At 40.4% G+C, this 60948-nt stretch overlaps 5 protein-coding genes across 8 annotated transcripts; 3 read left to right on the forward strand and 2 right to left on the reverse strand.

Annotated features, from left to right (window-relative positions):
- Nucleotides 1–3393: 3393 nt before the first annotated feature.
- LOC309714766 (beta-1,4-galactosyltransferase 1-like) lies at nt 3394–7990 on the forward strand. Its single transcript, XM_082547463.1, has 2 exons — nt 3394–3885; nt 4649–7990. Exons 1-2 carry the CDS (start codon nt 3472–3474, stop codon nt 5312–5314), a joined length of 1080 nt encoding a protein of 359 aa, XP_082403589.1. The 5' UTR covers nt 3394–3471; the 3' UTR covers nt 5315–7990.
- Nucleotides 7991–12831: 4841 nt separating this feature from the next.
- On the reverse strand, nt 12832–15958 carry amer2 (APC membrane recruitment protein 2). The gene has a single exon (XM_082545904.1). It carries the CDS (start codon nt 15723–15725, stop codon nt 13650–13652), a length of 2076 nt encoding a protein of 691 aa, XP_082402030.1. The 5' UTR covers nt 15726–15958; the 3' UTR covers nt 12832–13649.
- A 7851-nt stretch (nt 15959–23809) lies between these two features.
- Nucleotides 23810–36276, reverse strand: mtmr6 (myotubularin related protein 6). The gene is made up of 15 exons (XM_082546682.1): nt 36038–36276; nt 33750–33881; nt 30454–30616; nt 30157–30314; nt 27770–27898; nt 26700–26834; nt 26391–26523; nt 26160–26269; nt 25919–26044; nt 25783–25832; nt 25595–25688; nt 25402–25508; nt 24953–25087; nt 24733–24859; nt 23810–24545 (listed from the first exon to the last, which is right to left on the reverse strand). The coding sequence occupies exons 1-15, from the start codon at nt 36059–36061 to the stop codon at nt 24189–24191; spliced, it is 1980 nt and encodes a 659-aa protein (XP_082402808.1). The 5' UTR covers nt 36062–36276; the 3' UTR covers nt 23810–24188.
- A 2230-nt stretch (nt 36277–38506) lies between these two features.
- nup58 (nucleoporin 58) lies at nt 38507–50910 on the forward strand. Of its 3 annotated transcripts, XM_082546550.1 has the most exons (14): nt 38507–38952; nt 39504–39664; nt 39753–39785; nt 39899–40177; nt 40322–40490; nt 40622–40687; nt 40952–41126; nt 41496–41575; nt 41829–41947; nt 42172–42254; nt 42420–42621; nt 47961–48044; nt 48783–48881; nt 49314–50910. In XM_082546550.1, exons 1-14 carry the CDS (start codon nt 38873–38875, stop codon nt 49481–49483), a joined length of 1800 nt encoding a protein of 599 aa, XP_082402676.1. In that variant the 5' UTR covers nt 38507–38872; the 3' UTR covers nt 49484–50910. The 3 variants fall into 3 exon arrangements, with proteins under 3 accessions (XP_082402676.1, XP_082402677.1, XP_082402678.1); XM_082546551.1 differs by lacking the exon at nt 47961–48044; XM_082546552.1 differs by lacking the exons at nt 47961–48044; nt 48783–48881.
- Nucleotides 50911–52083: 1173 nt separating this feature from the next.
- On the forward strand, nt 52084–60359 carry ropn1l (rhophilin associated tail protein 1-like). Of its 2 annotated transcripts, none has more exons than XM_082545764.1 (6): nt 52084–52187; nt 52602–52734; nt 53451–53574; nt 54382–54543; nt 55095–55270; nt 58724–60359. In XM_082545764.1, exons 2-6 carry the CDS (start codon nt 52604–52606, stop codon nt 58791–58793), a joined length of 663 nt encoding a protein of 220 aa, XP_082401890.1. In that variant the 5' UTR covers nt 52084–52187; nt 52602–52603; the 3' UTR covers nt 58794–60359. The 2 variants fall into 2 exon arrangements, with proteins under 2 accessions (XP_082401890.1, XP_082401889.1); XM_082545763.1 differs by lacking the exon at nt 58724–60359 and adding an exon at nt 55699–57110.
- Nucleotides 60360–60948: the final 589 nt, after the last annotated feature.

Here is a 60948-nt window from a genome sequence, read left to right on the forward strand (position 1 = left end):
GGCAGGGTCCTCTCTCTCCCACTAAACACACACACACACACACACACACACGCAACACACAGGGAGAGAGAAGTAAGTTTCTAGGTCAGCCTGGGAGCTGCTGAATTTGAATCCACCAATCAGAGAGCCTGTGGACTTTTTCCCGCCAAAACAGGTGCTTCTGTTTACACACGCAGCACAGAGAGGCACAGGATTATTGCAGTCTATTTCTCATAGTGACGACTCCCCTCAAACAAATGACCATAATTTCCTAACTGTAGGGGCTAGAAGGGTCATTCTTACACCGTTTTGTTCAGAAGAGATGGGGGAATCTTCAAGTGTTGACAATTTATCATTAAAATATGAATTTTTAGAGATATATGACATGGATGACTTGTTGACTTAGAAGCCACGAATTCCCCAATATGCAAATTTGAATGCCTGGAGCCCACATACATGATTGGCTGGCTGGGAAGCTGTGCAGGCCCTGATTTGTGGATTTGAATTCCTCAACCCTCAGATATGATTGGCTGGCTTAGAAGCCATGAAGGCCCCAATATGCAAATTTGAATGCCTCAGGACACATATGTGATTGGCTGGGAAACCGTGCAGGCCCTGATTTGAAAATTTGAATGTCTAAGTCCTCACAGAGGATTGGCTGCCTGGGGACCTGGCAGAAATATATAGAAATAGTATGATTAAGCATAAATACTACATTTAGTAGAAATACTATGTTTTAGCACAAATACTATAAAAAGCAGAAATACTATAATTTAGCAGAAATACTATATTAGGCACAAATCTTATAAAAAGCAGAAATACTATAATTTAGCAGAAATACTATGTTAGGCACAAATCCTATAAAAAGCAGAAATAGTATGATTTAGCAGAAATACTGTATTTAGCACAAGTACCGAAAAGTACCAGATTTAGCAGAATAGTAATAACTTATTGAAACACAAATGCACAGAGGGACACACAAACACAGGCTCTAATCCAGTCAACCAGTCTAACTATATTAAATTTAAATCCTACAATGACATGCTGCCAAATAAGGGCAGGGTCCTCTCTCTCCCACTAAACACACACACACACACACACACACACACACACACACACACACACACACACACACACACACACACACACACACACACACACAGAGGGAGAGAGCTGCCGAATTTAAATCCACCAATCAGAGAGGCTGTTTACGTTTTCACGCCAAAACAGGTGCTTCTTTTTACACACGCAGCACAGAGAGGCACAGGATTATTGCAGCCTTTTTCTCATAGTGAGGACTCCCCTCAAACAAATGACCATAATTTCCTAACCGTAGGGGCTAGAGCGGTCATTCTTACACCGTTTTGTTCAGAAGAGATGGGGGAATCTTCCAGTGTTAACAATTTATCATTAAAATGTGAATTATTAAAGATATTTGACTTCTAATGCACCATAACTGAGTAGAGCGAAGCAAAAACTGCCTTGACTTGCCCTCAAACAACGCTTTCTAACTCTAAATCTATTTGGAGTATCGATATCATTCTTTCACCGTAAGAGACAGCAGGGTTTGGTGAACAATTATGGAAATTTTCAGGTCTCTGTGGAAATCCAACAAAAAGTTATGACGAGAGAAAAAAGTGGTTCATTTCCACAGTTTGAAATCTGAAGAAATCTGAGCGAAGGACAAATTTCCTACCCTCAAACAAGTCCAACTCATTTCAGAACGGTAATAGGTGAGAAAATAATTCTTGAATTGTGAGCGTCACGAGTGTCTGAAGATATACCGGGACAAGCCTCATGTCTTAACTTTGCTTCGTTAAGGAGATATGACGATTCGAATATGCCTCTCATTACAGAAATGCAGCGGTGATTTTGAACAAACTCTCCATTGACTTTATATGGAGAGTTTTCTGACCTTGTGTTAGTCTGAGGAGATTTGCCAAAATTATATAAATCCCACAACAATGATGGTGACATTTTCTGAAAGCCAGCAAAAATACCTACGTTTTGATGTATAATTTGTGGAAGTTGAGTGAAAATTGAGCAAGTAGCAAACAGTTGTTCGGACATGAAGAGAAGACTGCAAAACCTTCAGTGGCACACTGGAAGCCAAGAGCATAGCAACCATAACAACACATGTATTTTGTGAAAAATCACAATTTTGCAACTCAAAACTTTAAGAGGCATAAAAGTAAAACAGTAAAAGATTTGAAAAAGCTGAATCATACCTGAATAGCCCAATAATTTGTGAACATTTTAAAATTTGAATGGTTGTTCTAGGTGAAAGTATGAGGAAGTAGTTAAGTTTCAAAAACAAGCAAATTTTAGCAGAATTGCTGAAGTTTCCCATTCATTTCAATGGGACAAATTAAAGGAAAAAAGCTTAATATTTTAAAAAGTATAATAGCAAAAAAATAGCAAAAGTCATAGCCGGAAAGAGCAAAAATAGCAGAATAGTTTAAAATTTGAACGGTGAAAATCGGCTGAAAATTGTGGAAGTAGTTCTACGGCGAAAAGTGTACGGAAGCAACTTGAAGAATAATAATAATAATAAAGAATAAAGAGAAACAGGAACTCAATAGTGTGGATGCTTAAAGCATCCACACAATTATACAGTAGCTGGACTTTGTTCATGTTATCATTCAGAAAACAGGGAGCTGTGTGTACTAACAACGTCATTAAACGCTGGTTTATGCTTTGCTGATAAAATCACAATCCTAAACATACATAACCTGCCAACAGTTCCAATATTACTTTGCTAAAGAGGACCCATCATTCATCTGTAAAGAGTTCCTGCTGCAAACAATATGAGACAGTGTTCCATGACTATTGTCACCAATTACATGGAAACAGTTTCTTAATTTTTGATGATAGTCATCTAGAGCATTGGATACTTATCAGCGACAATCCAGAGGATTACAGAAATTACCACATGTAGACAGATCTCAAACTTAAACACTATTATTCAAACCAGGAGAGGGCACACTTTAACAACTTTTCAGAGATTTCTTTTCCCCCAATATCACTATATCCGTATTTTCAAACAGAACTTACTTTTTTAATTAAACCTTTCCCATAATAATCACTAATTCTTGTCACTACATTACTTTGTTGGCCATCTGAAATTGCTTGGAGGTAAGATATACATTAAAGAAAGTGATGTTAGGAAAATGTACTAGTGCTCTCTTACTGAATTACTCAGAAAGCCAGGAAGTAATCTACTTTCACATTACAAACAAATTAGGTATGAAACAGTCAACAGAGTCTTGTACACTGGAGAAATTAGTCAAAAGATGTCATGTTTAATTAATAACCACAGGTGCGAGGCCTATCCTGATAAGGTGACGTGAACAAGGAAGTCGTACAGCAAAAATAAAAACCGGTTGGGTTGCTCTTTGTTTGAAATACCTTTGACTTGCAAACATACAGATATGCTGGCAACTGAGCTGTAACAAGGGAAATTAGAGCCGCTGAGTATACTCAAGATAAAAGATGGCAGGAAACTTCAAAAGATTATTTAATTTTCTAGTACTTTTTTCTTTTGTTAGTGTCGCATGTTTTGTGCTGGTTTTATTCTACTCCAGAAGAAGCTTTGTGGTTATTGTTCCTGAAAAATATATTTTGACACTGGGAAACAAAACATTTTCAGGGATGGTAAAGGAGCAAGTCGCGAAGCTGTTGGAGAGGAGGATCAAAGCCTCAAACAAAAGCAGTGAGATGGCACCGACACCATCTGCTGTCAGCTTAACTTTGGGCCCCTGCCCTGAAAACCCCCCAGATCTCATAGGTCCACTCCTCGTTGAGTTTGATTTCGGAAGGACTTGGGAACATGTGAGAAAGGAAGTCAGTCCTTTGCTTCAAAAAGGAGGAAGGTTCAAGCCAAAAGACTGTGTTGCAAAGCAGAAGGTAGGTGAATGACTTGAGAAGAAGAGAGGAAAGAAAGAAACCAGCAACTGATAGCAACTTGCATTTAAGGGGACAAGTTTCCTTAAATTTACTATTTATGTAAGGATTTATTTATTTGTTTGTGTATTTATTTTTACATGTTTTTGGCACTCTTTTTTCATAGTTTATTTTCAATACTTAAACAGGTGTAAATGATCAAATAAAACCTGATTTTACCCAACCAAAAGAGAAATTAGAGGTAATATATAGAGATAAAATGGTATCATATATATCATATAATGATTAACTCACTCACAGATTTCTTTATTTGGCTTCATTCGATTCAGTATCATTTGAAATAAACTCGGAAAAAACGTCATGCTTTTTTAAGCTTTTAAAGATAACACGTGACATACATGCTAATATTAAACATCGTCACATTTAAATAATGAGGTCTGTCATTGTATGAGCACAATTATCATGAGCTAAAAGCACAAGCTTCAGAAAGCTACAAACATTCCAATTCAGACAATTCTTTCTACAGTTGGATCCCAGTGACACTAATATGGTCATTTCAAGCAAACACACCTGTGGTTTGCTCCCAGCCAAAAGAAAGCAGTCTTGAAGGGAAGGCAAACAGAGCTAGAGAGAGGATGAACTGTCACCTGGTATGAGATAATACTGAATCATGCAAAGCTACCCTAGAATCAATCAAATAAAATTATTGGTGAATCACGGGCTAATTTTTCAAATGTTAAAGTAAAAGTTATTGTCATGTCTTTAGGTGGCAATCATCATCCCATTCCGGAATCGGCACGAGCATTTGAAGCACTGGCTTTATTACTTGCATCCTATACTGAAGCGACAGCTTGTGGACTACGGAGTCTATGTCATCAACCAAGATGGAGAGGGAGTCTTCAATCGGGCTAAACTGATGAATGCAGGATATGTCGAAGCGCTCAAGGAATATGATTATGACTGCTTCCTCTTCTCTGACGTAGATCTGGTTCCCCTAAATGACCGTAACCTCTACAGATGTTTTGACAATCCACGACACTTGGCTATAGGCATGGACAAATTTAATTTCGACTTACCCTATAAGACCTTCTTTGGTGGGGTCGCTTCATTGTACAAACATCAGTACTTGAAAATTAATGGGTTCCCAAACACCTACTGGGGTTGGGGTGGTGAGGACGATGATATCTACAAACGAATAGTCTTACGTGGAATGCAGGTTTCTCGACCTGACTTACTGACGGGCAGGTACAGGATGATCAAACATCAAAGAGACGCGCACAATGACCCAAATCCAAAGAATCCTGATAAACTGTTTCAAACACATTGGACCATGAATGCGGATGGCATCAATTCCCTCAAATACACAGTAAAGAACATTGAGAAGGATATCTTGTACACTTTTATCACTGTAGATATCGGCTCTCCTGAATGATCTGCCTGAATGCAATTTAACTCTCTTGCGTGGCCAGTGATTCATTGGTGTTTTGATCTCAGAACTGAACGAGTGACTTATGCTCTTAAAATCTCTGTGAATCCAATTTGCCCTAAAATAAATAAATAAATAATTAATTTAGGTATCCACTCCAACAAAAGGAAAATGTTGAAATTCTGAATATTCAAGCAACTCATTTTTTTCATTTTTTTTTTTGCTGCACTGGGACAAACAGGGAAATTCCAGTGCTTGTTTCTACTTTATTTTTTTTGAACTCTGCAAAGTATAAGCAATTATAAGTGATGATTTCATCTGTTTTGCAAACAGCAAATAACAAGAAGTATAATGTCTTCTGGCTGGGTTTGATCAGCTGTTAAGTAACCTACCAGTTTAGATTAGATTAGATGAAACTTTATTAATCCCTCGGGTGGGATCCTCTGGGAAATTTAGTTACCAGTAGCACAGCACCAACAGAAGTTGCATGTTACAGATACAATAAGGGGAATGAGAGTAAGGATATAAGCATAAATATACCATATATATACATATACATATATTTTAAAAAGTGTGTTATAACTGTGCGCTATATCTAAGAGGTAGAAAGTAAAGTAACTAAAGGAAGGTGAAAAAAAGGTTTAAATTTAATGCTTAAGAACCTACCAACGAGCATGATAAATGGGACACTATTGTATATTAGATATTCTTAGAGAAGATAAGAACATTAAAACTGCTGTCTCAGATGAATGAATGAATGGCTTCATTTTTAAGCCTCAGGAGTTGCCATTTGGCACCAACAGAGGCAGCCACGGCCACTGTGTCTGCTCAATGTTTGTGCTAATAGTGTCTATTTAGAGCATTTGGATTTCAATTACTTCACAAGTGAGACTGTATACTATGGAGTTTATTTTCATCATAAAATGAAATGACAGATGGTAAAGTCAGAATTTCAATTCATAAACAACATAAAAGCATGGATCCATTTGACCTTGTGTCAACTTTTCAGGCAGCTAGTGGTGGTGCAATGGTGTGGGATATTTTCTTAGCACACTTAGAGACAAGAAAAACTTCGGCAATATTTTTTACATATTTTTTCTCTAATATTTTTATCGGGGAAAACAATTATCATTTAATCACAATAGCCTACCTGAGTGTTATAGCTGAGCACGTTCCTCCCATTTCCCAGAAAGATAGCACACCATGTCACACAGTTCAGATTCTGTCTAACCAGTTTTTTGAGCATGATAATGCATTTTCTGTACTCACATTCCTCGACAAGCACTAATTCAACAGAGCACCTTTGGCATGTGGTTGAACAGAAGATCTCCATCATTACTGTACAGCTGACAAATTTACTGCAACAATGTGTTGGCAAAGGTCATTATGGATCAAAACCTCTGAATGTTGCCAGCTCTTTATTGAATTTATCCAACCAGTATTAAGGAACTTCTGAACGCAAAAGGGAAACCAACCTGGTTCTACAGCGAACAAATGGGCTGCTGCCAGTGCTTGCAGTGCAGCGGACCTTCAATTGACCCATCAGCCCAAAAGTGCACCAGCCTGGTATGTCAGATTACCAGTCCACTCCTGTTCACATGGACTTGAACTTCACATGTTCACATAAACTTGAGTGACATCCCATTCGTCTTACAGCTATAACAGCTTCAATTCTTCTGGGAAGGTTTTCCACAGGTTTAGACATGTGCTTATGGGAATTTTTGACCATTCTTCCAGAAGCACATTTGTGAGGTCAGACACTGATGTTGGATGAGAAGGTCAGGCTAAGGGTCACTGATTCATCCCAAAGGTGTTCTACGTGGCTGAAGTCAGGACTTTGTGCAGGCCAGTCAAGTTCTTCCACAAAAAACTCATCCATGTCTTTATGCACCTTGCTTTGTGCACTGGTGCAGTGATGCTGGAACAGGAAGGGGCCATCCCCAAACTGTTATTACAAATTTGGGAGCATGAAATTGTCCAAAATGTCTTGGTATACTGAAGCATCAAGTGTTCCTTTCACTGGAATAAAGGAACCGAAACCCACACTATTACCATCCCTCCACCAAACTTGACTCTTGGCCGACAAGTACCAGTGTCCTGGCAACTGCAACACCCAGACTCGTCCTTAAGATTGCCAGGTGGAGCAGCGTGATTCGTCACTCCAGAGAACACGTCTTCACTGCTCTAGAGTCCAGTGACGACATGCTTTACATCATTGCTAAGGCTCAGATGCGGCTGCTTTCTATGCACTGTTGTTGAGCTAATCTGAAGGCCACATGAAGTTTGGTCAGTAGTGACTGACTGCAGAAAGTTGGCGACCTCTGCACACTTTGTGCCTCAGCATCTGCTAACCCCACTATTTTACATGCCCTACTACTTCATGGCTGAGTTGCTGTCGTTCCCAATCACTTCAGTTTTGTTATATTATCACTAACTGTTGACTGTCGAATATTTATTAGTGAGGAAATTTCACGACTAGACTTGTTGTACAGTCTAGTCGTGAAGCCTATCACAGAACTACACTGGAATTCACTGAACTTTTGAGAGCGACCCATCCTCTTAGAGATGTTTGTAGAAGCAGTCTATGTGTCTAGGTGATTTTATACACCTGCTCTTCACAAAATACCAATAATGCTTAAGTACAGCTATACATGTCTAGGTGTCTGTGAAGGTTCTCAGTCATCCAGGTCATCGTAGTCAAAGGAGCTTGCAAAGAAAAGCGTCTGGACTTAACTTAAAGAAGTCCAGACGCTTTTCTTTGCAAGCTCCTTTAACTATACATGTCTAGATACATCTATGGATTCACTACGTTAGACTGATTATTTTAATGTGGTCATCATATTGTATATTATATTATATATTATATTAATGCTTTTAGGGAAATTTATTTTGAGAATTGAGTTAGTATAAGATGGTAATCTCAGGAAAGTTTTAGCACAAACTCAGTTTAGTACAATTTTTAATTCAATATTGAGTAAAAATTTCAAATCTTTGTACTTTGTATTGCTGTGTCTGACCTTACATTTTAATATTCTCAATATTTATCTTGTGATTGATAATTAAATTTTGAATCATTTTGCTTCATGCCTGACACGGTCATATTCAGTTTGCAAGTTAATCACATTTTCCGTTTTATCATTTCAAAGCAGAATTTATCACTCTAGATGAGCACATGCTGTTTTTAGAAAGAACTTACTGGTGTCATAACCATGTGATGCTTAACATTGTTTGGTATCCAGGACTGTCTGGCGTCCTGAGGAATAAACTAGACTTACACATTCTGAAGGTTACAGCTGTACTAGCGTCATACTGTACTGGATCTTCTCGTCTTTACGGTGTACCAAACAGATGTGCCCATTTCAAGGGTCAAAATCTTTGCGCTTCATGAATTCTTAATAAAAGGAAGATTGCACAATTTTTCCCTGAGATGAACTGTAGTGTCACTCAAAAGGCAGACTGAAAAGTGAAGAGGGACAGAGGACAAAATGACACTAACACCTGTGAAGAGGCGAAAAATAGTAGTGAGAGGAGGCTTCACATGGGATGCAAAGTTGAAATCCAGTGATGCAAAGATGTGTTGTGTGCTGAAGGTCACACACATTCAAATGTATTGCATTTCCATTTTTCTAAAGGCTTCACTTGGTGTTTTATTGTCTTTGTATGCATTTTTTACTGCAGCACTTCAACTCCAATCACATCTTTCACACACTGTGTCAGCACCCACCCCCCAAACAGACTCCCATCCTCCTTCCTGCCCAGCCCCCTCTTTTTATTGGTTGACCTAGTGGAGTTACTATGGGAACAACTGTGGAGAGGCTGCCATGCAGAATGTGGGGTACAGCTTTTGAATGGTGCTCTGTCGTACACACATGCACTCACACACATTTATCAAGGCCAGGAAAGCCTACCTACCATCAAGATGTTGTGTTTTTGTAAATACTAGTGGCCTTCATTTTTCTCTGTCTGTGCTAGAATTTCTTTTCTTTACCACCAGATAGGTAGTGTAGTCTTTCTTTTTCATTTTTTTTGTTATATTCAACTGGTAGTACTTTTACTTACAGTACTATGACAGCAGTAAATGCTTATTTGTTATTTACTACAGCCCGTGCTAGAATATTTTGCCTACAATCAAACTGTAGGTCTAAATCTATTAGAGCAAAACTACTGGTCATCCACTACCAGACCTTAAAGCAGATGGGCTACGAAAGACCAAAGCCACACCGGGTGCCACTCATATATGGAAAGAATTTTAGAGCTCATCAAAACTGGACAGTAGAAAATTAGGGGAAAAATTGCTGAATCATGATTTCTGCTGCAACATTTGGATGGTAGGGTCAGAATCTAGTGTAAACAAACTGAAAGCAGGGATCCATCCTACCTTGTATCAACAGTTCAGGGTGCTGGTGGTGTTGTTTGAGATATTTTTATTGCATATTGGCTCCTAAGAACCAGCTGATTGTCGTTTGAATGACACAGCTTGTTGCTGACCATGTCTACTTTTTGTGATCACAGTGTACCCGTCATGTGATGGCTTCTTCCAGTTGGATAAGACACCATATCACGAAGCTCAAATCATCTCAAACTGGCTTCTTGAACAAGACAATGAGTTCATTGTACTCAAATGTCCGCCACAGTTACCAGAGCTCAATCCAATAGAGCACCTTTGGGATGTGGTGGAACAGGAGACTGGCATGGACTACTAGCAAGCTGTACCTAATGAAGTGGCCAGTGACAAGTGGATACTTGTGGCTGGTGATCATCAGAAGTTATACCAGCTAAATAAAAGCTTCATTTAAGAGCACTGAAGCTCTTCAAACCCATTCACATACTCACAATAAATCTTATTCTGCCACTTATTCTTTGCTTTTCACCATGAGTCCTTCCCTTGTTCTCTTCCTCACTGGTTTGAATAAGAACCCCATTGTTCATCAGAAACTCAGTGCTCTCTGTTGCACTCTTTAACCAGATTTATGGCCGAAAACAAATAAGCACAAACATGGCTCACACTGAGAACAACTGTCCACATCGAGCAGCCAAACAGCAGATTACTGATGAGATCAGCTGACACAGATATATACAAACACACACACACACACACACACACATGCAACATTACGCACCATTCTTACTGTCAGCATCCCTGGCTTTGATGTGGTGGGCTGGTACAAGTGAGTGTTATGGTCTTACGTAAGGTTTTTACATAAACCTCGGAGTGTAGAGAGCTGGATAAAGAGGGAGGGGGAATTGCTGCACCATTACAAAGGGGATTCGCACTGCACCAAATCCTCCTCCTACTTCACATGGATAAACCACAACATATAAGCTTTTTCTAGCAACATGAGCCATTCTTGAAAAAATGCAACTATACTTTTCATCTATTCAGGACACACACGGGTCTCATATCCACATGCATCAGTTGTCTCTCTTTGTCATCACCGTGCCTGTCTGTCTCCTTTCTTTCCCCAACAGAGACCAACAGTAGCTAGGGACGCATCTGTCGGGCTTTCATGTCAGCAATCAATAGGATTTATTGATAACCTGTAATCCCCGACCCAGAATGACCTCTCCCTAAGTGCCGGACCACAACAATATCCAAAAACTAAAGCTACATTCTACTCAATGCATCACCTTTTCTCACTCAGGCTGATCCTTAGGGATTTAAGACAGCAGGACATGAGGGGTGGGATGAGAGAAGTGGAATTCAACCTCCATTTTATTTTTTCTCCAAACACAAAAAGGACATAACTCCTATGATGGTGTAAACGTGCTTACAAAGAGTCAGGGGCTCATCTATCAGCGCAAATACAGTTTTCTTTATTAAAAATGTAATGAGGTTTTCACAATATAAACAGATAGAAACATAAAGGAGGGGGGGAAATCTGCTTTTCATCAGAGCAAATGATCACATAAAGGCCCAGAAAAAAAACGAGAAGTGTGTGCCTGCAAAAAATACATTGAGCTGAGTCTGGTGTTGGTGAGCCCATGATGGAAACATGGTGACCTCAGGAGTAAGAGTGTGTCCCAGTGGAACAGTTGTATCATGCCATGTCATACCTGGATGAAGCTAAGAAACAGTGACATGTTGGATAGAGTGATGTCCTGTATTTAAACAAAACCTGGTGGACATTGATTGCATAATGACCTGTCATCTTTCAGTTCTACAGAATCTGACTGTTAAAGGAATCCAAGTAAAATCTTGCCAACCAATAACATCAACCAAAAAAATACTTTACTTAAAAAACAAATCTTTTTCTCAATCAGCAATGAATAAAGGAAGCTAAAGGTCTAAAGCTAAAGAAAGGGAAAATGTGAACCGACATGATCACTTGCTGCTTCCCAGGTGACCTCTAGGGCGCCCTTTTATTTGGCTAGGAGAGTTCCTACTGCAGTCTCAGAATCAGGTTACTCCATGGTTGCCTACACTACACCATAGGGAGGCTGAAAAGATATCTGAACCCGGAGCAGTGTCATGGATCAATCATTAGACTCTAAATGAGATGAGATGGCTTAAAGAACGAGAATGATACTCAAGTGTCACTGATAGCTTCTGTGGGAATGATTACATTAAACTTGGCATATCCTATGCAAATTCTATGGAAATCCCTATAAGGGACCAACCTGCTCCCTTTTAACTGATTGCACTGAATCACTAACAAAGGCCTTCTAGGACTGCAACACACCTTCTTATTTCTAAAACAAGCGGCGTTTTGCAATGTAAGCCACAGGGGACTTAGAAAAGAGTCAAATCCAGTTTGTCTTGCCCCCACAAAAGAGGGACAAAGAGGATAGTAGAACACAGAAAACTATGTCCTCACAAATATCCATTACAATGTCAAGCTACATTCACATTCACTCGCAGCTGTGGTGGCTCGTGAAATTAGGCTATACATTGTTTTTTGTTTTGTTTTGTTTTGTTTTATTCATAGCCAGGAGAAGAAGGGGCGAGGTCGATCATTTAGCATTAGTTCCCAAATTTTGCTATGTATAATATCCTAGTTCTCTAAACTGGCACTTGTCATCCATCCACATTAGCCTATACAGTATGCTAACAGAGAGTAACAGAAAGAAGACAAGGCAGAGTGTTAGAAAGCTGGTGCTGTCACAGTTAAAGATCCGTGCAGTATGATTGCGGAAAGGGAAAGTCTATAAAAACAGTACGAAATCCAGTGAAGAACAAAGTACTAGCTAGAAAAAATGTGTTTGTGCATGTGTTCGTAGAGAAGAAAGTTATCCAGTGTAGCTACAAATACAGTGCCAAAGGTTGAGCAGTGCACATGTGTCAGATCCTTCAGCATTAGATGACGTTCCCTGACCTTTGTGCCTTGATATGTGGCACTACATGCAGAGAGCGAGAAGAAATGTGTATGTGTGTGTGTGTATGATTCTGCATGTGCGTGTGTTCGCAGACAACAAAGCCTTAGTGCAAGGGATCCCTCCAGGTTGATGTATTGCGATAGTTTTGCAGGTTTCCATTGGTATTTAAACATTTGTAAATCCCAGAGATTAAAATTCTGTGAATGTACTTCCAGTGAAGCAGCCGGGTGTGAGTGAGATCCAAGTACAAAGGCTGAAGCCAAAGTTAGTCCAAATGGATTTTAAAAAAAGAAATCCGCTAATCGATCTTAAAAAGTATGAGATGCAGTGTGACCTTCTGCAGGATAGCTTTGTAGCTGCAAAGTAGATAATAAAAGCAGTTCAGAGTTCATGTATAGTTTTAAAACCAGTGTGCGATCAGCAAAAGACCATGTTAAAAAAAAACCATTTACAGCAACCAAAGGAAAAATGGAGGAAAACTGTTGGGACTTTTCCAAACTATGTCAAAATCAAAAAACTTTGGCTCTAAAATCAGAGAATTAGGAGGTACGTATTACAGATTAGATAATAATAATAATAACAATAATAATAATAATAATAATAATAATGTTGATTAGATTAGGTCCTTACTATCAGATTGAGTTAAACAAATTGTGGAAATCTAAAAGAAAAACATAAAAGAAAAAAAGGTGCTCTGCTTTTGTTTTCTGTCAAAGTGGTGGTTGTATAGTTAACAGATTGTCAACAGTCAACCCCCAAAGGTTTAAGGAGGGTTGCAAAATGTTAACCTAGCTTTTTCAAGTTTCCTAGTGACTTTCTCAGGTGAACAAAGCACTTACTCTAATGTAGCTGTTCGTGAGCCAACACGCCTAAGGAATGAGAGATTTAAAGATTTGAGAGGAATTCCTAGGCCATTGACTGTACAGCTCAACATTTTTCTTTGTCTGGGGAAACATTTGGCTCTACGTAAGCTGCAGTGTAGCAATGTGCACTCCAGTCCAGCGGAAAATCACCCATGTGACAGAAGCTACTTCTTGTGGGCAGTCCCTCTGGCTGTGCCGCCAGATTTGTTTCCAGAACGACGAACTGGCACCTTGGATACTGGGATTCTGGTGCGAGCCGGAGGAGGCGGTTGCGTCTTTGGTGGAGTTGATTCAGCCTCTAGGACGGACGACAGGGCTGACTGGCTTGCAGAGTGAGGGGGTGTGGTTGGTTTGGTGCTTACCGGGATCTTGGATTCTCGAGGAAGGCTGGCGCTGCCTTTCATTGATCGGAAGGAGCAAGAGGAGGAGGAGGAAGGCAGAGTTGCTTGGGAGATGGGGCTCGTTTTGTGTTCAGTGGACGGAGAGGGCGAGCTGTTTGGATCTTCATCTCCCTCCTGATCCTCTGCTTCTTCTTCAGGATCATTGTAGAGGTCATACAGGTGGTCTCCAGAGCAACTGTCACGTGATAGGGCCATATTCTGGTTATGCTGCAGCCCACTTTCGTCAGGTGTTGCTGTAGGTGTTGCTGACGGTGTGTCCCAGTAGCCCTCGTCACTAAGCGGCTCTTTTTCACCTGGCGATGTAGGGTGACGACCATGTGTGTGAGGGAGAGGGGGTTTAGCTGCCCGGCTTCCCGCTCCACCAACTACTGGAATCTTACTGAGTCCCAGCGCCTTCACCTGTGGTACCTTTCTATCTGAACTCCTGGAAGCTGAGGGAAGGTAGCTGCTAGCAGGGTTGGTGCGAGGGGGATAAGTAGAAGTAGGGGTAGAGGAGGAAGGTTGATGCGATCGGGGCAATGCAGGGGAGTTGTCTCCTGTGGAAGGCAACATGTGCCAGAGTCCCTGCATGTCTGCATCGTCCACTCCTTCTGGACTTGCCATTTCTTCCCCTCCACCCATGTAGGCCACCACACCACTCCCGGGTGGGTGCTGTTGTGGTTGAGGTCGTGCCCTGGTCCGGGCAGGGAGGGAGGCAGGTGCAGAGTTTGGGGAGACAGAGAACATGGGCTGGGGCATCTGAGAAGATAAAGGGGGTTTAGATGGGGAGATGCTACTGGTGATACCAACAACTCTCCCAATACCCACTCCCACGCTACCTCCTCCTCCCCCACTGCTACTGCTGCTGGTACCACTGCCCCCATTACCCACTGGGCCCTCTTCATCGGCATCAGCAATAATGTCACCACAGCCTGTGAGAGAATCAAAGCTCTTGAGGGACGTGACGTCAGTGAAGAGGAGGGAGCAGAGTCGGTCCACAGAGGGCTCTGATGGTGGGTCACCAGTGCTGCAGCGATCCAAAGGGGGTGTAGCAAGGGAGGGGGTGAGACTGGAAATTGAGGCTTTGGCTTTTTGGATGGGTGGTCGCAGTGGTGAGTCAGTGGGCGTGTAGGGAAAGGGAGAGTCTGGCTCACCAGATGGCCCTGGCATGGCAACACAGTGTGGAGGTGTCATGGTAACGCTCGTGGTGGGAGTCTCTAGTGCTTGGAGGTTAGGTCCTGCTTCTGCATCCTCACAGTCTGCTTGGTGGTTATGGGGAGGTGGTTCAAGGGTTAGAGTAATGTCCTTTACCTTTTCAGCATCAGCAGCATCTCCATCCTTGTCCTTCTTCGCCTCCGCCTCTTCTCCATCGCCCTCATTTGTTTTGTCTTTACGTCTCCATCGCATGCTGCTGAAAAACCCTTTCAGGCCCCTTCCTCTTCTGACAAGTCCTGCTCCTCCGTTTTCACTCGACCTAAAACTCCCGCGTCGGAGAAGAGAGAAGAAACTTAGCGATTTGCTCAGAGACCTCACCGGCCCCACCTCCAGGCCTGCAAGTCCCTCCCCTCTCTGTCCATCAGCGTCGTTATTAGAGCTTGTTAGTCCATCGTGGGTTTTGCTCCTCACAAGTTCCGCCGATGCCCCTGAGCTGTTTCCATTCAAAGAATTTCCATTGTCAGAATTCCCGTTGTTTCCGCTGTTTGTAGCCCCTTTGTTCCTGAAGGAAAAGAAGCTGGCCATTCCAGATCCAGTGCGCCGCTTCCCAAAGAGTTTGAAGGCAGCTTTGTTGATCTTCCCTGTAGGCTGAGGGTCACACTGAGGGGCCACAGGAGGCTCCACACACTCTGAGTGCACCTCCATTATCTAGTACTCTATTGCTCCCACTCTATCGTCTCCCTCGAGCTCTTTAGCTACCTTTTTATCCTCTCTCTTTCTGGCGCACATACATTCACCCTCTCTCTCTCTCTCTCTCCCTCCACCCTGCTGTCTGGTGCTCTTTCACTCCCACTCTGACTTGCTTTAACGCCTGCCTGCTGGTTTTCTCTGTCTGCCTCCCTCCCTCTTTCTCTTTCTCTCTCTCTCTAGCTCTCTCTCACACAGCCGCACACACAAACACACATGCTGCTCCTCACTGTATCCATGGCAACTGGGTGGGCTAAGCAGCTTTCGTCAACGTTGGCGGGGCGCCAGCGTCTCTCCTCCACTCCCTCCCCCAACCCCCTTTCCTCTTCTCTGCTTCCACCTTGCCTGTCACCGATGCACTGGTTGGTCTTTCCTTTTAACTATTGAGTATTTCCGAAGCCCAAAATTCACCCCATCCATCAGTGTGTGTGTGCACCGTGTGTGCGTGTGTCCACGTCTCTGTGTTTGTACAAACCCATTCCAGGGTAGCAATGAAGCAATACGCACCCACTGATCTGCTGATGCATTATAAAGGATTAGACATGAGTTCAATATGTTTATGAGGGTTTCCTTAATGGCAGCTCGGTTGAATAGCCAATTATTAGGACAGATCACAGGCTAATCTTTATACAGACTGTTTGTAGGACATGGACCACAGATGTGGGAAAACTGACAATGATGCTGCCCACTAAAAACAGAACTTTTGCATGTGTGGACATTAATTTCTGGGTATATCTTTCCTGTTAGGTAAGTCAGAGCTTTGGGTAAACAGTAGCTTTACATTGTAAATTGATCAGAATTAGCCTTCTCCCTTCACCCAGGCTTATTAGACTGGCTAAATTGGAGTGTGAGGGTGAAAAAGTTCAAAGTAAACGAAACTAAGCATATCACAAGTGCGATTTAGTGGACTCAAAAACAAGACCTGCTGATCAACAGTATGAGCGGGCTTAGACCAGGATATGGATTTAGAAATGTCAGTGCAGTCAGGCTTTTGTTATTTCAAGGGACACGGAGGTCTTAACCTCCCAGTCACAACCAATTTCTCATCCACAACTTAAATGACTTACAAGTGACTCTGCAAAAAGATTTAGGCCCCTCACAACTTACAAGTAGACAAACATACAAACACAAATAGCACAGCCTTCAATAGAGTTTGAGACACACACATATAAGCCATATGGCCTTGAGGCCTCTTCCATATGGACACACAGGGCCAGGTGTCTGAGCCCTGTGATGCCACATATAACTGTCATCACGTCATCCTCAGTTTCCTTGTGTTTGTGGTTTTGTGTCACCAATTATGCAGCCCACAGTACACTCTTTCTTTTCACATTAGTTATAGTTTTAGAGCATACCTTGGCAACCAGCAGAGTTTCTGCAGGCATGTAGAACAATTAACTGTTCACCAACTAGAAGGAAACCTTGTGGCAGCGGCTCAACTTGCTGACTTTTGTTCATTGTTGTCGTGTCTTTACAAAGTGCCCAAGTGTTCCAGTTTTATTATCAAAATGCATTTGTGCTAATAAGTAAAATTGTGAATGAATTAGGGTATTATACATTAAAATTAAAAAAAATTATAATAATAAAGAGTGAAATCATTTTTATTCCACATCTCAGTTTGTTTGTTTGATTTTGGAGAATGGCAACCAGTTTGTATATCTGAACAAATTACATAATCACCATTTACCGTAGATCCACCCAGTTCTCCTTTTTTCTGAGTGCAATCCACTGGGGGTGCTCCCAACCCCCCATGAATCTCCCTGTTATCCCGACCCACTTACAAACCTTCCTTCCCTTCCCTCCCCTTCTCCTTTTCTCTCCTCCTCCTCCACAGTGACTGTGAGCACAGGCTCTCCTCTTCCATCCCACTGCTATCAAACAATGTCTGCATTCATGAGCCCAATACACACAACCACAAATCTAGAGACATGCTCCCACCCACACAAACACTTTTTGAGGGCTTCCCCAGAGTGAAGCGTCGAAGCATATCATCCCTATGCTCCCCCCCCCCACCAATAAGAAAGATAATATGTCCCCAAGAGTCAGTCAGCCAGCCTGTCTACTTGCCAGTCAGTCACCCACTATGCATGCTTTCAGGTACATCAGATGTTCAAGCAGAATGCCCTACAGCAGTGCTAGCAGGTCAGCTGGCTGCTGCGTGGACTTGAAGCTGAGTCTAAGCAGCAGATGGCAGGTGGATTGATGAGTGGAGACTGATGAGGGAGCTCAGTTATCGCATGATGAGACAAAGGATTTTGCTTAGCTCTTAGAGTGGCAGTGTACATTATTACAGTGCTTTAAACATCAGTAAATTATTGAAGCAAATGCACACATTACGACAATGCTACTATATTCCACAATGGAGACCATTAGACCATATCGGGCTTATCGAGCAGTTTGTATAACTGCATTTAAATGGAGGACATAGGAAAGCAATACACACCCTCACACTCACATATATATATATATGAGGCCATTTGTAAAAGCATGGGGCTTGTATGTAAGTGTAAAAGAACTTTTGTCCAGAGGCTTTTGTGGATATTGAACTGGTTTGGTTAGTTTGGTGCTTGGATAATGCAACATGTGCTCTCCTTGCAACCTAATTATTCTTTTCAGTCCACTTGTACTGGCTAAGGCAGATTCACACATGCAATACAAGAAGCCCACACCCTATTATCCCTCCTACTCCGTGCCCCCACCCTCTCTAAAAAGGGTTCCCATTTCAGCCCCCTGAGCGAAGCTCAGCATTAAGTGGGACAGTTGGAGGACATTTTCTCTCTCTCATGTCTCTCACTGTTTTGTCTGTTAATATGGTTCCTCTTTTACGTCAGTGTGCTTCCACTGCACAGTGCCCACAAGTAGCAGCTGAATGTCTTTTTTTTCCATTCCTCTGTGAGGAAAGAGCCTCAGGACTCAAATACTTTTTTTTTAAAAGGCCTAATTTGTCTTGCTAAGAAAAGAAAAACAGACTGTGTGTTGTTATGTGAAACTTGCATTGTGTGTACACCCTTTACCAGGCAGAAGTTGTGAAAAAGATGTAAATCATTTCAAGGAAATGCATATCTGTCAACAAAGTAAAAGGGTGCTTTAAATTTTGTAAAGAGTTTCGGTGTCTTCACATCAGGGTATAAATAACCTAATTAATTAGAGCGTGTATCCTTATTATCCATCTTTAACTGTCTGATAGTGTCACAGTCATGTGTCACAGTCATGACATCATCTTCATTCAGTCCACGTCAGTCTTTTTAAATCGGTCACATATTAAGACTTTTAATCTTGGTATGTGACCAATATAAAAAGAATGCAAAAGGTCATTACATTAAAACACATTATGCTATTTTAGGCTCCTGCTTTAACACCTTTATTATTTTAGAAAGTCATCTATGGGATTCCTGCTTCAGTTTCACATATAGGAGAAAAAGAAACCAGAATATCCCCACAGAGTGTCTGAACTTTGCCTCACTTGAATAATAATAATAAGTCACGTATCTTATCAGTAATCTCACAAGAGTTTTATTATCTGCGGATCATAGAGGACACCAACAAAGAAGTAGCTCTGATGTGGTCATGACTGTAGGTTCACATAACAAACCACAATAGTTTTAGCTGTCAGTCAGACGTAGTACATATCAGTAACTACGGGAATCTTTTCAAATGTGAGAACAATACAATCAGCAATCTACCCATTTTCCTTTCAAGTACCACATCTGTGAAAACAGCACAACAGGATCCAAGCAAGAGGTTTAACAAAGACTAGTAACACACACAAGACACAGGTGTGGCTGATCATACATCAGTGGTTAGCTCCTGGCACAGGCACACATACACACCACATAGTCTTTATCATCATTATTAGGGGTTCTATCGGCTAGATTGTGTCAGCACAGGGGGTCTTCCAGCTCTGGATTAAACTAAGCTGTGTGTCTGTGTGTGTGCATACACACATGTTCCTGTTTATGTGTTAATGAAAATTAAACCCCCAAGGATTACTGCTTGTGCTCTTTTGTTACTTTGGTAATCAACAGGGAGCAGTACTAAATGTTATTAAGCTGCCTAAACCCAGAGTGCTCAGACACTTTTACACTCAAAACACTGCAAAACCAAAGTGTTTCTGAAAACTTGTCTTTATCACACAGAAAAAGCAACCCAAAGTATATAAAAGTTATACATGTTCCCTGCAATGCAGTAATTATCAATTTTTCTGAATATGTCAGGGTCAAAATGTTTGTACATTAATTACTTTTTTGAGGCAAGTTATTCGACTGTTTGGAGTAAAAATGTTCCTTTTTTTCATTTAGACTCATTTATTCTGGACTTCTAGTTGCCGTGGCTTGCTGAGATGACAGATCTGGAGGGGATTTTCATTACCGTTATAATTTATGCTCCTACTTTCAGAGGCTGAGGCTAAAGCCTGGTTATACCTCTGGCCACCACATACAACCAGTAGCAACTTTGCACAAACTCATAGAAATGGAGTTGCATCATATAAATGCTAAATGAATTGATTCTTATGCTCCTAGGACCTGGTGTCCACATCACATTTTGGGTTGTCTGGACCAAAATACTAATTTTTGCTCTACAAGGGCCTGATTACCACTTATGAGGACATTATACTGCCTGTTCTATCGAAATTTAAAATGAATGCCCTCTTATGAGGACCTCATTTTTCTCATAAACAAAAATCAGATAAAAGAAAAAAATCTGTTAATTCTTTGTTTTTACATTCATCAGGTCCCAATCAGCCCAATTAGCAAAGAGAAATTAAAAATGCATGCCATGAAGGAGTTTGGGTCTTAGGAGGTTAAATACTACATACCACTATCCAACTTTATCTTAACACTCAAATACCACATTCTCTTATTTCATTCAGTTTGACCCGAAATAAAACTTACCAGAAACGACTGTCTAGAGCAGGGATGTCAAACTCTTTTTACATCGCAGGCTACATACAGCTTATTTTGATCTTTTGTTGGCTGCACCAGTGAAACTGCCCTTCCTGCCAGTGTGCAAATGTAATCCCAGAGATATCTTACGTATAAAAAAATAACCTCTATTTCACCAGAAAGCAATCTATCAGTGCAAAAGAAAACTACAGAAATCTATAACTTAATTACTTCAGTGTAGCCATGTGGGAAATCTTTATCAATCAGAAAAGCTTTAAAAATTGTGAAAATACAATTAAAAGTCCAAAATTTCTGTTCCCTTTCACATTTTCCAAAGTCATCTAGGCCAGATTGAAGTCTTTGCTGGGCCGATTCTGTCCCCCGGGGCCTTATGTTTGACACCCCTGGTCTGGAGTGTACTTCTACACTCTACAAATTATGACAAAAACATGATAAACATGATAAAAATGATTAAAAATGAAATGTAAAAACTTTCTGGGAGACATCAGTATCTGTCCAACCCCCATGTAAATAACACTGTCCGGCTAAGAGCTGTGTGGCACCACCACAGCCCACTGTAAAACATGCCTATTTCAAATGCATTCATCAAAATAATTATACAGAAATGTACAGTGGCTATATTGGAAAACTGAAAAAGGCCATAGAAGCTGTGTCATATGACAGAGAATGGCTGTAACAAATTACACAAGGGCATAAATAGCCAAGTGCTGTAGTCGATTTAGAAATGCCGTTGATATATTCTGGGCTGCCACTGCCTTGTTCGAAACACTGCACTTGTGTGTCAGCCTGATACATAAAAATAGATTCATGTCCTAACAGTAATACAATCATCAGAGATTTTAGTCACATGTTATATACAGGGCAATGGCGCAAACCAATTTTCCACACAGACCAAAAAACAAAAAATGCACATACAACATGCATACACGTGCGCTCATGTGTATAGCATATGCTCTGCCGATATGTAGACTATTTGGCCCTGATTGTAAGTACAGCATTTCCTCCTTGTCCAGTAAAGTGTTCTACCAGAATGGCGTGCAATAAGCTACTCATCTGAATGATTCAGAGCCCTGGGAGAGCCCTCGGCAGCTTGTCTCTGGAAGACACTTCTCAATGTTTAATTTAAGGTAATATGCACAAGTAGGCTACAGGAAGACCATTCTAACACGAGAGAGAGAAAACTTAGAGCTGATTGTGGATTAACATGATTTACTGTTTATCCACATTCAAAAAAGGGACTGAGTCATATAAAAGCTCTGACGCTCTAATGCAGTGGGGTTTTTTTGTTGTTGTTGCACTTTTTACTTGTTTAAACCATAAACAAGGTCCTTCTTTTACACATTCAAGTCATCAGTGGCGATTCATGGAAAACACCTTTAAGGTCTTTTTGAATAATCAGTTAGAAAATGTGAGCAAAAATTATGAACACAAGAAAAGAGAGAATTAAAGTAGAAGATTAAGTCCCCTTTGTTTTTAGCTATCTTCATATAGAGGCACTTTACACATCAGTTATTGTGCCCTTTCTTCTTTCAGTTCATATATTATGGAGCTTTAGAGTAAAGTGGCACAGTGGGTTTACACATCACATCACGTTGCACTGCCAGCCTCTCTCTATTCCAAGTTGTTACAGCTGAATAATGACTTTATTTGCTCATAGACACTGATTTGTCTAAGGGCCAGTGCTCACTTTGTCTAATTGGCTTCTGAAAGTAAACACAGAGCTCAATTTATTGCTACATTTAGTCCCATGGCATCGGAGGGCTGTGGACTGAGTGGCGTTTAAGAAGGAACAAGTTCACTGCAAAAGCTACTAGTCTGAATTCCATAAAGAATTTAGACTAGTAGCTTTTGCTGGATGTAACACAGCAGGATGAAAAGAGCTTGCAGGGCAGACAAATACACACATGAACTCTGTGTAACTTCATTTAAACCAAGTTTTACATCTTGCTCTTGTGCAGCAAACTGATTGGGTTGGGCATTTGCTTGTATGCTAAATCTAATCCAAGATCAAATCCTTTCTGAGCTCCAATAATGATTATTCAGGAACTAATATAGAATATGTTCTTGAAAAAAAAAAAAATTGTAATGACTCATGGCAAAACAAGCTGAGCCTAAAAAAATTGTGCTGAATTGCCACAACTCCAGTGAATCTAACCCAAAACAAATCAAAGTCGAACAACATCCAGCCCCAAGGACATTTTTTCTGATGAATAAATAAATAATTCCACATCATTTTATTTAGATTCATCACAGAAACTAAACTTGCCAGATGCAGGAAGTTCTTTTTACTTATGAGAACTGCTATGTCATGGTTTTTGTTGAGCTTCAAAACCTCTCAAGCAGAAAGATCACAGTTAGGGGAATCAGTTTTATGGTTATTGTTGAATTTAACAGTATTTAGCTATCCAAACCCACAGAACTTAACCTTGCATGCACGCGGTGTTTTTTATGTGCCGGTGAACTTTAATCGAGGTCAGCTGTCATAAATAATAAGTCACTGACATGGCAGATACAACCAGTAGGATTTGGGTATCAGCATCAGTAAGCATTAGTAAGAAAGATCACCTGATCGAAGAGAAATAGGATTAAAGAGGCTTCATTGTCCTAGAGTTCTTCCTGTATTTATGTAAACATACTCCAATTCAAGTTTGGTATTTACCCCACACATGATTCATCATCTGTTTCCCAACCAAAGTGCAGAAGCACCAAGAAGAGCAACAAATTATAGCAGTCTAGTTAAGGCGGAAATGCACAGGTGACATATACGTCCGTGTTAAATTTACTCTGTAGGTAGGTCATAATGAAAAATCCCTCTGAAACCTTCTGGTGTTGCCAACGACATAACCTGATGTGCGTTTTCTTGGAAATGACGTCAACAAACTGTCTATTCTGTCAGCAAACAGTTTCAAACAAATGTTTTTTCTCTACACTGATTTTATTTATTTTTTAAATCACTCAGACCAGAGGAATGTCAGCTCACCAACATGATCAGATTAGGCTGGATTTCAGCCTTTGGATGAAATGAAACATTTCATGAGCCAAAACTGGGATTTTCTGCATTTTCGTGTGAAGAATATCAAGGCCATGTATTTCAAAAATGCACAACGTGACTGTACAAATTACAAGACACGACATTTTTTTCTTTGTTTTTTGATTCATTTATTTTTCTTACCCGATTCATTAATTTTTTATAGTGCTTTTTCAACATTCATTAATAAAAAAAAAGAAAACAAGCTTTTTTTTTTCCCACTGTAAGTGCAGTATATGACATAATAATGAGGCTTTCCATAGAGATTTTAGACTATACAGACACACAACTTCATCCATTCAGCCCATTCAGGACCAATGCGTAAATCGGCACATAATCCACACAGAGCAACAGCTTCCCACTCTCTCTCACACACCCACACACACACACACACACACACACACACACACACACACACACAGTTTCAGTATGCTCTCTTACTTAGTTGCTCATGTCCCTCAGTCTCTCACAATCCCTGTTTTTTTGGTTTTAGCAGGTCATACGTGCTACACCAAACTCCAGGCTGACAACAGCTGGCTCTTCTTTGACCAGATCACTGTTATACGTCCCTTCCAGTTCTCCATAACTCTGCTTCCTGCTCTCGGTGCCACTGCTGCCCTCTACTGTCCGCTCTGTATCTGTGCTCTCAGTGGCCTCCTCACCCACCTCCTCCTGCTCATCCTCTTCCTCGTGACGCTGCACTTCTTTGTGGTTGATGGGCGCTCCCAGAATGAGGGAGTCGGGACGTGGCGGGAGGCTGTGGGAGTTGGAGAGCTGATCTCTTGTGGGAGGAGGTGCGGGGGGGTCGGATGTTGCAACCGGGACTACACCAAGCTGCTGCAGCCTCTGAATGATACGACAGTTAAGTATATAAAACAACATATTCCAAATATAAAGTACATCTAAATACTCAAATACAAATACTATACTGTAAATACTATATATTAAAAATACTCATGCAGTCATTTAAATACTCAAAATTAAGATCAAGCTTAAAACTTAGGAATATGACAATATGCAATAATGTGCTCACAGATTCCAGTGCTTGCAGCGTGCTCTCTGCCTTACGACTGTTCTCCTTCAGAGTCAAAATGGTTTTCAGGATAGACTGACGAGGGTGCATGGATCGGTCAAACTGATGGTACATACTCCTCCAGAACCTGGTGATCACAATGTTACACATGTAGATAAGATCCTTTAGGGTTTACTTCTAGATATAAGCAGCAACCAAAAGGGGAGCAAGCTGTACTGACTTGAAATGATAAGGCAGGGTGGAGGGCTCGAGCACAGGATGTGCTTCGGAGTACGCAGGGCTGTAGAACGGATTCAGGTGGTTTTGTTTTTCGCTCATTAGAAATGCCCACAGGGAGTGAGTCCGCTCTCTTAGTCTGCAACCCAGAACAGCAGTTAGACACATGGGAGCATATCGACATAGTCCAATGGTTGGTTCACACACACGCATACAGAAGCTCACAATATAGTAATTAATCTATTTGTCTTCTACTAAAAAGAAGGATTACACATTATATGTCTTTTATCACTTCTGGTTATCTGCAAACTCAGTGACAACAAATCCAGGTGTGGCTTTCTTGACGCACAGATCTTTTAAAGAGATTGTCTTGACAGACTGATAGATTTCACAGTTGACATTAGAAAGTATTTCAACCGTCAACAGTTACATAAATCTGTGTTTTTGACTTACTGCAACTCTTCTCTCTGCCTCTGATTGTTACCAAGGAAGTTTCCATATTGACAGGAGTGAACATGTTCGTGGATCTGCAGCAGGAACCACTCGCTGAACTCAAACGCCTAAACGGAGAGTTGTGGATAAATAAAAGCAAAAAAACCATAGGAAATAAATATAAATCTCACGTAGCTTGCACTCTCCCACTCACCTGTGGGAACTGCTCAGTCAGCTGCCAGACGCACTCGAGGAATTGAGTGAAAATAGGAGACACTTCTTTTGGATCCCCGTCCAGTTGGTCACACCTGAGAGCATACAATCCACGTATAGAATAATATGAACTTGCGACTGTGAACTGGAGCAAATGCAGTGCTTCACATTTTCCAGTTGAAACCTCACCTGTCTGCAAACTTGTGACCGAAAGAGATCCAATCTTTCTCTATCAGTACCTAGAAGAAAAACAAAGAGTGAAGAGTAGAGAACATGGAGCATCTGAGTATCTGCATGTTCAACATCACGCGTCTGTGGCTGGTACCATAAAGCCTTTAATTGTACGATAGTAAGGGTCCATGAGCAGCGCCCCTAGGGCGCAGACCTGGGCGGTTCTGTCCCATCCATCTGAGCAGTGAACCAAAACACTGGCTCCTTCAACTGTCACCGCCTGGGATTAAGAGAACAGACAGATGGCACAGAAATATGGTTTTTAAAACAACAATGACTTTTTTATCAGCTTCCACCAGAATACAGTTAAAGAAGTATAACCAGAAAACATTTACCCTGGTGAGAAAGACAGCAGCATCTACTATCGCCTTGATATGCCGAAGCCAGCCACTACTCTCCAGTCCCACCAGGTAGTCACTCATGGAAAGTGACCGAGTCCCAGTCACTAAAGGATCAAAGGAATTTAAGATTAACTGTGCACTGACTGACATTCATTAAAAAAAAGCCTTTTTGTAAACATCTTTTCTTTCTTTTTTAAAATCCTCTGTCTGTAGCAGATGTTTAACCTTCTAGCAACTTCTGCAGGCTGCTCCGCATCACGTGGATGTTTTCAATGCCAACAAACTGGAAGCGGATGTTGGAGTAGTTGTCCTCATTCTCGTAGCCTTTACCTGCTGCTCTGTTAGCGAGCGCGTTCAGCTGCAGGACAGGAAAAAAACAACAAAAAAAACAACAACAACACATTTGAGCTCTGAACTCTGTTTTCAAAAGTACATTCATTTAGTGCTGAACCCATTTACACATACAAGAAATTTTTAAAAGTTAATGAACAACGCTTGCTATTCTGAGAAACTGCCTGGCCGTCACCACCTTACCTTCGGCCTGGTATCCATGACATAAAGAAATCGGCTGTTGTGATTGGCTTTGCTGATGGCCTGCAGCATGCTCTCATCCTCGAGGCATCGTGCACTGAACCCAGAGAGAGGCTGACTACAACGACACACTGCTGCCTGTCAGGGTAAAGAGAGTACATTGGTAAAAACGAGAAGTTATTAAAAAAAATCTAAATATAACCTTAAAACCAGGACACCTGAGCCTGTGTTACTTCCTTCTAATGGTTGCCTATAATGGAACAACTACATGAGTCTCATAAACTTTTTTGGTTAACCTAACACCATAAATGTAACTACTTAGATGTTAATGCCATTGAGTAGTTACATTGTTTTCCTAAAAGTCAGGTGTTTCTAGTTGACACAATAAGATTCCCCAGAATGTTAGGTCATTAACTGCTCATCCCACCTAAATGTTGTTTAACCTGAAAATCACAATTCAAAATATGCTGCACATTTCGGGTGTGGGAGTTCTTTCCCTCGCTTGCTTTGGAAGCAAGGTTTGTTCATCAGCGATGCTGACGTTTTGTTCGAGAAAATTAAAGAAAGAAAAAAAAAAAGTGCAGCTATTCCATCAAATTTCACAGACCCTTGGTTACTAATCGTTTCTGTAATGTGGTGATGTTTCTTCTAATGCCAGCGAAAGGTCAAAATTTCCATCCATACACAAACACACCAAAAAAAAAAAAAAAAATCGAATGAGCAGATGTCATGCAAATTTGTTAAGCGGAGTACAAATCCTTTCCGTGTTAGACATTTTATGAGCTTTGCTGTAAATCCACCTTTGGCCAAGCAACTCAACTTTGCACGTGTTAATATATAATCCCACTGGTTCATTCCCATGATATTTGCACTTCGATATAACCGAGAGAGTTGACCCTATTTTCAATTTAAGCAATCCCATTTCCATTTTGCTTGTACTGCCTTAGGAATATTAAGATTTGGACTTTGATCTTGCTCAGTAACTACTCAACAACTTGCCAAGGAGAGCTAAATAAAGAAACTGGACCAAAGACAAATATTGGCGTATGTAAATGGTCACAGTTTTAATGTACCTTCTTCTCTTGGTAGAAATAAGTGAGGACAGGAAAGCGTCCTTTGCTTCTGAACTTGGAGCTCCCCACAATGATAGGCTTACTGGCGGTGACAGGAACATAGAGGTCCCGTGGATATGTCTCACACACCTGAAAAAAGTCACAAACAAAATCCATTAACTAAAATAAGAATTAAAAATGTACTAATGTCCATGTTCAGACAGCAGTACCTTGTGAATGCCTCGTGCTACTATGTTACAATCTATAAAGGCACATGATATACAGTCTGCCTGTGAGCAGGGATCTGCTCTTCTTCTTTACAGACAAATTCTTACTTTTGACTCAAAGACTCTGTAGTCCATCACACTAAGGCTGGAGCTAACTAACAGTGAAGCTCCAGCACCCTCTTCTGGACCACAGCGCACAGTGTTTAAGATGTGGTAACGTCGAACTGGTTTCTGTGATATAATCAGGGGTGCACATAAGTGGTCCGCAGGTGCGCATTTGCTGTCAAAATAAAAGACGAGCACCAGATAAGAAGCTGCAACGAGAGTTCGCGTACATATAAAAGCACTGTTTTTGTCCGCTAGAGTGGGATTTTCACGGCACCACATCTCTGTGCGTTCATCATTTGTTTGAATCCAGCTCACCTCCTGCAACCACTTTTCCGAGAACACGCGCTTCTTTTGCGGTTCGGACTCCTTCTGACATTTCTTTGGAGGTGGAGGAACACCAAAGTAATTGCTTAAAGGAGCTTGCTTTTTTGACAGCTTTTAGAGTTCTAAACCTATGTCTGTCCTCCTCCAGAAAATCTTATGTACGCAAACGCGCGTTGCAACTTCTTATCTGGTGCGCGTCTTTTATTTTGACAGCTAATGCGCACCTGCGGACCCCTTATGTGCACCCCTGGATATAATGTTAACAGGCTGTCATTAAACCCAAATAATGACAGCCTGTGTGATATCACTTGGATGCCAGCTGAATCTAGACTAGGGCTATGCGATATGACCAAAATCTCATATTCCGATATAAGAATTCTATCGTCCTGATAACGACATAAATCACAAAAATGTAACATTTTCTGTAAATTCTGTGAATCTCGGGCAGCTCGTCTTGCGGGAAGTGTTTCCAGCTGCGCATCATGTAGCTGGAGTCGAGTGTTTTAACCGATGCATGAAACTGTACATTTTTAGACATAAGTTGTATCAGCCGCCGTATTCTTTGTGAATATTTATTACACAGCGTGCTGGGGGGAAAAGCCTGTTCTAACGTTTAAGTCTAAGGTTTATTTTTTAGCACCTGGCGGCTCTTTTTTAATTCTCATCCGTAAATAATCTGCTCTTTCACGTGATTCAGTTTATTTTGAAAAGTCTCAACAGGATCTTGAGCTTTATTGTGAAAGGTTTATGAGGAACATAAACAAGCGGACACCGATGCTGTTACCGTCGTTGTTGCTAACGACAACGCATAAAAACAGGCGCTTGTCCGTCTGTAGTGTGGTTATATAAAATATAAGAGAAAGAGAACTTTAAGAAATTAATATAGCCACTACAGTGACCATCAAAACGATGAAAAAATATTGCCGTAAACAGTTTATTTTGCGACACCACGAAACAAACGATAGCGTAAAATGATACGATAGACGTTTTTATATCGTCATCCGATATATATGTTATATCAACAGCCCTAATCCAGACTGTACCACTGTGACGGTGCTGTCCACAACCACACAACTGAAATACTCTGGTAATATTCATCTGTTTAAATCAGATACAGAGTAAGCTTTCATACGCCCACCTCATTTTCACATTAACTTCGTTTGCAATTAAGTTATTTGACAATCAATTAGTTTAATTATTCGGATTAATTTGTTTTAATACATTATGACACTAAGCTAAAGACTAAACAATGTTGCACATTTTAGGTTTACATGATTTTGTCAGTGACTTGTACAAGCTGCAGTAATTCTTTTTTTCTGTTTTCATCTGCTGCTCCAGCCTATCCCTGTTTAAGCAACAGAGGAAGCTGAAGGTGGAGCTGGTTTAAGTGCAGAGGCCAGCCTAATGGACTTTGCCATCTGCTGTGACCACATGGCGGGAATGTTTTTTATCCATTTAAATAAATCCAGTTATTGTCACAGTCGTTTCCTCTTTTGTGTTTACTCAGTCGCTACAGAGGTCGTTTGGAGTTACATCCCTTTCTGAGTATGTTCTTCTGGCACTTTTAAAGCCATAATGCAGACATGCAATGACCAATACACAGAAATACTATAAGTCAACTTATAGTAAATAATATATCAATACTATCACAAATACTACTACTATCACAGTGATGGTACCAATGTTTAGAATCTGTAAATAAATACAGTTTATAGTGGGCAGAGGACTTTGTTGGATTTTACTACCTACCTTGTAGTCCCTGTTCACATCAGTGAGCTGCCATTGGTCACAGGGGACGCCCATCCTCTCAAACTCCGCCCCCAAGTCGATGAGCTGCCATCCTTCCTCTCGCTGCTGGTCATTTTGTTTGGGGTTGTAGGAGAAAGCATAAAGCTCTTCATAGCATACTGCGCAGAGAAGAAAAACAGAGAGAAACCCATTAAACACAGACAGATGAGAAAGCACTATTTAATATGTCAATGTATCTCTGTTTAGGCATTAAGTGGATAGGAGAAATGCCCAAAGCGAATAGAACGCGAAGCTGACCTGGCCGTAGAAGACGAAGCAGTGAGCTGTAGACGTCGTGGCAGTCTCTTTCTCTCTGTATAACAAAATGAACCACCCTGAAGTTGCGACACTGAATTACCAGTGGACAGCCAGAGGTGGTCAGGGACAGCTTCTCCACAGAGGCTATATGATGGTGCAAAATCTGCAGACAAGGAAAGAGGAGGCAAAAAGAAGACGTGAAAAGAGAGGCTGGTGATTTACAGTGGCTGGGTCGATATACACTAATTTAAACAAAGTACACTATCCAACAATGACATTAGCGTATTGTTAATAAAGCCTGGTGCTGTTTTTATATTTTACAAAACATACACACATACTAATATATTTTGTGTGTGTTATACAAATGTTTTTCTTCAACTCTAGGACTCATTGTATATGCACACTTTAAAAAACACGTATGTCAAAATTAAAGCCTTACTCTTTAGGAACCTCAGTTTAGAGAATAGTTTCATATTTAAAGAGGCTCAATGAACTACTAAAGACTTGCAAAGTTTAAATGAAGATCAGTTGGTATTAAAGGGACCAAAGTGCCAAGAAATATCCCTTACAATATTACACCACCAGCCTAAGTACTGATAAAAGGCAGGATGGATTCATGCTTTCATGTCATTTCCATCAAATTCTGACTCTACCCTCTGAATGCTGCAGACTCATCAGATCTGCCAACATTTTTCAGTCTTCTGTTGTACAATTTTGGTGGCCTTGTGTGAATTGTAGCTTCAGTTATTTGTTCTTAGATGACAGGAGTAGTACCCAGTGTGGTCTTCTGCTGCTGTGGCTTTAAAGTCGCATGTTGTGCATTCAGAGATGCACGGCTTGGTTGTAACAAGCGGTTATTTGAGCTACTGTTGCCTTCCTATCAGCTCAAAGCAGCCTGGCCATTCCTCTGGGATCTCTGGCATCAACAAAGCATTTTCTCCCAGAAAACTGCTACTCACTGGATATTTTCTCTTTTTCTGACCATTTTCTGTAAACCCTAGAGATGGCTTTGAGGAGAAATCCCAGTAGATCAGCAGTTTCTGAAATACTCAGACCGGTCCATCTGGCAACATCAACCACATTCATTGTCAGTTAAATCACTTTTCTTCCTCATTCTGAACTTCAGCAGCCCACCTTGACAATCCTACATGCCAAAATGCACTGAGCTGCTGCCTTGTGATTAGCTGGCTAGACATTTGCATCAATGAACACGAGTGGACAGTGAGAGTGTTATCTGCAATATGAATACAATGAAGAACAGATAAGATTTGGAATATTAAAGGGATCTAGTTGGGGGGGGGGGGGGGGGGGAATCGGGTTCAAGAGCATGCATTTAAACAGAAGAGTGCTATAAAAAGCTCAGCTCAGTCATGAATTATTTTAATATCACCCAGAAGTATAGAGGGCAAGAGAGTCAGATGCCACACATCACCATATTCATGAGTGCATTTTGAGTATCACAACCAAGAGAAATCATAAAGATGCACATGGATCAGCATTGATAATGACTAGTGGGACACACACGCATGTGCACATACACACACAGGCTAATTGCTGATCTCACCAGTTGTTGAGAAAGGCAGTAACTCACATGCTGTTTAATATTTTATGATACACACAAACACCACAAACGGTTACTTTGAAATTACTCTACAGCACACACAGCGCTGAGCCAGACACACATAGGGAAGTAATGCACAGAAAACAGGAAGGATGGTGGGAAAGAGGTCACGGCCCAGGTTCTGCTGCACAAGGCATGTAGGCCAGTCACTAAATACTTAGTGCTTAAAAAAAAAAAAAAAAAAAAACAGGATTCATACAGCGCAACACTATTGTGCACACTCAGAAGTAATACCATTCCAGCAAGTATGTATATGCCAATTGTACAATGTAAAACCAACTAAACCGGGCTAGTTGATGCTATGAAGTCATTCTGACAAATCACAACTCAATATAGGAAATAAAATCTTGCAAGTCATGTGTTGAAATCCTGAGCTCTAAACGGTTGCAGCTAATTTCTCAATATTAAATAGCCTCTTGTCTTCAGTGCCTGCTCTAGGCTCATTGCAACACGCGCCCATAATTCTCGCATAACCCAACACCACCACTTTGCCGCTACTGCAGCACAAATAAGTCCATCAGCAAACCAGAATGCTGCTGCTAGATGTTACTAACCTAGTTCTTACAGTGCACTGACAGCGATCCTCTTTCAGGGGCAGGAAGAAAAACACACACAGACAAATACTACGTGTGCACATTTTGAAACTCTATCTCTTCCTCTTACCACACATTAACTTTCATAATCTTTCTCTCCTTCCCAAATCGCATGCAAACAAACTGTCTGGTTGCAGGCTTCCCTGTAGTGATCACATTAATGGTTCTTTATGTGGCAGAACTTCCAGTTTCTGTATGTTTTGCCCTTCATTTGCATATATTCCTCTGGTTTTGATTTGAGAGCTCAAAACATATGCCACCCAGGTCTTGGCATCTACAGGAATCGCTTTGCCACCAGCCAATGGCAATATTGCACTGCAACGGTTCCTTCAGTGATGGAGTTGTTATGGCCCCAGGCCTTCATGCGGGTTTGCTCTGCATATGTGTGGTTTTTGGGTTCCATGAGTTGCCTGGGTGGAGATTCAGGAGATGCTATTTAAGACCCTACCTCTCTAGGTCTTGCCGGTCTCCACTCCTGTTGGTGCTTTACTCCAGTCCTGTGATGGTGCCTGTGCTGTCTTCATGCCTCTGCATCCTCGTTTGGTTCTTTCGTTGGGTTATCTTAACTTGCTTTTTCCTTGCACACCAGGTCTCATACACTTGCCAGCTTATCCATGCACCACTTTACACTGCTGATACTGACTTCGACTCACCTAATTTATTATTATGTCACACACATACAGGTTATAACAATTGGGGCCTCGTTCAGGATTTGAACCCCAGCAAGAATCATACACCTAAACACAAAGCCTAGAAAAAGGGGGTTTTAAACCACACACACAGAACAAACCTGCATGAAGGCTAGGAGCTAAAACAGGAGTGTATTAAAAACATTTGCAGGGTAATAAATATTCATTATTAGACTAAAAACAGGCCCAAATTGTCTAAAGAGCACACTTGGTTTGTGTGAAACTGCATCATCAATTTATAGAAAACTGGCAACAGGAGGTAAAAGTTCTGTGAGCACTTGCTATCCTCCAGTTATGCCTCTGCACAACAGTGTATTCGCAGAGGTGACATCCATATGCAAGCACTCTGAAACCTGCATTAATGGGCAGCATAGTTGGCACAAAACTACTCACCCAGACCTCATGTCCAGCAGAGGCCGAGTTGTTAGAGTTGCTCTCCACAAAGATGAGATGCGTGGCTGTGAGGTACAGAGTGCCATGAACGGATTTGTTGCTGAAGCGATCCAACAGCCGCACCTGCTCCACCTGCAAAAACAGATGCACATAATGGTAATATCTAAATAATCAGGAGCACCCTTTGCTTCTCTTGCTGGATACACTGAGACTACAAGAGATGGCATCTTGCGAGCAGGGTTGACACCTGACAGAAAAATTACTGGCACCAGTTCTGGCTAGCACACCAATTAATCCTGGCCACCTGGTCCTCACTATCAGCTGCCAGTTTAATTTTAATAAGTGCAGTCACAAGTGACATTTGCTGCCACTGCCTTAATAAACAAACCACCTGCCTCTTAATTAAACAATCTTATCTAGCTTAAAGTCAAACACAGTTCATTTTGTTTTGACTTCCTTCTCAAAAATTTATATTCAGTAGCTGCAACAGTGAAAGTGTAGCAACTGATTGCACTAATACCACAAACGCCCAAACAGAATAGCAGATATAATGAGTAATATATTTACTCAAGTCACGAGTTTTCACACAGGCTTGGGTCTAATAGCTATAACAGGTTTTAAAAAAAACCTTTAATGTGCTTCTGGTTTACATCCTAGAAAAAATAAATAAATGAATAAAACCAGTTTTATACAGCACAATCTTTTTAAAGATCTTTATGAGACTGATGTTACAACAATATAAAACAAACAAATAATATCACCATTGGACTTTGCTCTGCACTGTTGCATCTACGGTATTTTATTGCCTTCTGCATCACAGATGCAAGACATATCAAAATAAAAGCTCCTGTCACCTTCACTCTATAGCCAAAGTGCATTTGGAAAGTCACTGATTTTTGGACTGTGCAGTGCTGTTAGCACTAGCTGTCCGAATCCATGATTCATCACATTAGCTGTTTCCGGTTGACTCAGACATCCTCCACTTTGTTTCCGTTTGCTGAGATATGATGATCAAATCTCTCTCAGTCGCTCAGCAACCTGCGGGTCGCGGCTCTGTCATAAGTCAGCTTCTTGGAACATACGGGAAGTCAGTTGTTTTTGTGTGTGTGCCCACATGCGTGTGCTTGAGAGCAGGTTAGAGAGAAAGGGAAGAGAGAAGGAGGACAGAGACCTCATACCATCTTATAGGGAAGTTAATGTTAGGATTTGTGTTTCATCCTGTTACATGCCTATGCAACTTAAACTACCCTGATTGCTACAACAAGCAGCTTGTTTTCGTTGTTTGTTTTAAACACTATAACAGCAAATAATAATCTCCTCCGACTTTTAAACCAGACAAACCACTGAGAGGTGTGGAGAAAAATGGGGAACACCCATTCTGCATGGGTGTTCCCCGTCTGTCTACATGCCAGATCTCAGCATTTTTTTTTTCCCACTGACAAATAGCACAATTGTCATTGAACCTCAAGAATCGTGTGATACTGCTTCCTAATATGATCAAAAACAGAGACGTTAGATAAAATTAAGCACACTGAGCCACCTTATGGCAGACTAAAAGGAATTATGAAGATTATGAAGTATGTACTAGGACTGTTGGCGGTTGTTGGTTGTTTTTGAGTGGCTGCAGATCAGATTTGAAAGGATCAATGATTTAAGGGTTAAAAGGATCAGCTCTTGCATATACTGCTGTGCACACACATAGCAGTATATTTTCTAGCAGTACAGGCCTGGCAGGGCTAAACTCGTACTGCAGCACTCCTCGAGTCTTGCCTTTTTCAGCTGGTTGCTTTCCTTTAAATCTGGTCTATTGGGAGTGATTTAGCCCAGGCAGTGAGCTCACTGTTTTGGCGTTTTATGCTTACGATAAAACTGCGATCGCCCAATTTGACGTACAGCCCAAGTCAGCCCTGCGAGTCTGTGCTGGATATGGCCCGGCTTTTCCTTGCTTCTTCAATCATACTGAATTCAATGACTGTACTGACGGTGGATATCTGTCGCAATAAATAGCAGAGCGTGCAAGTAGTAAAATTAGATAGAGGAAGCCGATCTTCCTGATGAACGGGAAAAACAAACGGCTCATTGATGCTCGCCACGTCTGCTGACATTTGGAGTCGTTGGCGACACCTGCTAGCCGTTACGCTATAACGTTGATTCACGCAAATTCACTCTGAACACTGATGGCCAGAAAACGGAGCCTGACTCGAGCCTTCCAACAAAATCGCAAACAGACAAGGCCCAGCTGCCGACTGTATCCCATCCATTTGCAATTAGCAAGAAACGTTAGCTACCTTTGGCGTTCGGATATGCTCCATTTTCCCCCCGGGTCGAAACAGCTGTCAGCGCCTACAAAGCTTCAAACGACACCTTCCGGATTGAAATGAATCATTGATGATGTGAAAGCTTCGACTCCTGCACAAGACTCCTTCACTTTTTCGGGGGCATACGATATGTGTTTATTGTCAATTATTTTCACTCCATCCGCGTAAAGCTTGCGCAAAGTACGTCGGCACTTGAGGTGGGGGTTTTCAAAATAAAAGCGGGATCAAATTCAACTTTTAACTCCTTTACTGTTTTGGTGGTTGGGGTTGTAGGACAGAGTTTGTAAGCAATTTGAAGTTATCAGAATTATCCATCCATTCGCTTCCGCTTATCCTTTTCAGGGTCGTGGGGGGCACTGGAGCCTATCCAAGCTGTCATAGGGCGAGAGGCAGGGTACAGGTCGCCAGTCTGTCGCAGGGCCAACACTTCGCACTCACATTCATACCTAGTGACAATTTGGATTATCCAATTAACCTATCCCCACAAGCTGCATGTCTTTGGACGGTGGGAGGAAGCCGGAGGGAACCCACGCAGGGAGAACATGCAAACTCCACACAGAAAGACCCCGGCCTGATGTTGGAATTGAACTCAGGACCTTCTTGCTGTGCGGCAACAGTGCTAACCACCGTGCCACCGTGCTGCCTGTAATCAGAATTAAAACAACCTAAATACTTAAACTATATGTGAAAAACGCTTTAGTTAATTAAAAAAACAATAATAGATTTAGATTAGTGTATATTTTCTAAAAACAATAATACTTCAAAAGATTAAAACTAAACATTTTCCAAACAATAAAAACTGAACTGAAACCATCAAACCTACTTTGGGAACTAGCTGAAGCTAACTGAATGAAAAGCAAAGTTAAAATGAAATCAAGATAAAAGATAACAAAAAACTTACAACCTATAATAATTATTGGCATGATTACTTGTCAAAGTAAAGCAAATATAGTGTGCTCTTCTCTGGAGAGATTGGGTCGCCATTTGACTACCTAAATTCTTAGGGATCACCACAGCGGATCATCTCCCCTGCATGCCCCGCTCACTATATCTACAAACCCCCTCTGAAGTTTTTCTCTTTCCTTGTCCCTCTCAGCTCTATGGTAAATGGCCTGCATTTGTATAGCGCTTTACTCAGTCCCTAAGGACCCAAAGCGCTTTACACTACATTCAGTCATTCACGATGGCAAGCTACATTGTAGCCACAGCTGCCCTGGGGCGCACTGACAGAGGCGAGGCTGCCGGACACTGGCCCTCTGACCACCACCAGTAAGCAAACATGGGGTTAGTATCTTGCCCAAGGATATTTGGTAGCCTGGGATTGAACCACTAACCTTCTGATTAGTGGCTGACCTGCTCTGCCACCTGAGCTACAGCCACCTCTATAGTCAACATCGTTTCACCAGTAGATACAGCATCCCTCCTCTGCACATGTTCAGACTATCTCATCTCTAAATCTGTCCATTGTTTCGGATGGGTGACCTCAGGTAAACTCATCCAACTTCATTATCATTCCTCTGTTCCTTGCAGCTTTATGGTTCCAAATGTCTCCCTCTGACTCTCACAGTTTCTGTCTTGTTTCTTCTGATTTCCATTCCTCTTCTCTCCAGATCACATCTTCTCTCCATGTCGCTAGGTTCCATCTTGCCTACCACACACCTCACCACTGTCTTGCTGTCCTAACAAATGTATGGCACCAGCCTCACATACTTCCCTGCCACTGCTGACTTCCTCATGCAGTGCCACAGTTCCTCTTGGCACCCTCTAAAAAAGGATGAAATTCAGGACTGTACACAGGTTACATCTAGCAAATATCAAAGTGAGAGCAAAACAAACAAAAAAGAACCCAAACATAATGTCAAAAGATCTGAATAAATCTCTGCTGAAACATGTATTAATATTTTTATATGCTGTTTTATAATAAGAAATGTAGAATGTAGAATAGTTAATTTGTTAATTGATATTAATATTGATAAAATATACTTTTCAGAGTTTGCAAAAGATGGTCTGCAACATTTCTGGGTCAAAAAAGGTGGAACAATGCAATAAATGTTGGAAAAACTCAGATAACACATTTGCAACATATTTATTTTCATAATTTTTTAGGTTTATTAGGTTACCAAAAACTATTAATGATACAAACCTGTGAACCATTCATCCGCCCTGGGTTCAGAATAATGGAACTGTTGCTCGTTTATCAGGTAAGTAACAGATTATTTAAACTCACAGAGACAATGACAATTTTGAAACAGCATTGTGCAACCAGTTATACTCAGCTTTGCAAATACACTAATGTACTCTGAGCCGTTCTTCGTTGTTATTATAGTCTGTAGCTGCTTCTTTTATTTTGAAAGAAACACCGGATTCAACATACATCCGCTGCTCAGGACTGCCAGACTTAATCCCATGCGCATGCGTGACACATCACGAGACGCAAAATCTGCGGGGATGACGGTTAATGTAGTTGAAAGAAAGGAAATCCACTACCCAAAATGCACTAGCATTTAGGATATACCAGGCGGGGAATAAGAAAAGTGACACCATGCGTGAATGCACCCTGCGATAATTGTCAGGTTTAAGAAATAGAAGCAGAGGAACAGGTTGTGTAAACATAACAGGTGGCAACTGAATATTTTGGGATTTAGTGAGAGAGCTGATGAGTTCAAGTATGTTTTGGTGAAGACGGGACCGCGGATTCGGCCCTCACGCGGGCGTCTAAGCTAACTGTCGTATTAGCTGTGATGTTTTCAGAAGTGAGCTAAGCCCACAACCGATTGGTGTTGACACCGTGCCTTTTAAAAGAAAATGTCTAGCTTTAACTTTGGTTCGGGAACTCTTGGGTCCACCAACACAGGTGGAGGATTCGCATTTGGGGCCGCAACCAGGTAACGACAAATTTTAGATAGCCCACTTAGCTAACGCTAGCATAACCAGAGGTATCTTGGCGTTAGCAGATACGGCTTGCGAGTTTCAAAGTCAGTGCTGGGTACGTTGTTTTCCCGAGCTACTCAGCAATGTCGGGTTATAGATGAGCATTTTAATTAGATACATTTGTAAACTCTGTTATTTGAAACTTTGCACATGCACGCACTGCAGAGTGAACTCTTGCAAATTGCGGGCTGCCAAGAGAAGTCTTTGAAGTGACAATTAAGCTATAGTAATTGTAGTTACTTTTTATTTTTTAAGAGGGAAATTAGTTCATTACTGGTAATAATGTGATTGGGATTACCATCCATCTGTAAAGCACTTATCACCATTTAGGTTTTCTATATAGAAATTTAAGACCCTGTGTATTTTCTTCGACAAAATCCTAGTTGTTAATCTGTGTGTACTGTAACCATAACACAATGTCAATCTTTTATTAGTTTGAAACTTGGCAGATATTGTAGAAGAATGTATGGGCCTAAACATATTACTTTTTTTTTTTCTTCGAAAGTGCTCCTGCGGCCAATACCGGTGGCTTTTCTTTTGGTACACCTTTGGGTACAGCAAGTGCAACCCCCAGTACCAGCACCAGCACCCCGTCTCTTGGCCTAGGAGGCAGTCTTTTTGCTCAGAAACCTGCTGGAGGATTCTCCTTCAATACACCTGCCTCAAGTAAGAATGCAAAATAATAAAGAAATAAAAGTATTTGTGATATTTCTGCCAGCTGCCCATCTTATGTTGGGACCTTGTGTTATTTCAGGTGCTGCTGCGCCCACTACAGGCCTCACATTAGGTATGTTTGGGGTTCTCTGGGGTATTTTTAAGTTGAAGAGCTTCTGAACAACAGGTAATGATTGTGAATTTTTTATTTTATTTTTTATTTAATAAACAATTACTTTCTCTCAGGTGCCCCAGCCAATACAGCTGCCACCACTGGCTTTAGCTTGGCTTTCAACAAGCCCACAGCCTCAGCTACGCCATTCTCCCTCACAGCTACTAGCACCTCTTCGACAGCCGCTGCTGGGACAGGCTTGACGTTTGGCTCTGTCCTGACCTCCACTGCTCCACAGCAGCCTACAGCCACTGGCTTTGCCCTCGGTCTCGGCGGAGCTACGACCACCACCACGGCAGCCTTAACAGGTCCATCACTAGGCAGCAGTCTCTTCTCCAGCACTGTGCCTACAGGTGAGAGGCAAACTGTCAGCTTTACAGAGCTGATGTGTTAAATACATGGCCAAGTGGGAGTACAGTGAATGCTTTGAATTACAGAGTGTTCGTTTTAATTAGTTGTCACAGTTCTATAAACTGTATGACTATTTCTTGCCGCAGGTCTGAGTCAGACTACTCTTGGTGCAGGAGGCGGGTTATCGTTCGGTTCTCTGCTGGCAACCTCGACAGCGTCATCAGCAGCTCCTGCTCAGAGTATCGGCCTGGGTGGAGTCGACTTCAGCACTTCTTCTGAGAATAAGAGCGACACATCATCTGGAGCCAATGCGCAGTACGTCCTGCTGACCAACACGGTCCTTTACTGTCTTATGGAATATGTCTAATGTCTCACTCTGCTGTTAATGTTTAGCACCGACTATCCTTTCTGTTCTAATGATGAAAAACACTTTTTCTCACCCTCAGGGACAGCAAAGCTCTAAAAGATGAGAACCTGCCCCCAGTTATTTGTCAGGATGTTGAAAATTTTCAGTAAGTATCGTTGTGTGATTTATTTATTTTTTAATTTTTTTTTTTTTAATCGGGTGTTTAATAGGTTGAATGCAGCAGTATGACCCAACCCAAATTTTATCTGGTGAGGTCTCTAGGAGTCCCCATTCTGTGTAAAATCCCAGATGCATACATATAGTTTGAGTAGTAGCACTTTGAAAGCATATTTTGATAGTTTGCCATATCTATCAGAGAGCTTTTATGTCATCTACAAGTGATTTCCTTCTTTTCTTAATTCTTTTGCAGAAAATTTGTGAAAGAGCAAAAACAAGTTCAGGAGGATATAAGCAGAATGTCATCAAAAGCCATTTCTAAAGTCCAAGATGACATCAAGAGCCTCAAACAGCTTCTGTCCGTCAGCGCCAGCGGTCTGCAGCGCCAAGCTTTGGCCATCGACAAACTGAAACTGGAGACGGCACAGGTAAAAACGGTGTACTTATGTTGACACAGGTGTCTATTTCTGATGCACATTATTTGTCATTAGAAAGTCAGTAAATCAGAAACTTGCATTCCAAACTTCTAGTGGATACACAATATATAGTGTATGCAGTGTTGCAAAATATATAAGTCAGGAAGTCCAGTATCAGTGTTCATTTCCCAAAACATCTGTAGCTGTACCTAAGATAAACAGAATTATTTTAAATTGGACTTCAGATGAACTTAATATGTGGGTTAACCTTTCCTGTTCCTTATACCTCACAAACTAAAAATATGAAAAAGTTTCCCTTGGAAATCTCACAGATTTTTTTTTTTCTAGATGTTTGACTTTCCTCTTTCCTTTGTTGCTAAGGAGTTGAAAAATGCTGACATAGCACTTCGTACACAAAAGACCCCCCCTGGACTTCAGCACGAGAATACGGCTCCATCAGAGTAAGTAAGCTATTGGATGAAAGTCAGAAAGTAAATCCAAGGTCAATGTGTGCTATTGCAGTCCTTTAGTTCTCATAGACTCTGTTTCAAACGACTCTATTTCATTTTAATATCATAGGACAGCAATAAAAAAATACACTTGGCCAGTGGATGTTTTTGTCAAAAAGCTTCTCTTAATAGTTGATTCAAAAGGTTAATAATGAACATTGCTTAATGTACTGAGATTTAAAATATGTGTCCCTTTTGTGTGTAGTTATTTCCATAGCCTGGTAGAGCAATTTGAGGTGCAGCTTCAGCAGTACCGGCAGCAGATAGAGGAGCTGGAGAACCACCTGACAACCCAAAGCAGCGGCTCTCACATCACTCCTCAGGGTGAGAACACATTTGTCTGGCTGTTAACGTAATTCTGTTCATGTTAAAGTTCGGTTTGATCACAGTGTTACATGTTTCATTAACAAACAGGCTACAGATGTGTTTGCATTCAAGATGAAGAGAAAAAAGACAGTTTCTGGTTCTTTTCTTTTCTGTAACCCACCCTGTTTTATTAAAATACATCAAATATTTATGCAGACATTTTTTTATGCTTTTGTTTACAGATCTGACCTTGGCCATGCAGAAGTTGTATCAAACATTTGTCGCACAGGCCGCCCAGCTCCAGTCTGTCCATGAGAATGTCAAGGTCAGTTTATTCCCTCCTGCTTTTACATATGTTAATAATAATAATAAAAAGATCCTCATTCGCATTGCTTGAAATGTAATGTGTAATAATGTATAGGACTGGGTGACGAGGCAGTTGTAGCGTTTTCATTTAACGTGTCTTTCTCTCTGGTGTCTTGTTGTATAGATTTTGAAGCATCAGTACCTCTCCTACCGCAGAGCCTTCCTGGAAGACTCCACGGATGTGTTTGAGTCCAAACGGGTGTCTAACAGGAAATGGCAGAGCACGCCGCGAGTCACTACTGGGCCTGCTCCGTTCTCCAGTGTGCCCAATGCTGCAGCTGTGGCCATGGCAGCCACATTGACCCAGCAACAGCAGCCAACTCCAGGTCTGACTGCCTACAAGTTCTAGCAAGTTTCTCCTTTGTTAGGAGACTGAAGGAGAGGAAGGAGAATCAATAATAAAAGCAAGTTGTGGAGAAGACAGGATCAGTGTGCTTTTAACATATTTTGGTAGCAAATAACTCAAAAGGTGAGAGAGGATGATTAAAAGTACAAAAGTAACAGCAGCCTTATCTGGTGTTAAGGTATCTGTGCTTTCTGTAGTGAATGAAAAGAGGCTAGAAAGGAAGAAATGAGAGAAATCTGTTGCTTAACTTTAACAGGAGACATTTGTGCTGCCTTACCGTCTTGTCTCTGACTCTCAGTACAAGGGTTGGGAACATTTATTTTATGCACCTTACAATTCAAGAGTGAGGACATTAAATAGATGGCCCCAGTGCAAAATGAAGACCAAATCCCTTCTGTTAATTTCTCTCCTCCTCCGTGTGCCCTCTCTAATGGGATACCAGAACAGCTTTATGGCTGACATCACTGGGGAAAATGCACAGTGGTGGAAAAAGTCGAGCAATCTCGTTTTGAATCTGGAAACTTCTAAACCTCAGTTTTGGGTTTTGTTTTGTTTTAGCAATGCTAAAAGTGAGCCTAGTACTCAGTTGAGGTTGTTGTGTAATGAAGTTAGGATAATTAATGCACTTGCTGCGAATTTTGTGGTTTCTGAATGATTAGTCCAGGTAGTGGTGCATCTTTAGATTTTTGTCACGTCAGTCTGGGCGTTGAGTTGGTGTACGTCTATGGCAATGTAGCCCCAGCTATCTTAAATCCGAATGATATCTCAGACGTGTGGGAAACACCAGTTAATCTGACACCGAATCAACATGCTCCTCTCTGAATATACAGGGTAGTAAAATAAGAAGAGAATATATTAAAGTTGTCATCCCCACCGTTCCTTCAAGCACAAAGCTTCTGTTGCCCAAGGTCTTACAAGTAAAAAGTCTAGTTTAGACACAGATATTCACTTTAGAGAAACCATTCTCTAAATAACCTTAACCTAATGACATTTACAGTTTGACTGTCATGCTGTTTGTCAAATTCTTTCTACTCTTTGACAGTAACAAAAAAAATACTATTAAGTACGTTGTATTAGGCATAAATACACGGATTAAACATTGTGTTTAATTGGAAATTGATTTGGCATTTTGTAGGAGCTTATATCCTAAAATATCTAAATGAGACTCTTATACTGAGCAGTCAAGGACTCAAATTCAGTTTTGTTAAACTACAGCCAACATAACCTTAAGAATATTTACTGCAACATCTGGTTTGAGTTGTAAGCCATTTTTACTGGCACATCAGGGTACCTGCATACAACTAACACACTAAGCTATATATTACGGTAGCATGCTTTTGCAGTCTCTTTATTGACGTAACTTCAAAGGTTGATGGGATGTAAAGGCAGGTTGGTTTAAAAATGTTAGTCTGATCTCTACTCATTTGACAAAGCTCATGAGATGTGCTTTGACTGTTATCAGATCTGCTGCCCACCAGATGTTTGCTAATTTTTCCATTTTTAATGAATATTTCACATACTTTTGAACACTTATTTGGGTATGCAGATGGAGTTGTACGTTAACACCTAAACTAATTAACTATGTGCCAAGTAGGTATGGGACTATTTAACTAATCCATTCCTTAGCCACTGTTTACTGAAAAAGAAAAAATAACAACAACTTAACACACAAGCCACAATAGTTATTATTGTGTGGTAGAAGTGCACACCACCTCGGTGCCTGCTTAAGATTTTTTTTAAATTTCATTAAAAATCAAATAATTTTTTTTGATCACTTGTTCATTTTATCCATTTGTGCTCTGGGTATGCTAGCTATCCAACAAGGCTGTAGTATATGAGGTTAACATGAGTCGGGTTTGTAAATTATTTTTGGCTAGGGTAATTGATTGCTTTATTTAGCAAATCTCCCACCTTTTCTGCTAAGCCTAATTGCAGGCTAGTATATTTATTTATATATTTATTTTTTCTGCTTAAAGGTGACCTGTTTAGATTCATTTAGTTGTTGCATATTAAACATGTTGAAAGTTTCAAAATGAGTTTAGTGTACAAGTAATCCCAGCAAACCAAACACTCAGCCTTCAGAACTCTAAATGCAAGTTTTCTAATATTTTTTTCTTAACTCATGACACTGTTTGGATTGCATTTATATAGCGCTTTTCTAGGCACCCAAAGCGCTTTACAATTCCTCTATTCATTCACTCTCACATTCACACACTGAATAACAAAGGATTATCATTAATATGGTTATAGTAGCCCCACCCACCTGCTTTTCACAGCTTTTTTTTTTTTTGCAAGGGGCAGCCAATCAGAAGAAAGTTGACTGAAGAGAGAGGAGCTAAAACAGGTTTGTTTCAGTCAGTGGATGAACTGAGGGGACGTGAGTCATGCAAATCTAAGTAGAGCTCGAAATATAATAGGTCAACCTTAAACTTGGGTCATTATTGAAATGTCATGTTGGAGGGTGATCAGTATCACAGCATTTAAAGATGCAGTGGGCTGGAGTAGGTTTTTTTTTTTGTTTTTTTTTTGTTTGTTTTTTGGTAGATTCACATCCGACCTGTACACATGCCAGATGAGAATGGGCCTACACTGTTCAGATTTCTGTCTCCATGGACATTGGGTTAAGGTACCAAAAGACTCAGGACTGAAAATAACTCTGAAATGTACTTTTTTCTAGTGGAACTAAGGCTGAGAACGGTGAAAAGCCCCGGTCACTTACTGGCCTAAATGAAGCAGTGTTCTCAGTGTGTTTGTGTTGTGAACAAGGAGCTGAGGTTGGTCTTTTATGTGGACAGATCATTTGGATAATGAATTGTCAGCAGTGACAGTAAGTGTGTGCATTATCTCACTGTTCAATACCTTGATATATTTGGCTGGTTTGGTTTTAATAAAGGCCATACCACTGTAACTTGATGAAAGTGATTTCACTTAAGGGCTACTGTCAGTGCAACAGGGCTGGATCATTTCACATAGAGTTCATTTCAGAGAAAATGTGGAGCTAAAGAGCTGTTCACAAGTTGTGATTTCAGGTATTTTATCCAAGGCGATGGTATGTTGTACAGACATTTGCTTCTCAATTCTGTAGAAAGTCTACTTTTCTTGTTGGTTTAACTGTTTGGTAGTTCAGAAGAGAACAATTTGTTGCTGCTCACACTGGTCCATAAGTACCAGTGAGATACATTAGTGCCAAAAGAAACTGGTCTGTATGGCCATATTGTGTGTCTTGATTGTACAGGGGAGTTTATTTTCCCACCATTTTTCTCATCTGAGGATACAGCGTTGCTTGTTGTAGATAGCGCTGCGAGCTCAGCAGTATTGGCACTCAGAGGAATAAAGATTGGAAAACTGCCGTTGAACATGTCGCGATACAAACAGGAATTCATTGAACCCACTTCCAGTAATCATCGGCATACTGCTGCTGATTACGGTGGTGTATGGGTAAAAAAACAACCTAAATGATTAATTGCTAATGAAAACACTGCTGCTTTTGGACAGTCAGTCCTCTTATCAAACGCTAGGTTTTTGTTTGTTTTTGTAGGATTTAATGGAAGTCCACACTCATCCAGAATTTGACATTCTGTGCAGTTTTGCTCACACTTTAAAATATCGTCTTCCACACCTCTACAGTCTCACTTGGCACAATAATGACTATTAAATAATGTAATAATTATTGGTCTGTCAAAGTTGTTTTGACTTTGAAGGTAATTGTGGATATTAAACCACATTAATACTCTCTAGTTGGTATCTTCTCACTGTCAGTAACGTGTATGCAAATGCTGTATTTTCATGAGTGCTAATATAACAGCTGTTCCCATTTACCTCTTTTTTCCTTTTATAAAAGAAGTGAAGGAATTAATGTGACTTTTTATTTATTTATTTTTTAAAATGGTAGGTAGATTACCAGTGTCACAATTTGCCTACATGAACCTGAGATGCTCAGTAATGAATCTGAATTATACCTTTTGGTATCTTTGTTTTTCTGTGTGTTAAGCTTGAGCACAACAGTTCACAATAATGGGCCTGATTAGTTGACTGTTTGAATGTTGCTATTATCTCCAAAACATTTCCATATTCTTTGTCATTTATAGTGTTTAGTATTTTGTTTGTTTGTTTTTTCCCCTGCTAGTGGCGTTCAGGAGGCATGACTATTACAGGGTGTTTTGGAACCAGTAGAATTTACTGTTAGTTATCTGAAATTAGACTAAAAAAATCAATCTCTTGCAGGTTTTAGCTTGTCATCTCTCTCTAAAGTCAGACTCGATCCAACAAAGACGGATTTGTAGCTTATAGTAATTTACAATGGAGCTTTTGTTTTCATAATCGGTGTAAAATTATTTAAACGAACGTAACAAAGGTCCTTCAGTTTATGTTGGACGCATGACTCAAAACTTGACCACGCTGTTTTTCACAGGCAAACTACCAAATCACTGATTTTCTTTGTTTTGACCAGTTTACACTCAAAGGCAGCCATGAATGCCGTTTTCACATTTCTTATCTAATTCTCCAGTGCTTTTACCTGTAACCTTGTGTTTTAATCTTATATATCCAATGCCTGTTGATACAGTATATTTAATCTATAAATATGTTGTGCCTTTTAAAGCTATATTCAGTAATTGTGTGATGCATTTTTAAAAAGTTTTTTTTAAATTAAGGTATGCTAGTTCATTCACTCTCAGAAATCTTGAATTTGGAAACTTGTCAAATGCAGTAGCACTTAGCAATTAACAGCCAATTGTTGTTCCAAACTGTTTGTTTGTGTTTTATGTAAGTGGAATTGCATATTTAATTGAAAATAAATTGGTTTTTAAACAAAGAAACGCTTGTCCTTGTTTCTTTTTCACTGAACTTGTTTTAAGAATGTAGACTAATTGAAAAGCTCCCAAATTTGATAAGATAAAAGAGAACGCTTAAAGAAAACAAGACAAGTTTCTGAGTGAAAGAACTAGCAGTGCTTCCTTTTTCCCTCCCAGCTTGCCAGCAGTGATAAATGCGCTGCTGATTAGCTGGAATATTATAGTTGAAAGCCTTTATAGCAGGATAGTACATATTCATATGTACTTTGTGAAAGCCTGATCCGTTGCCTAATTATTGTCATATTTCAGCTCATGTGAGGTTGCAGTTAATTAGATGCTGTAGTCTTTTGATGCCTCTGTCGGCGCAGTCATTAGATCAGATTATCATATTTTATTTGAATCAACTGCAGGACTTGTTTCTAAAGCTAAAATAAAGCTGTCAGCGTGACAGCAGTGCAGTTTACTTTGTGTTTTTTGTCTCACATAAAAGAAGAGTAAAAGCCTGTGCTCTCTCTTTGTGCCTTAGGGACCCAGGCGCCTCTGGGGGCAGGGTTTGGAAACCCCTTTGCCTCAGCATTGGGCACTAGCTTGGGCTCTTCTACCCTGGGAGGTATTACCTCTGCTTTTTTTTTTTTTTTTTTTTTTTTTTTTTAAATGAATATTCCCTGTTTTCTCGTGTGTTTTATTTTTTGCTAGACCCCTGCATACTTTGCCATTTCCCCTAATGTTACCTGGTGGTTAAATCAAAGTGGGTTTTTAAAGAAAATGTATTTGAGTTTGGTTGTATGACAGACTAAGCAGCTGGTGTGTATGTGTCTGACAGAGTGGTGCAGTCAGAGCTTAGCTGTTTCTCTTTTCTGCTCTGCCTTTTGCGAGGAGTCAAGTGCGTTCACACCACACACAAAAACTGCAATCCTATCGTACAGTTGTTACCTGGTAAACAGTTTCACTCAGCTGTCACGGCGAAACGCTGTGGTGTTAAAATACGGGCATGTCAAATTGCAAATCCACTTGAGAGTGTGGAAGCAAGTGGTCTGAGCGCACTCAAAAGTATTGTCTGTTTTCTCGTAGTTTGGGTATTCGGTGAAATCTGCCGTTTTTCTTCCTTTGGCCTTTGCTTTGCGGTGTAGTGCACTGTGAGTCCTGTTTGATTCTGCATTATTCGGTCAGAAGTTAAGCCAAGTGTGGTGCTCTGTGGATTAGTTTATGACTTTTTTTTTTTCTTTTTTGCTTGCTTTTGTCTGCTAATGCCTGCCAGTGTGTAACTCCTGAGGCGCTTCTTGTTTTTGTATCTAGTCTAGGCTGTGTGCTTAGACCAGTCTGACTTCCATGTCACTCTCTCCCACAGGTTTTGGTGGTGGGCCAGGATTTGGTGGGGTGGGGACTGGGGGGTCTTCTTTTGCCTTCTCTTCCACCAATAAGCCCACAGGAGGCAGTCTGAGTGCAGGTACAATACATGCTGTATATAGCACCTTAACACCTGGGCCACCAAACATGATGGCAACAAAGAATAAAGGCTCAGCTCGCTAAGTGTATAAAGTTTGGAAAGGGTCTAAGCTGTAACTGTGTCTCATTAGTGTAATGTAAATGGAACTGCAACAAGTTTAGTATATCCATATTTTAAAGTTATAATGAACGTCCCAGCAGTGGGTAAATACAGTTATGTGTATATATGTTTGTTTGTGTGTGTTGGCACTTTAGAATCTTGGGGGTTTTAAGCTAGGATGGCAAAATCCTTATAAAAAACCTCTGAATTTCATTTGAACTTCCTTTTTCTGACACCAGATTTTCTAAATCCTCATGTTATTCATGTTTTATCTTTTTGTTTTTCTCGTATTTGACTGTTTTTTGTTTTTTGTTCCTTGTCTTGCTTTACTAGGTTTTGGTAGCACCAACAGCTCAGGCTTCAACTTCAGCAACCCTGGCATCAACCCCTCTGCCGGCCTGACATTTGGCGTGTCTAACCCACCTCCTGGAGGCTTTGCCACAGCAGCACCCTTACTCCAGTTGAAGAAGCCCCCAGCTGGTAACAAAAGGGGCAAGAGATAGAAACGGGAAATGATAGACGCATGTTACTGAGCAGCTGACCAGCTATGGGTTTGTAGCAAGTACAGCTTGATCTCCCAAAAGCATAGAAGACGATGCTAAAATGACCATTACCCAACCAAAACGGAGGAAATATGCTATTCTGAATTGTCCAGTCTTCTACATGCATTTCTTTTTAATTTACCCACATTCACGTTTTCCTGTTGGATCCAACTCTGCAGAGGGATTAGACTACAGAAATTAGAGCAGAAGTACACGAGTGACTCTGTTTTTAGCAGTGATTACTTTTGCCTTTGGTAAAGAAGGGAGGACCCAAATCAATACAGTAGGCAGCGGCATGTAAAGATAGGATAAAATAGCATTTATATCATTTTAAGCATGGATTTAGCTCATTTGCATTGCTTCAGAATGTTTTTCTTTCTGCACACTTTGGTCTGTGGTGCTACAATGCTTTTGGGATTGTTGGCTCACTTGCAAATTGCTCAGTTACTGGTGAGAAATTGCTTAAGCCAGAACATTTTATAAGACAACGTTTTTTCCGTTTGTTTTTTTTAATGCTTTGAAATGGTTCTGCTGTGCTCCACAAACTGTCAATCACAGAAATGCACTCGAGCGCTTCCCAAATGATCACGTGGCCCAAGGATCGTCCAGGAAACGATCAGATAAGATTTATGGAGCAATGTTTGTGGCAGAGTTTCCGTCTGAAGTATCAAAGGAGTGTAATATTACATCCTAGATAGTTTTATAGGCTCCGGAGCGTCCAGGGTTGTTGTTTTGTTTTTTTTGTTTTTTTGAGAAGCACAGTTTTATTTTTATATCAAGTAGAGAAAGATATGAGATTTGAGAGGTAAAAGTGGACTAGAACCTTGAGCTGGCCCATTATCTAGCTCATGTAACCTGTGTTTTGTTTTTTTTCTTTTGCTACTCCATCCTCATTAATTACTTTTAGACACATTATGGTTTTTGGTGTTTTGCCCCTGTGTACTGTTGCAAGAACTTGAGATTCGAAACTTTGTGCTCTTCGTATTACATGAGTTCATTAGATGTTGAGTTGGTTGAATTTGAAAGGGATTTCATATGCATATTGTACCTGCTCAGTTTCTACATGTGCTAGAACAAATCTGCACTTTCCAGTGTATGTGACCTGACGGTGATTGTGTGAATGTGCATGTGTTTCTGTCACACAAGTATGAAATTGTCTCTCTGGTCTGATCATATTTCCTTTGAGTACTGGGGCTGGTCGGGGGTCAGATATTCTGCTTTTTTTTTTTTGTTTGTTTTTTAAATTGTCCATGTTGTTGTTATTATTTTCTAATCACAGTCTGTGGAATCCTGAATTTTCTAAAAGCTGTTTAATAATAAAATCTCCAATATGATGTTTTGCCTGTTTGTGGCATCACTTCAATAAATGTGTGTTGACACAGGAAAAACTCTGTCATCAATATGTTGTATGTCACATGCTTTGCAGCAGCTCTTCCCGCATCTGATATATTTTCAAGTCATCACACGAAGCAAAGTTAACCCAGACTGTTTGTGACAACATAATTGTACTATGAAGCTTTCAAGGCTGTAAGCCATATAATGCCAAAGTTTGGGAAGTTGCCCTAAAATTAACGCTTTCACACTAACTTCTACTGTTCCTTTAAAAAAAAAAGGCACAGTCTAGGTTACAGATTCCTTATAATGTAGTCAGGACCTAAGAGGCCTTCTGAGGGTACATCAGTCTCTCTAAACTCGAAACTAACGTGTTTGTCCTTTTGCAGTGTTACTTTGGTCTTCCACTTTTCTATCTAAAGTTAAATTTTATCTTAATAAAAATATTAAAGCCAGTGACCAGTTTCAAAAGAAAGTTTATGTTTAAAGTTTTGAGACTGTAATAAAACCCATAAAGATTCCTCTAAACACATATCTGATTAAATGTATCATTTATTCAATTTGACCGACAGGTTTTAGCGTAACTAACATGAGGGAAAAGGTATTTTCCCAATGATCAGTTAGTCTTACTACAATAAACTTAGGTGAGGGAGCACAGTATGCTGTTTGAACACTGATCTCTGCTGAAAATGCCCTTTTGTATATCTGTGTAAATATTCCATTAATAGTTCTAAATTATGATGAATGATTCATTTGTTCCTTACAGCAGGGGGGTGTCTAGAAGGGGAGCAAAGGGGCCTGCATCCTGAAATATGATAGGCTGCCCCATCAAAGTCACTGTATTAGAAATATTACTACAGTACTGTCTTATAGTGCCCCAAACCATTATACAGCATAGAACGGGCCACTGGTGCTACTGATTCTAGCTCTTATTTAAGTAAAAAGTTTTGAAAGTGGTGTTTTGTGCACCAGTTTGTTTTCACTGGAGGAATATTTCTGACTGAGTATTGAGATTTATGTCAGTGTTCTCCATGGGTGTCATGTTATTTTCGTCAGACAGATAACGCTGCCTCCACATGAACAGAATCAACTTTCTGGGATTTCCTTAGCTGGATGATTGAGCATGTACCAGGAACAGTGTTTTCAGCAGAGGGGGCGGTAGTGCTCTTCCCGTGGGGTTTCTAATACCACAGGGAGAAGAAGAAGAAGACGCCGTTGCTATGCGACGACGCTACAACACTCCCATGAACTGCTAGGCATAAATAATCATTACTTAGGCTAGCAACTCATATTTCAGGGGCGTCTTCCGGTGACTTTCTGTTCATCAGTCCAGGTAACAGGCTACAGTTTTTAAAGCAAGTACCATACAGTGGATTAATGTCGGTGAACATACTATAATTATGTAGTTGAACAAAGGAGAGGGACAATTGGGAGAAAATGTTTGGTGGACTAGAAATTAGTATTAATTTATTAAGTTGAATCGGTAAAAAAAAACGGTACCAGATGAGAGTGTATATGCAAATTTTAAACTTACTTCTTTGAAACACACTGTATTCATAATCATATGTCTATATTCCTGTCAAACTCCCATGGCTAGCACAGACAAATTTGAAGCACCAGAATGCAGTCTTTATATTAATTATGTTTTTTTTGTCAGTGCGGGTGATTTTTATTGTAGTTTTTAATTTTCTATTGGATTCTATTTCTTTTCAACTAATTGGACATTATTGCATTGTTTATATTACAGCCATGCCTCTTCCAGACACATTCTACTGTGCCCAGCAAATCAACATCCCTCCCGAGCTGCCAGACATCCTTAAAGACTTTACTAAGGCAGCCATCCGAACACAGCCCAAGGATTTGTTGCAGTGGTCTACAGCGTAAGTCTTAATGTCTGTCAATGAAGGTTCAGGTTAAGAGTAGAGATGTGTGTGATTGTGTTTTATTCCAGTTTAATTCTCACAAACAGGAGCATAAACCATGTCTCCAGGCTACATCACTGTAGGGAAAGGCAGGCCCCTTTCACCTGTGCGTGTCTTATCGTTGCATTGACTAGCTGTAATTAGATCCCAAGGGCTTTCATGTTAGTGCAGCAGTTAAACTATCTTACTGTCTCGAATAAAGAAAAACCATGCTAAAAGCACTCGATGATATGGAAATATTCAATTTATTTTCTTTTACCTTTTATTTCCTACCTCTAAGGACTCTCAGCATCCTCTTCTTTTTTATTGACCAATGTAGCTTGGCTTTGTTTATAGCAATAGACAATAAAGTGAGTCATACAGTGAAGCGAAAAAACAAATCGAGCGCCTCCTGGGTGATGAGATGTTTATGTTATTAAAGTAATACTTGGCTCTGTTCCCTTTCAGAGATCCTGAAAGTCAGTAAATGCATGGAAAGTTATATTTTTTCTTTTCTAATAATGAAGTGAAATATGCCACAGCATGCCTTTAAAACCTCTCACAAAGAAAAGCAAATGGTATATTTGAATGGTATACTTAGGAAGCTTGGGGGCAGATGAATTTCTGAGAATGGTGATGCTAAACACAGTGTTTAAGAATTCTTTGCTAATTATTATGACTGTGTCCTCTTCCAGATACTTCAGTGCTCTGTCTAAAGGAGAGTGTCTGCCTGTTAAGGACAGGCTGGAATTAAATGTTGCCACCCAGAAGACGGACACTGGGCTGACTCCAGGTCTTCTGAAGATCCTCCACAAACAGGTAGTTTCTCAACAGCAGGCTCATAACCTGTAGAAGTTGTCGCACAAATAAAATTTTTATTCTCACTGTTGCTTTTGAAAGAAATAAATGCATTTACTTTATCACATATTTGCGTTTCGTCATTTACTGTTTTGCTTTTATGGGTATAATTATAACTTCCATTGAGTTTAATGTCCAACTTTGATTACTCTTCTATTCTTTTATGCGTGTTTTTATGTGTGTGTCTCCATATAGCAGTGATGTTTCCCGTGTGGGTCATTAAAGTTTCATATTGTCTTAAATCCATTTTATCTCACCTGGGCTGTTTACTGGCATCTCGGTGTGGCGGATTCATTAAAAGAAATGAATAATTAATATTTCCTTAAAAGCTAGCACTTAAGCGGCAGCATAAATCTTGTGAGAGTGCTGCTCTTTTGTTGTCTCGAGTTATTCATTTTGTAACATTTTAAACTGCATTGATAGTAGAAAGTCTGAAAGAAATCCAGAAAATCTGAATGCAAAACAAATGCAGATCTGTGCCATTATTTGAGAGATTATTATTAGTGTTTATATCCTGCTCAAATCTACTTTTTATTTGGATTACTGTGCATCAGTATTTGCGGTTATTTATGCCCTGGCTGTTCACATATAAAAGTCTAGAGAAAAAAGAGATTGTAAGTAAATAGAGCCACCAGATTCTCCATATCCAACCTTGTTGTTTATTTGTGGAAATAGGACTCATTTCAGATTTTATCTAGAAAGTGAATAACTAGATTTCCCCCCCTAAAGTCTCCTAACCCCCCATTTTTTTTTATCATCAAATCATAGCTGTCGCCCAAGACAACCTGTAGCAAAGAGGAACTGCAGGCGAAGTGGAAGGGCTTGTGTCTACCTGTGGCTCAGCTGGAGACCCTGCTGTCGCTGGGCAGCTTTGGCTCAGATATTGACTGGATGGAGTTTTTTGCCCTGGGCTGCAGCGCTCTTGGAGGGGTGAGGTGTTCACAATCCTGGCTATAAATGCAAATACAACTTTATATACTTCTTCCTTTGAGCCTTAAAAACCTGGTGCGAGGCCAAGCACAGCTGGAGATCCTCCAGCAGCACACTCTAGTCCCAGGGGTCCCCTGGCTCCAAAAAAGAGTGACTGGATAAATCCTTCAGCAACTACTTGAATCTTTGCTTCGCTGTTAAGCCAATGATATTTTTTTTGGCTTCACAGATTCAGATAGAGCAGTAGTGACAGATCAAAGAGAATTTATTTAAGCATGAAGAACTTTACAGAAGATAAGTTGGTGTCTAGGAAAGCAAATGCAGCTAAGCATTAACAGCATTATGTGCTCAGTGTTAGTAATTTGGGTAGAATTCTACTCCTGTTTTCAAGGCTCTTGAACACTTTAACCACACGAGGGCACTCTTATGCTACTTAGATTTAGCTGTCTGAGTTACAGTGTGTGCATGCAAGTATATTTGCAGTGTGTCTTGCTTAAATGCGATGCAACAGCAAACTAATTCTTTGTTTTTGTGGCAACACAAATCCTCAGACTCTTATCAGTTCGCTTAAGTTTGCCTGCGAGATCCTAACAGAGGATGAGACGGGTGGTGCCGCAAAGATCCCGTTCGACACCTTTGTCAGGCTCTACACTTACCTGGCTCAGCTAGACGGGGACGTGCCACAGGAACGCATTGACAACTTCCTCGGCACTCTGCAGCCACAAGTGTAGGTGTCATTTTCTCCTCAGCTGTCAGTCACACCACAAGCAGAATGGGTGTAGTAGTGGAAAATTGAGCTATTTTGTATGCATAACAATTTTTTTTTCACACAGCGTAATTAGTTTCCCAGTTTGAATTATTTCTTCAGTCCGAGCTAAAAAAAAAAAAAGTTTTTTGTTTGTTTAAAAAAAACATTTTCCTCTTTTGTAATTCAGTCATAACTCTGGATGTGCTAAGCAGTATTTTAACTCTGTTGGCCCAACATTTCTGCCAGTCAGTGTCAGTTGGCTCAGAAGCACAGACAGTTTAAGCGCTAAGCCATTTCCCACTATAGCCTCAGATAATGTTGTGAGATTGTGATGTTCAGTGTTGTGAAAATCCCTATGCTGCTGAGTGGAGCTGTTGCACTGATTCGCTGGTTTCTCTGCCCGACAGCAACAAGCAGAACGGCATGATTCAGGTTTCCAACTTCTACCCCAGCAGGAAGGGAGGGAAGCAGAGGCAGAAAGCAGTGGAAGAAAGAAGTTAGAAATAGGAATAAGGAAATGATGGCGCCCAATTAATAAATGGAGCAGCTAACGCTTCGTCAAGCACAGCTGTTTTTCCAAAAAGAAATTGGTCCCATTAATTGTTGGCATCAGCCACTGTGGCCGATTATTCATCAGTGTCCGGCTGAATCAAGCCGCTATTATGAGTCTGGTTGGATTTAATGAGCAGCAATAGAAGCACAAAGCTGCCGTGCTCAAACTGTCAGGTAGGGCGTGTGTGGATGCTTTTTATTTCCCATTCCCGTATGACTCGGCTAGTGAAGTTCATTTATCATGCACGCTGCCTCACCACATTTGGCCTCTCTGCTCGCGTCTGCATTTCACCCAGCAGACCAAAAAAAAAAAGGAAGTCAAATAGATAAGCGCCTACGCCACAAGAGTGTGAGTTTCAGCTTGCATTAGAGACTTGTGTTATATTCACTCCTCTGTGCAGTACTGTAAACAAACACAGGCACATTTCAACACCAGTGACAGTGACAGTGTGAAAGGTCCAGAGGTCCAGAGATACAGTATGACTGTTATTAACATATTTGCCTCTCATACAAACACACACAAAACTGCTACGCTGGAGGTATTTCAACAGACAGCACAACAAACGGGATCAGAGAAAATTCCGTCTTCAGACACTTTTGGCATTTGGTCGCAGGGGTGGAGGATACACGGACACACAGATACTGTAGCTTACCCCTTCCAGGATTGCAACTGTGGTCAAGTCAAAGAAGACTGGAAGACAGATAGAGCCCCCGCTAACTCGATAACTGCAGGCTCTCCGCCCATATGACACAGCAGAGAAAGAATTTTGTCAGGGCTTCCAGCAGTGATCTTTTTGTGCAACGCCCACGTTAGAACTGAGTAAATGAGCGCGCTGAAAATAACTCAATATTAACTGTAATCTGCTCATAATGCTTTTATATTTGGAAAGATTCCTATTTGTATTGATAGCTTTTATGTCTGGCTGAAGTCTGAAGCAGAGATAACTCTGGTATCAAAGATTTAGCGCACGATGCAGACAGCGCATAATTTGTCTTCATCAAATAACACAACATTCAGAAGCCATGCGTGAGGATGTGGATCGCCCAGCTGGAATTACAAGGTTAAACAGGACGAGATTTTTAGCTGTACTTATATTGTATTAAAAGAGGTATATAAATTGACAAGTAGAAAACATAAACACTGATTTGAACTTGGTTTCCTGTGGATCTTTTTTTTTTTCCAGGAACCGATGAACCTCTTTTGATAAGGAAATCAGGAAGTTTTTGATTCTGTGCAGGGTTTTCTCATATACAGGAATTTGCGGCAACCCCACACGTTTTATGCATAGCCAGAGGAAATATAACAGTTCCTTTTTTAACTACTTATTAGGGATTCATTCACCATTACATAGTGGGCATTACTGTGTATCAGTTGCACAGAAATAATAAAAAAACCCATTGATTTTTCAAAATACAGACTAGCCTTGACTGATCATTTTTTATAAGGATTATAAAAACGGCCCATTTTGAAACCGGAAAAACCCTGCGGGGTTATAGTTTTTTTCTTTTCTCAAAAAAGTACATGTTTGTGAGCTGGTACTTTCCAGTGATCTAGGAATTACCCTTAATGCTGTTACTGCTTACAATAAAACACTATGTTGAAAGCTCAGTTGTGTATTTATTCAGTCTGCAAGCACTATTGCTTGCATGAGTGTTAGGGGCTTCTATTTGAAAGCTTTTTGATCTAGTGAATTATTATGTCGTTGTTAATTGGATTTAGATACTCTGGTAATGTTGCTACAGTAAAACAGCAAAGTAGTAAAAACATGTCTTTCACCCTGTGCACATAATTCTTTGAGATTTACAAAATCCAAGCCTCATGACAGCAAATTACAAAGAGCAGCCTCCTGTTGACTTAAATCAAACTAAACCTGGCAAAGCTGGCAAACTGCATGTGTTTTGAGACACAACATGTTCTTGTTCTTTAGAAAAATGTCTGTCTTGTCAGTCACACCTGTCTTGGTTGACAGTTCTAGTAAAGTAAAAGTACAATCCACCAAGAATGCTGTGGCCTCAACACAGAGAAGCATTACTATCCTCCTCCTCCTTATCATCATTAGTTTATTTATTTAAAACATGTTGAGGGAGAGCCATAGAGGTGCCGAGGCACACAGTAAGGTGCAGAAGTAAATTTATGAAGCAGCAAAAGAAGAATAGATTGTAAATCACTGTATATGTAAATACCTACTGTTTGATTGCGACACATTATATGCTCCTCACAAAGCATTCCTTGGATATCCTCAAATTTCTCTCCAATAAATTTCTTTTTAGGGGCATCTTGCACTATAATAGTCAGGCTTACAGTTACAGATGCTGTGTGCCCCCCTTTGTTTTAGGATGTTAGAACATGGAAAAACATGATGTAATTGCAAAGATGTCAGTGGTTTAGGAATCTCAGCTTTAGGGTGGACCTTGTTGCGCAGCCTTTACTGTTTCTCCAACTTTTGCTCACAACATCACATCTCCAGGGACGTGACAAATGTTGCAGGGCAGTGCGAAGGGAAAAAAAGGCAGTAGAAGAGAGAGCAGACACAAAGGCTTCATTCTACAGTGACTCTGTTGTGTAAGAGATTTCGGGGTAAGGATAAGGGAAAACATATTTCTAGCTGTTTTCTGAAGTTGCAGAATTTATCGTTCTGTGAGCTGTATTGTTGAACTGGGTTGAGCTAGACTCCACTTTGGGAGCATGAGAGCATTGTTGGTTTGAAAGATTTATGGGTCGGTTTTTATCAGTCGGTTAGTTTCAGTTTACTTCAAAAAGAAAATCTAGATAAGTAATCTGTGATGACTGGAGATGTTTGTATGAATTGTTTTGCTGTATATATATGAACGAAATGAATTTAATTGACATGTAACATATTTAATGCGTGTATGTTACAGGGACCTGCAACATGGGATGATAAAGCCACTGGACTTTATCTACTGGGACGATGTGGCTTCAGCTCCATAACAAACGTTGCACACCGAAGCTGGAGGTTTAACAGTGGAGGTGGATTCGAATCCTAAAAGGATTGTGCATCATGTGCTGATATGTCAAAAATAACGAAATGATCTGGAAATACTGTCTACATTGTAAATGCTAAAAACAGAAATATGGCTGAACTGTCTGTGATATCACCCTCACTTCTCTCATACGTCTGGGGTATACGCTCACCGCCATCTTTAAGATGGGATTGACAGGCACCTGTCAATCAAGCAAAGACCCGCGAAGCATTTTCTCTTTGAGCCTCATTATCTTCCTAATGGAACAGTGATCTTAAAATCCCCACTGTGACACATATCAGCAGGTGTGAATTTAATTATTGAGACTTAAACTCGTTCAAAAAAATACTGTAATTACTTTTTGCATTTTGAGAGAGGACCTCGGGGTGAGGGGTGGGGGTGCTTCATTAGATTCTGGGATTTATTGCAGCCATTATCATGCTGCCGTTGAAGGACCAGCATTTTATACAGCTTGATAAGTCCCTTGTACAGTAGCATTACCTACATGATTATGCACAACAGTCATTAGTTGCTCTGCAAGACGGCCAAAAAGAAAGTATCCCCTCTTTCACTTTGAAGATTTTATATATCAGGACTTCTTAAAAATGATCTGGTCCTTACCAGGTTCTAAAATGATTTAATGAGACAAAGGATGAGCAACATCACGTGAAATATTACACAGTTTCATTATTTGATTAATGAAAATCAATGTGTGTGAAAAACTAAGTAAACTGTATGATTCTGTAGCTGCTTGAAGTGATAGTTTTTTGTGTGACTTTATCAGTCTCTCACATCACTGTGAAGGGATTTTGCTGTTGTACTCCTTCCATTAATTGTGGTTTTCTTGCATTTATTTATGCACAGCTCTATTAAGGTCCCACCACAGTGTTTCAGTCAGGCTGAGGTCTGTTAATTGTATGCAGTTCACGTATCTCGTCCTGTCTATGTAGACAGGAAGAGATAGAAATTTACATTTAACTATTACAACCTTCCTGGTCTTTGGGATATAACCTCGAGTTGTGTTCACTGACAAAGACGCATTCAGACTGATGGAAACATGCTGGCAATCTGTCTGCATTTATTAATTAGACAGCATAATCTCAGAGTGGTTGCAGTCTTTCAGGGTCAGACTGGGACTGTTTGCAGAAAGGTTGCCTCCTATCAGGTGAAATGAGTCCTCTGGGGTGAGTTGCCTGCTCTTGGAAAGATTACATCTATCTTGTTTTCCACTTGTGAATCATTTTCTTACTGCAGAATGATGGACCAGATTATTTGGAGATCACCCCACAACCAATCCCAGATGGCCATCAAGAATTGGTAATCTAAGGTCTTTGCTGATGTCTTTCCTCCTTAACACACACTTAAATGCTACAGACTAGTACTAACAGCTGCTGATGATCAGTTGATCAAGTGCATTGGATTAACAGCACCTTGCAGCTACTTACTGTCTTAATTCCAATATTATGTAAGGTTGCACTTGTTTGTAGTTTTTACACACACTGTTTTTGCCATACTGTTTATTAAATAAATAATAACCCAGTGTAATGCTTCATGTGTTGTTGCCTAGTGGAGGATGTATACTTGAATCCTTAAAACTGAAAGACGATTTTTAAAGATTTTTTTTAAATTAATCTATTTACAAGCCTGATTTTGTCTTTGGTCTGACATCATGCTACCAATACGTAACATTGATTGGTACAGCCTGTATTTGGGAGGGTTTTTTTTAAACACATGAATACACAGCACTTAATTAAGGGCCTCTAGTGATTGATTAAAATTAGCTAATTACCACTTGTAGACTATTGAATTTTTTTCCCCCTACTTAACATTCTACAAAAGCTTTTTCTCACCATGGATTTAAGTGTCGCCCTCAGCTTCTGAGTGCTGGTAGTGTTTTCTGCCCTGGCTTCATTAACTTATTAGGCAAGAATATCAAGGTTCTAATCAATAATCACCACGTTAGTGTCAGTGCTATAAAGAGAAAAAAATTTTTCCAACCTATTCTCAGACAGAAACAATCCTTTAAAAGCCTGTCATAAACACTTAATTTAAGTCACATTTTCAGTTCATTACACACATGCATGCACCTAACAGTTCAGTGCTTGTGCACATACAGGGCTCAT

Source organism: Aulonocara stuartgranti (genome assembly GCF_965226115.1).
Source record: "Aulonocara stuartgranti genome assembly, chromosome: 9".
Lineage (NCBI taxonomy): Eukaryota > Metazoa > Chordata > Actinopteri > Cichliformes > Cichlidae > Aulonocara > Aulonocara stuartgranti.

Coding starts and splice junctions, on each gene's coding strand:
- LOC309714766 (XM_082547463.1), top strand. CDS start 3,472: ATGGCAGGAAACTTCAAAAGATTATTTAATTTTCTAGTACTTTTTTCT. Junction 3,886..4,648: donor ACTGTGTTGCAAAGCAGAAG/GTAGGTGAATGA, acceptor TCATGTCTTTAG/GTGGCAATCATCATCCCATT.
- amer2 (XM_082545904.1), bottom strand. CDS start 15,725: ATGGAGGTGCACTCAGAGTGTGTGGAGCCTCCTGTGGCCCCTCAGTGT.
- mtmr6 (XM_082546682.1), bottom strand. CDS start 36,061: ATGGAGCATATCCGAACGCCAAAG. Junction 30,617..33,749: donor CTGCTGGACATGAGGTCTGG/GTGAGTAGTTTT, acceptor CCTTGTCTGCAG/ATTTTGCACCATCATATAGC. Junction 26,270..26,390: donor CCTGCAGAAGTTGCTAGAAG/GTTAAACATCTG, acceptor TTGATCCTTTAG/TGACTGGGACTCGGTCACTT.
- nup58 (XM_082546550.1), top strand. CDS start 38,873: ATGTCTAGCTTTAACTTTGGTTCGGGAACTCTTGGGTCCACCAACACA. Junction 40,688..40,951: donor CAGGATGTTGAAAATTTTCA/GTAAGTATCGTT, acceptor ATTCTTTTGCAG/AAAATTTGTGAAAGAGCAAA. Junction 41,576..41,828: donor GAGAATACGGCTCCATCAGA/GTAAGTAAGCTA, acceptor TTTTGTGTGTAG/TTATTTCCATAGCCTGGTAG.
- ropn1l (XM_082545763.1), top strand. CDS start 52,604: ATGCCTCTTCCAGACACATTCTACTGTGCCCAGCAAATCAACATCCCT. Junction 54,544..55,094: donor GCTGCAGCGCTCTTGGAGGG/GTGAGGTGTTCA, acceptor ACAAATCCTCAG/ACTCTTATCAGTTCGCTTAA. Junction 55,271..55,698: donor GGCACTCTGCAGCCACAAGT/GTAGGTGTCATT, acceptor TCTGCCCGACAG/CAACAAGCAGAACGGCATGA.